The sequence below is a fragment of the Barbus barbus genome, assembly GCF_936440315.1.
Source record: "Barbus barbus genome assembly, chromosome: 23".
Classification (NCBI taxonomy): Eukaryota; Metazoa; Chordata; class Actinopteri; order Cypriniformes; family Cyprinidae; genus Barbus; species Barbus barbus.
The window spans coordinates 12,978,795-13,050,883 of NC_136751.1; the positions used below are offsets into that span (position 1 = coordinate 12,978,795).

Here is a 72,089-nt window from a genome sequence, read left to right on the forward strand (position 1 = left end):
TAGGACAAAAACACGACGAAAGGAGGGGGTAATGGCAGTAAATATGCGTCTTATTTTGTGCAGTGGATCATGATGACTAACTATTGCACTGTTGGTGAAATGCAGACAACGGAGGAGCAGGAGGAAGGGGTCCTGTGAAAACAGCGTTCCAAAGAAAGGTGTCTGCAGTAACGGGTCGGTGCTCCAGTAATGCCGGAGAGATGGTTTTCTGATGACTCCCATCAGAAGAAATGCCATCGGGAACAAGTACATTTCTTTGATGGTAGTTGGCACCCACCTTGCCATCTTTCCCAACACTCCTGGTGCCATTTTCTCCTGGAGTTCTGAGGCATACCTATTTGTTTCCTCCACAATTTCTCCGACAAGCTCCTCTGTAAAAAAACAGCTTGAAGCACTGGACCTCAGTGGCAGATGCAGGAGGGGTTTGCATTCCAGACGTCGAGGTGTCAAAGGTGATACCTGGTCCAGGAAGGGTAAAGTTGCTGGTAGCTGCTATGCTAAATTGGATGTGTCTCCCTGTGTACGAGTTGCGGCAGAGAGACCAGCATCACCATTTTCAAGGCCCTGGAGATTGGGTGGGAGCTCATCATCGGAATCGCTCTCGCTTGTCTCGCTTGTCATCAGCATTAAAAAATATTTCTCTAATCTCCTCATCTGTCAGTTTTTTTCTCAACATTTTTACAGAAATTGAGGTTTTGATGTTTTGGTAAATTATTTTCCTCAGGTAATTGCACTGTTAGGTGTGTTGACGCGAACTGAGGTCAAAATGACGTCACCAAAATGGCGCTGAGGCATCATTTTATTTCAAATTCATATTTTTATTCAATTTCAATTAACATTACATTTCATCCTATGGTAATTCATGACTAAATATATAGGTCTTTTTAAATATTATATTGATATTATAATCTCAGATAATGAGCGCAGACATATCCTTCATTACCATGTACCGTCAGTGCGGGTGAGAATCGGATCTAGATTTACAGGCGTTGATTCATCCTCTTCCCCTGAAATACATGAAAATAAGAGGCCGGTGACCTGGGAGAAAAATATAATAAACTTCATAGTTATCTACACAATGTGCATCTGATATAAATATATGTAGTTCAAGGTCAAATGAATGGATTGTTATTGCCGTTTCCATAGAGAGTGTATTTTACAAACTATTAACGTATTGTTTTGCTACTACTTATGTGAATTTAAATGTCTGAAACTTAAAATAAACATTCCGTGGTTGAAAACAGTGAATAGTTGTGGCACTGAGCATGTCAGTCTCTGGATCAGCGCCAGCCAAAGCGCGAAAGCAGATTTGAATTCAATAGTTTATGACGTGACGCACTGAACGTTCTAATCACACCAGCCTAGACTGATCACACCGGTGTGATCGTACGCGTTAAAGGGTTAAGAGGATCAATGTTTGCTTGATCTAAACAGTATATGTTAATGCCTAGTCACCAGTTTGTTCCTACCGGCCCATCTACATCCACCTCTGAATAAGGTGCTATGTCCGGGCATGTTTTTCTTTATCATCTCTATGTGTGTATGCTAACACCTCTGAAGGATGAGAACAACCTAATCTGTAGATTGAATAGATAAACTTATTAAAAGCAGTCTTAAATTAAAAATTATTCAAACCACCAACTTCTCAGACCATCAGATTGCAGGGTCTAACTGACATTGGACAACAGTATCCTCTGTGTGCTTGTGTTAATTGCTTTACAACATCCACCTCATATAGAAGTGCACAGAACCATGTTCAGTTCAGTTCATTTTATTTATAAAGTACAATAAAACAACAATGGTTGACCATTGTGCATGCTGAACAATATTGTTTAAAAAAATCAAAGTACATTACATGATGTATGCATGTGCTTCAATGTGTGCATGTGCTAAACATCTTTGTTTCTCCACTTCTCTCATATTTATTTGATGTAATGCAAACATTTTGAGAACTATGATGCTCCACGCTTTTGTAAAGGTTATAGAAGGAATTCAAACATAATCTTTACATAGGAATTATCTTTAAATTGACTAAAAATCATTGAATTACGACAAGACAAACAAACAAACATTTGAAATAAGCCCTGCTTTAGACAAATAATCAACACTTTGGCTGATTATTTGGGCTCTCTCTCTCACACACACACACATGTTGGTTTTTGTGGTTTATGGGGACTCTCCATAGGCGTAATGGTTTTTATACTGAACAAACTGTGTCTGCTATTGCCCTACACCAACCCTACACCTAAACTTAGCCCTCACAGGAGACTTTGTGCATTTTTAGATTTTCAAAAAATCCATTTAGTATGTTTTTTAAGCCTTTTGAATTACGGGGACATAGGCAGTGTCCTCATAAACCACCTTCATATTGTAATACCTCTGTCATACCCATGTCATTATACAAATTTGTGTCCTCATAAACCACATAAACTTGCACACACACACACACAAACACAAATCTGAGTATGCTAAATTTTATATATGAGCAAAATCGTATATGTTGTTTTTCTATTTGTTGTTATTTAAGAAATGTTTAAATTTTAATCTAGCCTGTAGATAGTATGTGTACTGAAAAATAACAAATACACATTTCACTTAAAATTTCTCAGTAAAATAATTACACCTACAGTTTTAAAAAGCTTTATGCAAAATTTAAACACATTGTGTGTCACTGAAGCAAGTCATGCTGTCTATTGTCTTTAAACTTTAGTTTTATTCTTTAAGTTCTGTAAAATAGCCTGATGAGAATGCACCCAAGTCCTTTTCTCACATGAGTAGAAAACGCTTTGGATGTGTTTGTGACAAACACATAATTTGTTACTTCAGAAAACTTTGACTGAACCTTTCTCATTTGACAGACCTACATTTCAAATTATTTTATTTTTGATCCTAATAAACTGGTAATGAATTTTCTATGGTAAGTGATACACTGTACAGTTCTCATACTATGTGTGTAAATAGCAGTGCTAAAACATTTATGAGTATTTGTGCATGCCAACAGATTTTGTTAGGGATGTGTCGCATCTAAGAATCACAATCTTTTGTAAATTACATGTTTCATACACCACTAGTTTTAGTTATATTATCAAGATTTCAGATGGCTGTTCACAATTTTTTTGTTGGACTGTGTATGTTTTTAGGTGAAGACACCTCTTTGTGAGCTGTCATCATAATAGCAATAAATGAAAATTAAGAAATTAAGTAACAGTTTTTCTCTTTGAGATATTTCTTTTAGTGCAACTTTGTGTCTGTCCACGATGTGCGAACACATGAAGCATCAACACGAAAATTAAGTCTTGCTGTTTTACCCTTTAAACTATTACAACTGAAACAAATCATACTATTGCACTCAAAGCTGCACATTCATTTAAGTTTGAGCATGTTAAGATTTCCACACTCGTGTAAAAAGTATTGATAAATTTCATCCATAACCTTTTGTACTTTCAAGAGACAAAATCACTAAGAAAGAGAGTATAGCGAGACATGAAAATGTTTATAATGCATATAGAATTCAGAAAATCTGTTTCATAAACAATTGTGAAAGTTTATTAAATGCAGATTTGTAAATTATATTTTTATTACTCCACTGAATTTAGTCATCTTGCTCAGATAGCAGAAGACACAATTCACATTTAGTTTTTTTGGCCGTATTTGTTTTAAGACTCCTCCGCAAGTTCTTGCTAATCCTTGCATGGGAAAGAGAGCATGACGAGCACATACTTATTCATTTAAGAAAATTATTGAAAGTTTGAATGAACTTTTTATTATTTTGACAAACCTCCATTTACCTCCATTCAAATTATTTCCCTTGAGGTGTTTGTCCACAGACATTAAACATTAAAGAATGTTATCAGTCCCTTTCGCCTTTGACTCAAATAAAGCAACATCTGTGGCGTACGTAAGCATCTACAATGTGTGCATGTGCTAAACATCTTTGTTTCTCCACTTCTCTCATATTTATTTGATGTAATGCAAACATATTTTGAGAACTATGATGCTCCACGCTTTTGTAAAGGTTATAGAAGGAATTCAAACATAATCTTTACATAGGAATTATCTTTGCACAAAACAAATTGACTAATAATCATTGAATTACGAAATGCAAAAGTGTATACATCATTTGAGAAAAATTGCTATAATGCATACAGGATACAGAAATCCTCCTCTTGATCTATTGTGATTGACATTTTACTAAGTCAGACGATCAGGATTATGGATGAGGCGGCTCAGATTTTGTTTGTTGGACTGTATATGTTTTTAGGTGAGGCCTTCTCTCTGAGAACCATCAGCATTCAGTGTTTATAGAAATAAATGAAAATTAAGAAAAACTTATTGAAAGTGTTTGACTAAGTTAGTATTTATTTGTTTAGGACAATTATCCATCTATTTGATGTGAGACCCCCTTAAGTATCGACACAAAAATTAAGGCGTGCTGTTTTACACTTACAACTGAAACATATCTAACCATTGTGCTCAAAGCTACACATTCATTAAAGTTGGAGGTTGTACACAGTCTTGAAAAGGCTACAGACACAAAATATCAAGGAATTGTTTTGTGCTCCCTATGTAACTCAAGAGTGCAAGTCAAGGTTTTTGGTGATGAGTTTTTGGCTCAAGGTCATTTAAAGTCACACCAGAGGTGTTCAGATGGGATCAGGACTTGGCTTTCTGCAGACCAGTCAAGTTCTTCCACACTGACTGAATCAATCATGTCTTTTTGAACCTTGCCTTATACACAGAGGCACTGTCATGTTAGAATAGAAAAGGGTCCTGTCCAAACTGTTGCTATAAAATTAGAAGCACACAATTCCCTAGAATATCATTATATGCTTAAACATTAAGATTTGTACTCATAGAAATTACTAAAGTAGTCAAACATGTTCATTAGAAGGGGGTGACCCAATACTTTTGGCAAAATAGTGTATGTATCTAAATGTGAAAAATCTAATTTGACTCAACTGACAAAATTGTATTTATTTTATTTTATTTTAATTAAAAAATATGTCTTTGCTGAGTCCAAAATATACAGAATATACTGCAACATGCAGAGGCATTTAAATAAAAAATAATTAATTATAAAATACCCACATGTTCACATTTCATCTCAAGTACTTAAGTGTCTATTGTGTGCACAGTAAAAATAAAGCCCCATGTATCTATTTTTATTTATTTTATTTTATTTTTTACATTGTTGTATTCTGCGTCTTTGCTGTGTAGATAAAGGCAAATGTATCCTTAAACTGAAAATTAATTAATTGATTACAGTGATCTGGAAATTCAATAATAATAACAATAACAGGCAACTTGTCTTTATTCAGCTGAAAATAAAGTGGACTACTACAGTATTTTAACTGTAGTGTATTATTCCAAATGTTTAAAACTTTTTTGTTGTTGTTGTTGTTTTGTCATTTTTTCATCATGTGCTTTTTGTCATTTTTCTCAGGTTTCAGAAGTACAATATAACATTTAGGAGCAAATATACACAGCAAGAGACCAAAGGCAGATGCTAGAATAGCAAAGACATGGACAGCAACCATATACTTTCCACGAGAGCTCACATAAACTGGAATGAAGGTTAGCCACACAGCAAAAAATATAAGCATGCTGAATGTGATAAATTTAGCCTCATTAAAGTTGTCTGGTAATTTTCTGGCCAAAAAGGCCATTAAGAAACACAAACAAGCTAGGAGTCCAATATAACCCAAGACACACCAAAATCCAACTTCAGATCCTACAGCACATTCAACAATTATAGTTGCACTCATAAACTTGGTGTTATATGATGCAAAAGGAGGCGTAGTTGTTAACCATATGATACAAATTAGTGCTTGCACAAAAGTGCACAAGATTACACTCGATCTTTGTTTAGCAGGGTCAAACCACTTCATGACATTACTGCCAGGGAGGGTGGCTCTGAAAGCCATTAAAACTACTACAGTTTTTGCCAAAATGCATGAAATACATAGAGTAAAGCTTATTCCAAAGGCTGGATACCGAATCTGACATAACCAGTCAGTGGGCTTCCCTATAAATGTTAGGCCAATCAGAAAGCAAGCGCAGAGGAACAGGAGGAGAAGGAAACTTAACTCTATATTGTTTCCTCGTATGACTGGTGTCTTCCTGTACATTACAAACACACCAATCACTGCTAATGCTGCACAGGCTCCGAATGCTGAAAATGCCCATAGTATTATTCCTAAGGGCTCCTGAAAGGACAAAAACTCTAAAGTTTTGGAAATGCACTTGTCTTGAGCTTGGTTTGGCCATGTTTCTTTTGAACATGTCAGGCAATCATTTGAATCTGTGGAAAAATTGGTGAAAATGGGGTGCATAAAATGTATTTATATTTTGATTTTTATATTTTACTTTCCAAACCCCTGCCCCCTCAAAATACTAAAACGTGAGGAGCTTTGAGGAAATTCGCACCTGTTTGATTACTGATCTCTCCTTCAGCACATGGTATACAGTCAAAACAGCAGACTGGCTTTCCTTTCTGCCTGGCCTTTCTGGAGCCTGGCAGACAGCTTTGACTGCACAGTGATTCTGGTGCCTAATGACCACAGCAGAGCAAGCAGTAGAAAAACACTACATAGTCTCAATGAGAGTGCATGTCATAACATTACATACTAAATTACATATTTTCATTTCATTAAGAAATATGTGACTTAAAAATCTAAAATGTTTGGTACAAATTAAAATCAGTAGAGAATTGCCAAAAGAAAACTGGATTTTATTTAGTTCTGTCAGAACTACTGGGTAGAGTTGAAGGAAAAACAGACAAAGCAAGCAATATCGGGTGATGAGTGGGATGGCACACACCTTCTCTCCTCTGTGCCACATAATTACTGGCTCATTTATTACTAGGTCTTTGTCATCTTCGAGGGAGGCATCATAGAATCCCACCCTCACTAGCTGAAGGGAGCCATCCGACTCTCTTTGCCAATTCATCAGGTCATAGGATGCAATGGGATCACCGTTATCATCAAATCTGACCTCTTCCCCTAGTGTTGTGAAATGTGTTCTTTTCATATAGTACAGAAGCTTAGGTGAATGTTGGGAGATAGGATGATGAAAAACAAATCATTAAAATGCATGGATGGAAACATATAGATGCATAGATATTATATTTAACCATTGTTTTAAAATGTGTACAGTGTTTGATAATTTCTTATTAGCACAATATAGGCAGAGAATGTAAAATGGTGAGTAACACACACCTGCCATGGCAGAATAGGATACAGACTCCCACATGTCCCATTCTGAAAGGGGCCTTTTCCTGGTTCACATGTGCTCATATCATGTAGTGCATGTGCTATGAGATACACAGCCTTATAAACATTGTAGGAGACTCTGAGTTGTGAGACATCTGAATAAGGAGTGTATACATCGTCCAAACTCTCACTGCCATCGCAAGGTGGCCAGTTATGTGCCTCTTCTCCATGTACATGTGTATTTAAGGACCCATTCAGCCGGCAACGGAAAGTCTCTTCCCAAAACTCAGAGAGGAAATGTGACTTCTGAGCAACAGAAACACTTACTCTTCTGAGGTAATTAACAAGATGTGAGATATCAGCTCTCCGTATGGCAAACCCTAATGTTCCCATTAACAAATCACCAAAATCATCCCAAAGAGCTTTTGATGTGGCCCAGGCCTCACTGGCAATCCACTGAAGATGAGTGACATTTTGTCGTCTGCACTCGTTTAGTATACTATGTAGTTCTGATTCCCCGGAGAAGTTTACTATGACTGTGGCAGAAGAAGATTTTAAAATGTTCACAAGTTCCTCCACGGCATCTTGCATCAGTACAACAGGATAGAAGTGAACATAAGCGGGACAAATATTAAATCTTTCGGACTCCTTTAAGAACAGCTGGATCGCAAAGCGAGCATAATCTGATTCCACACCGATCACCCCGACCCATGTCCATTGAAAATAATTAACAAGTTTTACCAAAGCTTTAATCTGAAATAAATCACTTGGCATTGTCCGCATGAATGCTGGAAACTCTCTCTTGTTACTGAGACATGAACAGGATGCAAAGTAGCTCACCTAAAATATGAAAACACAAAATTTCAGTAAGATTAAAAGTAACTAATAGGTAAACTAATAAAGTACAACCAACTGAATGCTAACACTGTTAATTGACAATTTGCATATGCATGTATACAGACACACACCCATCACACACAAACACAGATTGTTTACTTTTTCTTAACTTTTTGTTTATATTTCACAACATAACACCAATCAATACAACATTACAGCTTTCATTACCAAGACAAAGTGAATGGAATTGCAAGAGATTAACTCAAAATAATTATAAATATTTTATTTTACCATGGGTATTTTAAAGGATCCTAGAGTTCTCAGAACAGCCATGGAGACTCCTGATGCAGCATCTCCCACGATTACAGGGCTTGGCTGCTTTTGTATATCATCACAGCTTTGTCCATTGCCCTTCTCTGGCTGTCCATTGACCAGGAGAAGAGACCTCTTCACAGATACAGGTATGTCATCACCACTGTCCCTGATGTGGTAGCCCAGAGATAGGTTTGGCAAAAGGTCTTGCCGCTGGTTTATTTCTCTCACAGCAAAGATCATCGTCTGCATCCACCTCAGGGCTCGAGGGGTGAAGCTGAATCAGATTTCACACACACACACACACACACACACACTTGTATTAAATGTGGCCATTATTGCATTCAGTGTACACATGTAATATATTGTTATTAACTGCATTATTGCAATGCAATGCAAAAACAACAACAACAAAAAACATTACAAAACATAAATCAGATTATGAAAGCATGACACACAATTTATACTTGGTTGGCTCAGGTTTTGTCTTGAAAGAAGAAAAAGATGATATGGGGCTGGAATGCAAAGGAAAAATTCCTCCCAAAATGACATCTCCCCCCTGGTAAAAGCTGTAGGTATCTTCATCTCCCTGAAAGACACACTTAAACTTGCTTTTATACTGACTCTGCAAACCAATACACAGCAGAGGCCAAAATGTAAAATGCAAAAGCAAAATTGCATTAAGCTGTGCCATATCTGATAACTGATAGAGACAAATGAATCTAATGGGTACATCATATATATATAGACAATCTGTGATTGAGGGATGGCCTTTTCACCTGAAAAAAAAGAAAGAAAAAAAAAATCATATGCCCCTCCTGCTGTCAATGTAGCAAGCCCTTGTGAATGTAATTATTTATTTGAGCCAATGATAATGCACACCTGATAGACATTCAACCATATAACAATGTTTAAACATTTAATTTAAAGGATTACAATGTTTGTAATCTTTAATGCAATTCTGGCTCAATCACTCAATCAGTCAATAAATAAATGGTCACATTATTATTTATTTTCTGTGTTAGTTCATTTCACTGCAGCTATTATGGTGCACATTTTACTGTCGGCTGTAAAAACTGTATGCGTAAAACATTTTGTGGGGGTTAGACCTATAGCATTGACAGTGTTGTCTACTCAATTTACAATTGTATATTTACATTCAGTAAATATAGACCATCATAAAATAGTGATGACGCAAACATCCCCCTAAAGCTATCTCAGATATACTGACTGACTAACTGAATGAATCGATGAACGAATGAATCAATCAATCAATCAATAATTGCTTACTTGGAGAGTGTTGTCAGTCCTCCTGTCGTGTGTGTCATGTTTTCCTGCCTTTTGTGTCCATATTTGGGTTGTTTCCTGTCCTTGTCTGATATGATTATTAGTTAATTATTGTCCAGCTGTGTTTGTCTCGTTATCTATGATTATCCTGTGTATTTATAGTCCTGTACATTCGGTTTGATTTGGTCTGGTCTACTCGTTACTCCCCGGTGTTCCTGTCTGTGTCAGCCTTGCCTTGCCCTGCCTGGATGTCATTATTAAAGACTATTATTTGAGTTTACGTCCTCGTTTGCGCGTTCCTGTTTCCTCCTCGAGTGTGCACCGTGACAGAAGACCAGACCTAAACAGTAAGAGGCGTAACAGTAACAGTACCTCGTTTTGTTAGTTTTTTCTAGTTTTTATTTTGTTCCTGTGTTTGTCTGTCCCATGGCATGGAAGTGGCCACTCGTGATCCTGCCATAGCCCACGGCAAGTCGGCGTGGGAGTTCGGCGGGATCACCGCGAGGGCCGCGAGCCCTCCAGCCCGCCTATCGTGGGAGTTATCCGCCGCCATCCGCGGCTCACCCAAGTCTGCCGTCCGTGGGGAAAGCCAACCCACCGTCGGCGGCTCCCCCAAGTCACAACGCCATCCGTGGCTCACCGAGCCCGCCGGATCGCCGCTGACTCAAGCCCGCCGGCCGCCGCTGGTTCTTTGTTCCGGCCAGGAGTGCCGGTCTTGTTGTGTTGTACCCACAGGAACATTTTAATCATCATCTCTTGTCTTGTCCACGGAGACTCGTTGAGGGCAGAAGTGGAAGTGGAAGTGGAAGTGGTTGCTGAGGGACCCTGTGAGGGCCCCTGATTCAGGTCATGCCCAGAAGAAGCCTCAGCTTCCGAGCTAGCCCAGGAGGGCTTCCTGTTCCTGTGGGTTGTCCTGTCCCAGTCCTGTTCCTGTCCTGTCATGTACTGTTCTGTGTGTCTAGCCCCGGAGGGCTCCTGATACCCCTAACTTCCCCAGGGAATTTTTTTTGTTTTTGGGGGGGTAAAAGGGTTCCGGCTGTAGAGGCCGGGCCGAGGGGTCCGAGGCCAAGGCCTGAAGACCATCTGCCATGGCCTCCTGAGCTCGCATCTCCAACCATGGCCTCCGATCTGTCTGTTCCGCTCTGGAGGTCCGCGTGCTATGTTCCAGTCCGTGACTGTCCTGAGGGGCCTCCAGAGCGCCCACCCCCCTCCTATGGAACTGTTGTCCAGCTGTGTTTGTCTCGTTATCTGTGATTATCCTGTGTATTTATAGTCCTGTCCATTCTGTTTGATTTGGTCTGGTCTACTCGTTACTTCCTGGTGTTCCTGTCTGTGTCAGCCTTGCCTTTTCTTGCCCTGCCTTTATGTCATCATTAAAGACTATTATTTGAGTTTACGTCCTCGTCTGCGCGTTCCTGTTTGCTCCTCGTGTGTGCACTGTGACAAGTGTAGGAAAGTGAATTTGTATTATATTAAATTGAAATAAACCTAAGCATTTATAAGATGCTTTTTGTTAGTTTGTACATTTACTGGAAACCAATTTTTCTTACTTTCTTTCTTACTTTGGGGGCTTTTTTCAATGCAACTGATTATGGTTAATTTGCTGGTTAATTTGCAAGTTAATCACGATATTAATCATCATTATCTACTAAGTAAAGCATTGCTGATATTGTAATTGTTGATTTTGTAATGTGTAATATGTCTAACACAGACACTAATAATAGTTTCAGATTGAGGCATCATGGGAAAGAAAATAGTGCACCTGATTCGATAAATAACTCAGGATGACGTCATGCATAATAATAGGCATGATTAACATATAAAACCAAAGGTAAGGCAAGCATCTCCTTGCCTTTTTTTTCTTGTGGAGGTTAACAGGATAATGATTCATATATTTGTCTCTGTATTTCATCTTTCCAGTGCAGCTGTAACTTCAAGCTGCAACCCACAAGGTGACTTTAATTTGCCAATGTTCATGACTAGTGGAGACTTTACAATAGGAGGAATTTTTCCTTTGCATTATAGAGTAGAGCTTCCTCCAACAGACTATATAAAGAGACCTTTAGCAGCACAGTGTCGAGGGTAAGGACATGTCTTATATGTTGTTTACGCCTTTGCCAAGCTGTAATTTTAAATCTGTTGTTTACGTTTTATAAATGTTCTGAAGAATAATTATGAGAAACCCATCTATTGTTTTACAAAAAGGTATTTTCATAACATAATTTTATGCAGGTTTGATCCAAGGGCTTTCCGCTGGGCTCTCACTATGACACTTGCTGTGGAGGAAATAAACAACAGAAAAGATCTTTTACCAAACCATACTCTGGCTTATAGTATCTTTGACTCTTGTGCCACTCCTGTGACTGCTCAGAAAGCAGTCCTGGCAGTGCTGAATGGACAGGATGTTGTTCAAAGTTTTATATGTTCTGGAGCTAGCACTTTATTAGGATTAATAGGGGAATCTGGATCCTCACAATCCATTGTTGTCTCCAGAACTCTGCAGCCCTTCAGAATACCCATGGTAAAATAAAATAAAAAAATAATAATAATATTTAAAAAAGTTAATATATAAATAAATATGTTTTTCCTGTTATATATATATATGTATATATATATATATATATATATACACAGTATATGAAGTTGGCTAAGATCTGTTTCTTTTTTTAATTATTCATTAATTTACAGATAAGTTACTTCTCAACCTGCTCTTGTTTAAGTGATCGGAAGCAATTCCCAACATTTTTCAGAGTGGTTCCTAATGATGATTACCAGGTCAAAGCTATTGCACAACTCTTAAAGCGGTTTGGCTGGACATGGATTGGTGTGGTGACTGAAGACCATGACTATGGCAGGTTTGCTTTACAAGGCTTAAAGCGAGAAATTGAAAATACTAACATTTGTTTGGCCTATCATGAAATGATCCCTAAAGACTATACCCAGGAACAGGTCCTGAAGATTCTTAAAGTAATGAAGGAATCCACAGCTAAGGTGGTGGTTGTTTTTTCAGGGGAGGGGGAATTTTACCCTTTCTTAAGAGAGTTTGTGACCCAAAATATCACAGGAATTCAATGGATTGCAAGTGAGGCTTGGGTTACAGCTTCAATATTAGCAGAAACATATCCTTTCTTAGATGGCACAATCGGATTTGCAATACGTCAAGGATACATTCCAGGTCTTCAGGATTACCTCAAATCGGTGACCCCAGAAAGGTACCCTTCTAACCCTCAAGTTCAGGAGTTGTGGGAGGCTCTCTATGGTTGTTCCCCCTCCACATCCAGCTTGAACAGTCATTTGCCCTCCTGCACAGGAAAGGAAACTCTCAGAGAAGAACACTCTGCCTACATGAACACATCCAGCCCTCGTGTGGCCTACAATGTATATAAAGCAGTGTATGCCTTTGCTTATTCTCTACATAATCTCATTCACTGTAAACCTGAAAATGGACCATTTGAGAATTTCTCATGTGCAAACCTCAACAATGTGTTTCCATGGCAGGTAAAAGTCCCTAAGGGTTTAAGGAGAACTGATTTTCACACAGAATAGTGATTATATGTTGCATCTTTTTCACCTTAAAATTAGTTTTTAATTGTAAATGTTTGCCCCCTCCCTCCATTTTTTCCCTTCTTCTTGCTTTTTTCTTCTCCAAAGCTTCAGCATTATTTACAGGAAATCTCTTTCTCTGTTTCTGGAGAAAAAGTCAATTTTGATGTTAAAGGAGATTCAATCCCATCATATGATTTAATAAACTGGCAAAGACATGCAAGTGGAGATATTCAGTTTGTTAAAGTGGGCCTCTATGATGGTGCTCAGCAAACTGGGAGAGAACTGTTCATTGTGGAGCAGGCCATTATGTGGTCTCACCAACAGAACAAGGCAAGGTGTTGACTGTGCACTGCACTGCCATCTATTGTTCTATTAAAAAAAATGTGATCTTTGAGCCAATATTCGCATAATAACATTGTGAATAGTTAAAAAGGGTGACTTGTTTATGTTTAAATACTCCTAATTATGTTGTTATTTATTTATGTATTGTTTGTTTGTTTGTATTTTTAGGGACCTGTGTCTGTATGCAGTAACAGCTGCACTCCAGGATTCAGAAAGGCTGTACGTCGTGGGCAACCTTTGTGCTGCTTTGATTGTGTTCCATGTGATAATGGCAAGATCAGTAATCAGACAGGTGAGAGCATCCTACTGTATGTTTTCATGTCAGCAAGAAAATATAAAGACTCCCATCATTTCTTCATGTTAAATTTGTCTTCTTGTTTTCCTCATTTGCCTTAATTGACTATAATTTATCTTTATTTATAGATTCAGTAGATTGTCTGTCATGCCCTGAAGATTATTGGTCCAATGTGAATGGAACAATATGTGTCCCGAAGTTGGTTGAGTTTCTCTCCCATGATGCAATGGGAATAACCCTGACTGTTATAGCTGTACTGGGAGCATTTCTGACTCTCACAGTGCTGTTGATATTTCTTTACAACAAAAGAACCCCTATAGTCCGTGTTAATAACTCAGAACTCAGTTTCTTCATCCTGCTGTCCTTGACTCTATGCTTTCTCTGTGCTTTGGTGTTTATTGGGGAACCCACATCCTGGTCCTGCATGCTGCGACACACTGCCTTCAGCATCACTTTCTCTCTCTGCATCTCCTGCATCCTTGGCAAGACTTTAGTGGTGCTAGCAGCTTTTACAGCTACTCGACCTGGAAACAATATAATGAAATGGTTGGGCCCCACACAGCAGAGAACAATCATCTTCTGCTGCACTCTGGTCCAGGTGGTCATATGTACTGCTTGGCTTGTAGCATCCCCTCCTTTCCCCTATAGAAACACTAAATATCAACAGTCCAAGATCATCCTGGATTGCAGTGTGGGCTCTGATCTGGCCTTCTGGTGTGTGTTGGGCTATATAGGCCTTTTGGCTTGTGTCTGTTTTTTTCTGGCTTTTCTGGCTCGGAAGTTGCCAGGTAATTTTAATGAGGCCAAATACATCACCTTCAGCATGCTTATATTTTGTGCAGTGTGGCTGGCATTTGTACCTGCATATGTTAGTTCACCTGGTAAATTTACTACTGCTGTGGAAATTTTTGCTATTTTAGCTTCTAGTTTTGGCCTGCTCTTCTGCTTGTTCACCCCCAAATGTTACATTATTTTATTAAAGCCTGAGAAGAACACAAAGCAACATTTAATGGGGAAAATTACAAAATAAAATACTTTTGTATAATTGCATTGCTAAAATATTTGAGACTTAACGAATGTGAAAAAAAACTGTACAATTTCAAGATATACATACAGTAACTGTGGAAACCAAATAACCCAATTATATCTGTAATATTCTTCAAGATTAATATTAAAGGACATTCTATATTGTCTAAGATTATATATTTATGATATTTGTTAATAATAATAATAATAATAATATATATATGTGTGTGTGTGTGTGTGTGTATGTGTATTTATATATATATATATATATATATATATATATATACACACAAACAATATATTATAAAGTACATGTTTCCAAATTGCAATTTGTGTCTTTAGAAAACGTTGTGTGTTCTTAATATCATGGTGCATTCAAAAGTATTTGGACACTTCACCCACATGTAAAAATAAATAAATAGATAAATAAATAAATCCAAGCAAACGTTTAAAAAAATGTTTATTTAGACAAAATATTTGAGCATTAAGAGGCAATTTTCATTTTTTTTTTCTTTTTCAAACAGATGACACTTGTTTTATGTGTTTTTGTTATAGTTCAGTTGAATATATACCTTTAAAAGTGGTATTCCCTTGTTGCAAAATGTTTTTTTTTTTATTATTATTTTATTTTATTTTAATAAAGCCTGTCTAAATGTCATGTTTTTCATTTAAAATTTTGAATGTGGATATTACATAGAGATCTGTTTGACATGTCAAAGAAAGTTCCACTTCTAGTTTTCCGGAGGTAGATTTGGGATTTTTTTTTTTTTTTTTTATTGGATTTTAGTCTGAGGCTGGCACTCACTGGCTGGAAACTGTGGTTCTCACAGTAACATTGGCTAGGGAAGTACACACAGGAGCTATGGAGGAACCTCAACTATAGACTCCATGGCAGGATTGGGCTCGGAAGGCCTAAATGAGCTAGATCAGTGATTTCCAATCATGTTCCTGGAGAACTCCCAAGACTGCACATTTGTGATGTCTCTCTTGTCTTTTACACCTGGAATAAAGATGTGTTTTCAGTGATCCAATCACAGGTGGTCAGCCAAACCACATTGCCATTTCCTCCTGATTTTAATCTCCTGTCACTGGATTTTGTTTTGTCATTACCCTACCCACCTATTTCATCAAACCCCACATCACTTTTGAGGAGTGATGATTTTCACAAATAAAATGAACTAATCAAATATGCACATTATAACTGAGCAGAAAAGAAAGCAAATGAATGGATGGCAGCTGCAATGTCCAATATATATATATATATATATATATATATTTTGTAAAGCACAAAGTTTGAAATGCTGGTTTTGCTACTCTTTTATAACACATCATAGTACTATCATGTGTTAGGTGAGTGGATGGTGAGTAGATGTTTCTTTACTGTGGTGCAGGGCGCATTTAGAATGCATAAGCTTTTACATTACTCATGCAAAGTGGAATCATGAATTTCTGCATGCATTTCTACATGCATCTCCTTATGTGGTGTCAGTGATCTGATCAAAAATTTTTGACCCTGTTTGCACTGTATTTAGTTATGACTTTATTTATATAATTTTTTTAATGAAAGAAAGATGTGAATTGGCATTGACATGACATGTGTCATTTTCTACTTCAGGCAACTTCAAAAAAAAAATTATACATCTTATATACATACATACATACATCTCTCTATCAGCTCAAATGTAACTTACAAGTTGTTAAAAATTGTGTTATGATCGGTTAAGCGGGTAAGTGGAATGGTGGCCATGATGTGAACTGGCTCAGGTGTAGGAACCACAGAACAGGAAGGTGCTAAAAGCAAGGGATTCGCGACCATTATCACTTGACATGCTGGTGACTATGATAGGCCAAGCTCTGTGGTCACTGCAGCTTGGTGCGTGGTGCCCCCTCCCAAAAAAATTTTTAGAGGAAGGGTCCTCCCCGACCCCCACCGTGAAGGAAGAACAACATAGCAAGTGCATTGTCAATATACTGTTCCAGAGTGAGGGCATTCATACCTTTAGGCAGAGGTGATTGTATGGGCTTGTGGCCATAACAATAGAAGTGCTTCAAAACAGTATACTTCCCAAGGTTATTATAGTTTTGAATTTTTTAGTTTTATTTTAATATCGTTTTCAAATTTGCTAAGAAATTCAGTTTAGTTTTTATTAGTTTCATTAATATTTTTGTTAGTTTTAGTTTAGTTTTTATTTTGTGAACACATTTTTATTTAGTTTTTATATAGATTAGTTTCCGTTTTAGTTTCAGTTTTAATGAAAGTTTAGCAGAATCAACAGATCACTTCCAGAGTGAAGGCCTAATAAAGACTTAGCATAATTTAACTTTAGTGAGGCAAACGTTTAGCGACATAATGAACCCATGCTGAGATTGATAGACGGTAAAAGTATACAAATATACACCAAAGGAAGTTTACTACATAAATCTACACAAGTTGCGCTTAATGTCATATCTAATGGTGTGTTGAGATATTTATTATGAAAATAAACGTAGCCTAATTTGGTTATATGTCTTTTTTTTTTATTTAACCATAATCATGATATTGTATGATAATTGTAAATTGTCTTGTCTTGCGCACTTTTCTGCGAACATCTGGGCATAAATCAAAACTGGGACTAATGAAATTCAATTATAACGGCAATCGTAGGCCTATTTAAAGGCTCACATTTGAATATGTTATTTTCTTTATTTATGAAGAATTATAAGCGTGTGTATGATGTTATTTAGCCTATGCATATTTATTTGTTCGAAAGTTTGGCAGTGATCACAAGATGCTAGGGCAAGTTTTGTATTTTTTACAGAAAGGTGCGTTCTCATCTGTTTTTTCTTCCTGTTAATTATCATGTTGCGTGTCTGTTTTTCTTCAAAGCACCAACTTGCCTAATGTTGGTTTGATTGCTTGTATTAGATGAGAAAATAAATAAGTTTTTCAATAACTGTTGTTTGTTTCGTTTTAGTTTTTCAAATATTTTGACATTTTATTTCAGTTTACGAATTTTTTTTCATCAATCGTTTTCGTCTTAGTTTTAGTTTTCATTTACGAAAATAAACTTGATACTTCCATATGAGAGAGTTAACCAGAGTACAGAACTGCACTGTGTAGTTCTCGATAGTTTTAGAGCCCTGCCTGAGGAACAACATTCTCTCTGCTGGGTCCATGTTGGTCTAGTCTTCTGTTAAGCTGCTGGATCTGGGTATGGCAAAGTCTTTTGTAACAGTGAATGAGACAACAGAAATGGGATCCAAATGCAGCTTTAATAAAGAGCATAGTCAAAAACAAGCAGGGTCAAACACCAGCAAAGCAAAATGGCAGAGGCAAGGCAAAAGAGCAATCCACAAAACAGGCGAAGATCAGGGCAGGCAAAAAAAAAATCAAAAAACAGGGAAACAGTCCAAAATCATAAGAAACAAGAGTAAACGCTGAGAAATGTTAATAAGAGCAAAACGAGACTTAGCACTGAACATGGGTGAATGAGCTGCTTAAATAGTCTGGGTGATGGGAAACAGGTGTGAGGGTAATTAGTTCTTAGACAGGGGAATATGGGAAATGAAGTCGGGGAGGAAAAGGTGATGTAGGATTGTGGGAAGAACAGCAGGGACCGGACTCATGGCAATGCCATTGTTCTTCTGAATTTTTAAAATTCAGTGTTTCAAAATAGTGTTTAAAAAAAGGTCAATGATATTAGATATAACAATTGCTATTCATATCAGATAACAATGGAAACTAAAACTTGGCAAGGATATGTATAGGCAAATACTGTAGAACACAACAATCGGTTTAGACGTTTGCATTGTTACCAACATAAACCCTTTTTGTTGTTAACCTAGTCAATGCACAGCAAATGTGATGCTATGCAAATGTGAATTCATGTTTAATTAAAGGTACTGATGCTTGCCCATTTATGCTTGCAAATTATTTTCAGTTTGCGGTTAAGTTGTTGTGGGTAGGATACTTGCACTGCGTATAGAAGACTTTATCTTTTTTTTTTTTTTTTTTTTTTTACGGATATGACATAAACACCCACAGAAAAACTGAAATGAAAGTACGCACTTTCCTGGGAAATTTATCCCGACAAAAATATAAATAATTTTAGGCTTGACACTGTAATATTGGGTTAAACAAAACACTTTTTGGAAGATTGTTTTATGTGTTTGCTTATTATTTAAATTTGTTTAATTTTGAAGAAAAAAGTTACATAGAGTAGGTTTAATGGTTGATGAGGGATATTAGTTAAATGAGGTTTTACATATTTTTTTTTTGCTGCATCTTGGTTACTATTACACTTCACATGACCCAAGAAGAAGTCATCCATAATGATATGCAAGTTGAGCAACTATATAAAACCTTGGGAGATAGAAACACCCCTTAGCTCTTTTTTTTTGTAGAGCTTGACAGAACAATGATTTACATTTTTGTCTCTTTATTTCACCTTTCCAGTGCAGCTGTTAGTTTAAACTGCTCCCCACAGGATGACTTTGATCTGCCAGTGTTCATGACTAGTGGAGACTTCACAATAGGAGGGATTTTTCCTTTACATTATAGAGTAGAGCTTCCTCCAACAGATTACATAGAGATGCCTTTAGCAGCACAGTGTCGAGGGTAAGGACATTTGTTATTTTCAAATAATTTCTATGCAGTTTAATATTTTATAAACTGTTTAATTGTTATTCCATTTGCCAGATTATAAAATGTCAACCAATGTTCTAAGCAATTTTACAAAGCAATTTTTGTTAATTTAATGCAGATTTGATCCAAGAGCTTTCCGCTGGGCTCTCTCTATGAAACTTGCAGTTGAGGAGATAAACAACAGAAAAGACATCCTGTCAAATCATACACTGTCTTACAGAATTTTTGACTCTTGCTCCACTCCTGTGACTGCTCAGAAAGCAATCCTGGCAGTACTGAATGGAGAGGATGTTGTTCAAAGTTCTATGTGCTCTGGGGCTGGCCCCTTATTAGGATTAATAGGGGAATCTGGATCCTCACAGTCCATTGTTCTCTCCAGAACTGTGCAACCCTTCCAAATACCCATGGTGAGTGTGTTTCATTCTCTATTTCTTCTTCTTCTTTACCTTAACCATTCTGATAGTATGTTATATGTTCTGTATCTTAGAAACATAGGGTGTCTAATATTTTTTTTCTGAAAATGTATATACATCATTTTAATGCAATTTTATGGAGGATTTTTATTTTCTGTTTTTATAGATAAGCTATTTTTCAACCTGCTCTTGTCTAAGTAATCGGAAGCAGTTCCCAACATTTTTCAGAGTGGTTCCTAATGATGATTACCAGGTCAAAGCTATTGCACAACTCTTAAAGCGGTTTGGCTGGACATGGATTGGTGTGGTGACTGAAGACCATGACTATGGCAGGTTTGCTTTACAAGGCTTAAAGCGGGAAATTGAAAATACTAACATTTGTTTGGCCTATCATGAAATGATCCCTAAAGACTATACTCAGGAACAGGTCTTAAAGATTCTTAAAGTAATGAAGGAATCCACAGCTAAGGTGGTTGTTGTTTTTTCAGTAGAAGGGGAATTATATCCTTTTTTAAGAGAATTTGTGACTCAAAATATCACAGGAATTCAATGGATTGCAAGTGAGGCTTGGGTTACAGCTTCAATATTAGCAGAAACATATCCTTTCTTAGATGGCACAATTGGGTTTGCAATACGTCAAGGACACATTCCAGGTCTTCAGGATTACCTCAAAACGGTGACCCCAGAAAGGTACCCTTCCAACCCTCAAGTTCAGGAGTTGTGGGAGGCTCTCTATGGTTGTTCCCCCTCCACATCCAGCTTGAACAGTCATTTGCCCTCCTGCACAGGAAAGGAAACTCTCAGAGAAGAACACTCTGCCTACATGAACACATCCAGCCCTCGTGTGGCCTACAATGTATATAAAGCAGTGTATGCCTTTGCTTATTCTCTACATAATCTCATTCACTGTAAACCTGAAAATGGACCATTTGAGAATTTCTCATGTGCAAACCTCAACAATGTGTTTCCATGGCAGGTAAAACTGTTTTATGGTCTTATTGAAACTGCCTAATTATATTAAATGTTCAAATATTCTTCTTGGAAAATGATGTTACCTTTTTTACTTGCAAATGTAACTGTCTCTCTGTTTCTCTATTTTTTAAACATATTACAAAGCTTCAAAATTACCTTGAGGATGTTTCCTTCTCAATAGCTGGAGAAAATGTTAAATTTGATAATAATGGTGACTCAGTTCCATATTATGATTTGATAAACTGGCAAAGACACACAAGTGGAGATATTCAGTTTGTTAAAGTAGGCCTCTATGATGGTGCGCAGCATTCCGGGAGAGAACTGGTTATTGAGGAGCAGGCCATTATGTGGTCTCACCAACATAACAAGGCAAGGTGTTGACTGTGCACTGCACTGCCATCTATTGTTCTAATAATACAACTGACACTATAGTACTGTATATAGTCCTTGTGCCCCTATTAATATAAATACACACACACACACACACACACACACATATACACAGTGGTGGCCAAAATTTGTAGAACACTAGTATTTTCACCAGCTAAAAAAATTGTTTTAAGTCAGTTATTTCTAGGTTTTGCTGTAGTGTCTCAGTAGGAAATATAAGTTTACATTTCCAAAGCTACCTGAAAACCTATGCGCAAGTGCCCCTAGGTAAAAAGCTGATTTAAACACAAATGATGAAATGTTGATTTAATTAATTTAATATAAATAAATTGATAAAGACATTCTATTTATGACATTATTTTTGACAGCATCCTCATTTTACAGCATTTTTTTACTCAAGTGCCTAAAACTTTTAACAGTACTGTAGCTTTGCAGGTAGGTTTATTCTAGATTTATTCTGTCTCAGTTTGTTCTGTTTCTTCATGTCATTCCAGACAGACTGGATGATGATGAGATGACTGTTGTCAGACTCCTTGTGCAAACAAATATCTTACTGGGTTATTACAATTAATGGCAAAATGATTGTTTGAACATTTAAACTGATATGTCCTACTGACACACTACAGCAAAAGATAGAAATAACTGACTTAAAAGCATTTTTAGCTGGTGAAAATACTAGTGTTCTGATAATTTTGGACACCACTGTATATATATATATATATACTTTATTTTCATAGGTACCTGTCTCTGTGTGCAGTAATAGCTGTGCCCCAGGATTCAGGACTGCTGCCCGTCGTGGGCAACCTCTGTGCTGCTTTGACTGTGTTCCATGTGAGAGTGGCAAGATCAGTAATCAGACAGGTTTGTTTGCATTCTCATTAATGTGACTTTAAATGCATTGACATGTGTTGTCATTATTATTATTATTATTATTATTATTATTATTTGTTTGTTTTTTACAGATTCAATAGATTGTATGCTATGCCCTGAAGACTACTGGTCTAATGCAAACGGAACAGCGTGTGTCCCAAAAGTTGTTGAGTTTCTCTCCCATGATGCAATGGGTATCACCCTGACTGTGATAGCTGTTGTTGGAGCCTTTCTGACTGTCACAGTTTTGTTTATATTTTTGTACAACAGAGGAACCCCTATAGTCCGTGTGAATAACTCAGAACTCAGTTTCTTCATCCTGCTGTCCTTGACTCTATGCTTTCTCTGTGCTTTGGTGTTTATTGGGGAACCTACATCTTGGTCCTGCATGCTGCGACACACTGCCTTCAGCATCACTTTCTCTCTCTGCATCTCCTGCATCCTTGGCAAGACTTTAGTGGTGCTGGCAGCTTTTACAGCTACTCGACCTGGAAACAATATAATGAAATGGTTGGGCCCCACACAGCAGAGAATAATCATCTTCTGCTGCACTCTGGTCCAGGTGGTCATATGTACTGCTTGGCTTGTAGCATCCCCTCCTTTCCCCTATAGAAATACTAAATATCAACAGTCCAAGATCATCCTGGATTGCAGTGTGGGCTCTGATCTGGCCTTCTGGTGTGTGTTGGGCTATATAGGCCTTTTGGCCTGTGTCTGCTTTTTTCTGGCTTTTCTGGCTCGGAAGTTGCCAGGTAATTTTAATGAGGCCAAATACATCACCTTCAGCATGCTTATATTTTGTGCAGTGTGGCTGGCATTTGTACCTGCATATGTCAGCCAACCTGGTAAATTTACAACTGCTGTGGAGATTTTTGCTATTTTAGCTTCTAGTTTTGGGCTTCTTCTCTGCTTATTTGCCCCCAAATGTTACATTATTTTACTGAAACCTGAGAAGAACACCAAGCAACATCTCATGGGAAAAGTTATTAAATGAAATATAAGGTGTTTGGGATATCGAATAAAAAAAAAAGGATATGCATAGGCCTATAGTTTAAATTAACAAAGCTCATTTAATATGATATGCTATGTTTACTTTAATGTGATATGTTCATATAGAGATATAGAGCAAACAATCAGCCTGTATAAATTCTTATATGCTAAAACTAACATACAGTGCATTACACTATTTTTTGTCTTTCTAATGAATACAATATATATGGCCATGGGTTGTGCTAGTGTTGTATAAAAGAAGCATATTAATAAAGCATATTTATAAATATGAGTATTTTGAATCCTACTGATGACATATGTCTGCTATGCATAATGAGATGCATTGAGACCTGTGTCTGGTATATATAACAGGGTGTCTTACCCATTGTAGTAATGCTAAGGGATGCAGGCATTAGAGAGCATGACTGTCCTGCTCCCATGGCTTCTGATTCATCATCTCAGTACACTCACTCCTGGACATGCTTCAAAATGCGTCCTGCAAAATTACTTTGAGCCAGGCCTCATGGCAAATGGAGATTATATAATAGGTGGTATTTTTCCATTGCACTACAATCAGGAAATGTCAGATCTTAACTGTACTTACAAACCGGGGCCAGTCAAATGTAATGGGTGAGTAACAAAGTTTAATTAATTAATTTGATTTATTTATTATTTATTTTTATTTTTTTTAGCTGCATAGAGAACATCTTGAATATAAACATCTTGAATGTGTGTCTTGCTAGAAATATGTAAATCTGTGTACAACTTGTTTAAGTTTGAATGCCCTTTATGTCCTTACCTCTTTTTTTCATCTGTAGATTTGATCCGAGAGCTTTCCGCTGGGCTCTTACTATGAAACTTGCTGTAGAGGAAATAAACAAGCGAGCCGATCTCCTGCCTAACTACAGTCTGGGTTACAAAATCTTTGACTCATGTGCATACCCTCTGACAGGGCAGAGATCAGCAGTAGCTGTTCTAAATGGGCCAAATGAGGAAAATAGTCCTATGTGTGAAGGTGCCGGTCCTCTGCTTGCTATCATTGGAGAATCTGGGTCAGCTCAGTCTATTGTAGTTTCAAGAATTTTGAGGCCTTTCGGGATACCAATGGTGAGTCTAAAGTGAAACCTTTATTTTTATTTGTTTTATTTAAGTGCATTATGCTGTGTACAAAATGTCCTCACTTATAAAGTGAAAGATCATGATAACCCACTAGTGAGGATATTTGACTGGTCCTCACTAGTTAAAAAGGCTTATAAATCAAAAGATTTTTTTTATGTAGGTCTAGTGTTCTGCACATGTTTCTGTGATGTGTACATTTAGGGGTAGGGGTAGGGGTCGGTTTAGGGGATAGAAATTAACCTGATAGAAAATCATTGGAAGTCTATGCAAAGTACTCACTAAGACAGCAAAACAAACGTGTGTGTGTGTGTGTGTGTGTATTATTTTTTTCTTCTTTTTTTTTTTTTTTTCTTTCTAGTAATGGACAGTCTTATCGGTCTAACAGCCTTATCGACTGATAGTGAAACCTGTGCACTGAAACCTAAGATTAAATAATACTCTTGTTACAAAATTGTTTTCCTTTTTTTCTTGACAGATCAGTTATTTTTCATCCTGTGCCTGTTTGAGTGACAGGAGAGAATTCCCCACATTCTTCAGAGTCATCCCTAGTGATGCCTATCAAGTAAAGGCCATTGCAAAACTCCTGCTGCATTTTAAGTGGACCTGGGTAGGAGTGGTACGAGGAGATCACGAATATGGACGCTTTGCTCTTCAGGGCTTACTGAAGGAGCTGGAGGGTACAGGAATATGTGTTGCTTATCAGGAGATGATTCCTCTCTTATACGAGCGTCAAAGAGCACTGGAAATCATTCGTGTCATGAACCATTCCACTGCTCGGGTGGTAGTGGTGTTCTCAGCTGAAGGGGAGCTCACACCCTTTTTGAAAGACTACATGGAACAGAATGTCACTGGGATACAGTGGATTGCTAGTGAAGCATGGGTTACAGCCTCTGTGTTCACAGGAAGTGAATATTACCCTTTCTTGGGAGGGACCATAGGATTTGGTATACGACAGGGCCAAATCCCTGGGTTGAGAGAGTATCTCACAACAGTCAACCCAGAAAAGTACCCCTCAAATCCTCTGGTTCAGGAGCTGTGGGGGGCTTTATATGGCTGCTCCCCTTCCAGTTCCAGCTTGAATAGTCATCTGCCTTCCTGCACAGGGAAGGAGACTCTAAGGGTGCAGCACTCTGCCTATTTTAACACTTCCAGCCCCCGCATTTCCTATAATGTTTATAAAGGAGTTTATGCCATAGCTTATTCCCTGCATAATCTTATTCACTGTACACCTGGAACAGGGCCATTTAGTAACTCAACATGTGCAAACTTGCATAATGTCTACCCATGGCAGGTACTCAAAATAAGGAGTGCTTAAATGTTTAATGTTAAAGTAACTGTGCACCAGGTTATGACTTGAACCATTGTAAACAAAGCATCTTGTCTTTATCTCTTCAATGCAATATTTCACAGTTACAGCAGTATCTCCAAGAGGTGTCATTCACTATTTCAGGAGAGACAGTGAAGTTTGACATGAAAGGCGATTCTATTCCATCTTATGACCTTATAAACTGGCAGAGGGGCTCAGCTGGAAATATTGAGTTTATTAATGTGGGCATGTTTGATGGTGCACAAGAATCTGGCCAAGAACTGGTGATCCAGGAGAAGGCTATCATGTGGCCTGGCCATCAGACTGAGGCAAGCTGTTCTCACAGTGTATTTCAGTACATGAGATTCCATGTTCTGAAGTTCTGTAGGGTCAAATGGAGGTAAGTGTCTTAAATAAAGAATTATTCATCTGAAGATGGCAGTTCTATCTATGGAAAGGAAACGCAAAAGACGATAGTAATCCTTGTTTTTCAGTCTATGTCAAAGTATGTCACGTGTTCATTAATTCATTTTGGTTAGTTCCATACTATCTAGATTGTTTCTTGTCAATAATTATTTCTGCTTTGGACCTGAAATATCCACTAATATACATTTATAATTTATGTGGATCTGTTGGCTAAGCAGGTGCTGGTGTCTGTGTGCAGCAACAGCTGTGCTCCAGGATTCAGGAAAGCTGTCCGTCGTGGCCAGCCTTTGTGCTGCTTTGACTGTGTACCATGTGACAGTGGCAAAATCAGTAATAAGACAGGTTTGAGAACAAATTTAATAATGCAATAAATCTCATGAAAGTGATCTTCATCCTCATTTTTTTTTTTTGTCTTTCCCTCTCTTTAGATTCAGTAGAGTGTATGGCCTGTTCTGAAGATTACTGGTCAAATGCTGATGGAACAGTGTGTATTCCTAAAGTGGTCGAATTTCTGTCCCATGATGCAATGGGATTGACCCTAACAGTAATAGCTTTAGTTGGGGCATGCCTAACTTTAGCTGTGTTTGCTGTATTTCTCTATTACAGAAACACTCCTGTAGTACGCATAAATAACTCAGAACTCAGTTTTTTCATTTTGTTGTCTCTGACTCTATGCTTTCTCTGTGCTTTGGTGTTTATTGGGGAACCCACATCCTGGTCCTGCATGCTGCGACACACTGCCTTCAGCATCACTTTCTCTCTCTGCATCTCCTGCATCCTTGGCAAGACTTTAGTGGTGCTGGCAGCTTTTACAGCTACTCGACCTGGAAACAATATAATGAAATGGTTGGGCCCCACACAGCAGAGAATAATCATCTTCTGCTGCACTCTGGTCCAGGTGGTCATATGTACTGCTTGGCTTGTAGCATCCCCTCCTTTCCCCTATAGAAACACTAAATATCAACAGGCCAAGATCATCCTGGATTGCAGTGTGGGCTCTGATCTGGCCTTCTGGTGTGTGTTGGGATATATAGGCCTCTTGGCTTGTGTCTGTTTCTTTCTGGCTTTTCTGGCTCGGAAGTTGCCAGGAAATTTTAATGAGGCCAAATACATCACCTTCAGCATGCTTATATTTTGTGCAGTGTGGCTGGCATTTGTCCCTGCATATGTCAGTTCACCTGGTAAATTTACAACTGCTGTGGAAATTTTTGCCATTTTAGCATCTAGTTTTGGTCTGCTCTTCTGCTTGTTTACCCCCAAGGTTTTTATAATTTTAATAAAGCCACAGAAAAACACCAAACAGCATCTAATGGGAAAAGACAAATAATACAATTCACCATGTTGTGAGCCCAGTACAAATGGAATGAAACAGAAATAATCCTTAAAACGCAAAATAAAATATATATCTAAATTACCAAAATAGCATTGAATCAACACAGATTGGTTATTTATTTATTTATTATTATTATGAGAAGGAGTCAAATGTCATAATCTCCTCATTTTAATTTAACACTTATACCCCCGGTTTCACAGACAAGGCTTAAGCCTAGTCCTAGACTAAAATGTAAGTATGAGCTGTTTCAACTTAAAGAAACTTGCAATGACTGATCTTAAAATATATCAGTGCCTTTGGTTTGTCTCAAGATGCACACCAGTAATGTTTTTTTCCTAAGCATATTTATAAAAATAACTTAAATGTCCTAATTGAACTATGGCCTAATCCTGGCATAGTCTAAACCATGTCTGTGAAACCGGGCCATGATGTGTGTGTGTGTGTGTGTGTGTTTATATATACTTATTAAATGAACTATTATTTATAAGCTTTTTTCCTTCTGGTGCAAAATATTGACCAACATTTTGGTCAATATTTTGATGTGTTTTTGTGCTGGTAGTGCTGACAGCTTGTCTGGTTTAGGCCTGTCATGGATAAATAATGATGACAATAAAACCGCCAGTAGGTGGCAGCAAGTCCCTGTTTTAATAAATTATTTATTTAATTATTCAAATCAAACCATTCGTTCAAAACGGCTGAATCTGATTCAGTTAGAAACGAGTGCATCTGGATGGACTGTTGAATCACTGACTCACTCAATTGCTGCATCCAGAAAACTTAAAAATACTGCCTTCAGAGGGCATTCCAAGGTAGGAAGACATCAAGGCACGTCCGAATTAAATGTTAGCTTCCGTTCCTGTCTCCTGAGATGCCTTCATCTGGCCGATTTTTGAAGGCAGCATAGATGTAACCTTCGCTGCCTTCGATATCCCACAATACTGTGTGTTCCATTCTGTCACAGTTAAGCTAAAAAATAAAGATGGCATCTGAAAGTTGCGGTCGGTGGTCAGTTTGTGTGTAAATGTATTTTTTGATCAACGTTTTCCACTTTTGATTTCATTTCTAGCAAGAAATTAATATTGCAGTAATTAAATATTCACTTAATTATCACCAAAGCTCTCTATGTTGCTGTAGATGATTAAACCGTAACTCTGCCACAGAAGTCTGTCCGAGATCAGTTTCGTGAGGTGTCTTCTTGCGCAAATGCTGCCTGCAAGTCATTGCCTGATAGGGCAGAAGTCAGCTGCCTAAGTTTTCGGATGCAGCCGATTCATTCAAATAACAAAACACTGTGTTGCTCTGCACTGTTGTATAAAATTAATATTTGTGCTCGTGCACATGTGCTGATATTCAGAAAAGTACATTGCTTGTGCAATGAATATAAAAACGTAGAAACTCATACATGGGTGTTTTTTCGTTCATTGTTTGAATTATAAGGGCATTCTAACTGCATTCTAATTGCACAGTGAATGCCTTTGGACTCTCAAGACATATTTTTGTTTGGTTTTTGCAAAGTCGGTTCGATTATAATATTATGTCAGCTCTGCTATCGTCTCTCAATCCTCACAGTCACACATGCAGCACAATAATGTCGGGGAATGTCTTTAAATTCTAATTAGTGTTAATTTTGTTAACGAAGACTATGACGAAAAATGTTAGTTGAGGAGCTTTTTTCCCATGACTAAGACTAGACCATAAGGTCAATAAACGATAACTGCGACCTATATCAACATGCAATGTCTTGAGAAGTAAGAAGAGAATAAAATGTATTTTAAAAAATATAAACTTTACCAAAAACGTATTTTTATAGAGACTAAAATGTATTAAAAAAATATAAACTTTACCAAAAACGTCTTTTTATTTTCATCAAAAAAAGGAGACAAAAGTTGGTGCAAACTGGGTCCATGTAAATCCGTGTATCATTCGTCCTTTCCATTTTCAATTGATAAATGAAAATCAAAAAATGAAAATCTGATTGTTTTTTTTGTTATTTGATTTTGAATCAGAAACGAAAAATTTAAATTGTCTTGTATTTCATATTTTAAAATTTCGTTTTGGATCAAAAATACAAAATTGAAAAGGGTCCACACAACAGAATCTGTTTTTAATATTTAATTGCTGGGTTGTGCGTCACCCAGATATTTTTCTGCGAGCAAATAGGCGGGCTTGTGTACCCCCTGGCAGTTTTTCTGTTATTGTATTACGCTATAATTGTTAATAAAGCTTAAAAAAAAGAAAAACCGCGCGATCATAACAATTGAATAGAAAAATAAATTATATATATATACATTTTCTTATGAAATATTATATATTGTTATGAACATCCGGCCAATTATTACTCCCATTATGACAATTCTTTTTTCAACATGCTGTCCCAACAGCAACACATTAATATGCAAATTAGATACAGTATAGATACACTGTGTTTAATGGGAAAACCAGTTTATGGAAATTTTTACAGACATATTGCATAAAACAAAATGGTATCAAATCATTTTGTTATATATTTTATAACATAGTTGAGAAAAATCCTTAAACAAAGTTTAGAAGAAAAAAATCCTGAAACCTAAAAATGTATTGGTGATTTTTTTAAAAATCCCATTGTTTTTGCCTTTTTGATGTCTATTCATGCCATTTTATTTTTAGGAAAAAAATATGAATAAAATATATTTTTTCAAAAATGTTAATTTTCCATTTTTTTATAATGCTCTAAACAATGTAATGACATGAAAAAGCTTTTTTGGGGGGGTCTCAGGAGGATATAGGGGACATGTGATGTATTGAAAATGTGAATACCAGTTATGTTTATGTGGTTAATTTTCTTTGAATCCGTTTTATAAAATTGATATTTTTCTAATATTGCTAAATAGTGTTACATTGGCTGTTTTTAAAAGGTGTTATGTGCATTTATTGAATTAATTATTTTCACTTGGCATACCTGCGTCATGACGTCATTGCACGCTTCAGTAGGTGGCGCGGCCGTGATGAGCTTCATTCAGAGTAAATACGCAACGAAAGAAGTCATTACTGCAGCGCTCTTCTTCATTTCTTTCTTTATTCACTTTTATAAACTTCTTTTCAGGAGTACTACAATTTTGGAGGCACCGCTGGGATTGATGTCAGACGGGTCATCCCTCGTTATCGCCAGGAATGCCCATTGACATCCATCTCTTATCTACCCAGATGTGGAGCAGTTGAGTAAAGTGACCAGGCAAAGCTGATTGAACGGAGCGTGCACGTGGGGTACAGCACCCGCCAGAAGCAACTGATTCAAGTCAGATAAGTCAAAGGTCCCATGCGAAATTGTGAAACACTGCAGTACAGATGGATGCGTTACACAGCCTTCAGGAAGAGATCGGTGAGAGACTGTGTGCATTGCCCAGAGGAAAATTAATTGAACTGGGCCAATTCCTTAAAATTCATATAGAAGCAAATGTCACACGCCTTTCCCTAGTCAGTCTTTTAAGTAGTTATCTGCTACGAAAGGATCTGGAGGAGCTTGAGGATGGAGGCATGGCAGAACTACTAAACATAAATGAGAAATTGAGCGAAATGATGTTAACTAATGTGGATGTGAATGAGCAAAATCCAGCCCAGACACAAATCGGGGAAATTAAACACTCAACCGATTCACTCCCCTCTGCGCAAGCAAATTTGCCTGTTCCACAGAGCACCAGTTCAGCACCTGCATCAGCAGAGGGTGTAGCAGTTAACTCATCACTGCACCCACAGGGACAAATGATACCAGCTGTTTGGCACCGGGAGTTTAAGATTTCAGGTTTTATCGGGGAGCCTGGCCAAAGAGATAGATTAACCTTTTCGAGTCTGGCCCGTCAAATTGAAAGCGGACTGAATAAGAGTTACCAAGAACAAGAAATCGTCGATGCAGTTATTCGAGCCATTACACCAGGCCTTCAGTTACGTAGCTACTTGGAAGGAAAGACAGATTTGACTCAACCGATGTTAAGACGAATCCTTCGTTCCCATTACCAAGAAAAGAATGCAACGGAGTTATATAAACAACTGACTGCAGAATCACAACGTTCAAAAGAAACACCCCAAAGTTTCCTCATACGTGTGCTGGACTTGAGGCAGAAGATTCTCTTTGCATCACAAGAGGACGAGTCAGGTTTGAAGTATGACCCAGCACTTGTACAGAATATGTTTCTTCACACTGTGTTAACAGGTCTACAAAATGACCGTATCCAGGGTGATCTCCAACCGTACCTGACAGACCCCACAGTCACAGACGAAACACTGTTGGAAAAGTTGAATGTAGCATGCTCCCACGAGGCTGAAAGACAGAGCAAAAGAAAGGGTGAACGAAGTGCCAGTGTGAATGTCACTCAGCTGAGTGAACCGACCCCGCAGTCAAAAAACAAGCAAAAGCAGCCAAAACTTGATTTGATATCACAGTTAAAAAGTTTAAGTGAAGAAGTCATGCAGATAAAGGAATCAATGCAGCAACCCTCAACTCTGCAGCAACAATGCGCTGTTGTCAACAGTGATGTCTCACCTCTAAGAGCAGCCCATCAGTCCTTCTCGGAAGGGAATCAGGTGCCACAAAACCAGGTCTGGAGGACAAGTCAAAATGGAAGTGAACAGCAGCAGTATCCATTTCAAGCGCCTCATTTCACACCCCAACTATATCAACGAAGAGTGAGTTCAGTGCCAGCGCAGTATGTCCAACCAACCCCATCCTCTCATTACGCAGCTCAAGGGTTCTATCCACAACAGTTTCACACGGAGTCACAGCCATACCCAACAACTCCACAGCCACAATACTTCCAGCTGTACCGACAGCCCCGCCCCTCAAGGCCAAGACAGTGCTTTCATTGTCAGCAGGCGAGATCGACTGAACTGTGCAACCATTGTTACCGCTGTGGCAGCAATGAACATTTTCTGGCAGGTTGCAAAGAGAGAGGTCCCTGGTCACAGGGTAGAGTTCAGTTAAACGGGAACGGGTTGCCACCGCGGGACAGGGAGTAACCCAGCAAATGAAATTGTCCCCTCCACATCCAGAAAGTGAAAGTGTTGAATCACAGCCAGGGATCATCCCCTTTGAGTGTAATTTAATTTCTGAGTGTCAAGTCAACAAACATTCGCCTGTGACTTCTCTGGTCGGTAAACAGTGCTTAGTAACATGTTATCTGAATGGACACAAAACAGAGGCATTGTGGGACACAGGATCCCAAGTGTGCATTGTAGATCGAAGATGGAAAGATCAGTACATACCTGGAGTAAGGGTACGAGATGTTTCCGAAGTGACCGAGGCCACAGACAACTTAAATCTTGTTGCAGCAAACGGTTCCAGCATGCCCTATGAAGGATGGGTTGAAATCACGTTCAATTTGGCTCCTCCTGCAAACAAAATGAAAGAGTTAGTCATTCCTGTGCTTGTCCTAAAAGGACAGCAGTTGTCCAAGCCGATCATTGGATACAACGTAATTGAGCAGGTAATGAAACAGAGTGGAGCAAGTGGGCAGTGTGACAGGAGTAAAGGCCTCTTGAACAAGACTGTTAGGAGCGCCTTTCCCAGTTTGAGGAGAAGTAAAGTCCAAACATTCATTAATTTGGTGACCGCTGAGGGTGCTAGCGAGTATTGTGTTAAGGTGACGAAAAACCATGTCAATGTGCCAAAACATGCTATCGTGCAAGTCAAGTGTCAAGTAAAAGCACCATGTACGAAGCAGGATAGTGTCATGTTGTTTGAACCATCTCCCAATTCGCAGTACCCTGACGGACTGGAACCCCTTGAAACACTCTTGACTTTGAAAAAGGGCAGCCGACCGGTGATCCAAATCAGTGTCCAGAATGTGACCGACCATGACATCCTCCTGGTGGGAAAGACGGAGCTTGGGACAGTACAAACAATAAAATCAGTGCTACCAGCAACAGAACCATTTTGTGTAACGACAGCCTGTGTTAAGGAAAGTGTGAAGCCAGCAAGTGAGTGTGAGGCTAACAGTGAAGGTGTGTGGGACCCACCTGTGGATGTGAGTCATTTGTCTGTGGAACAACAGCAGAAAGTTAGACAAATGCTGCGAGAGGAACGTCATTCCTTCTCAAAATCAGATGAGGACATTGGGTGTGTCAAAGACCTACAGTTGAGCATTAGTTTAACAGATCAGACACCTGTTGTGCGGATGTATACATCTGTTCCAAAGCCATTGTATCAAGAAATGAAAGACTATCTTCATGACTTGATCGGCCAGGGGTGGATCAGAAAATCTCATTCGCCTTACTCATCCCCAATTGTTTGTGTCAGAAAAAAAGATGGCAGTCTGAGATTGTGTATTGATTACAGGGACCTCAATCGGAAGACAGTGCCTGATCGCCAACCGATTCCAAGGGTGCAGGATATACTGGATGGCTTGGGAGGAAATCGATTGTTCTCTATGTTAGACCAAGGGAAGGCGTACCATCAGGGTTTTGTGACACCAGAAAGCCGGCCGTTAACAGCTTTTAGTACCCCATGGGGGTTATATGAATGGATCCGTATTCCCTTTGGGCTCATGAATGCTCCGGCTGCATTCCAGCAATTCATGGAAGGATGTTTGGAAGGACTACGAGATGACATTTGTGTCCCTTACCTGGATGACATCCTGGTCTTCACAAAATCATTTGACGAGCATTTTTGAGGCAGTAAGAAAAGTCTTACAGCGGTTGCGGTCACACGGGGTGAAATTGAAACCCAAGAAATGTGAGCTGTTCAGGGAGGAGGTCCGCTACTTGGGAAGAATTGTGTCAAAAGAAGGGAGCAGGATGGATCCAGCAGACACTGTAGCAGTGACCGCGCTGAAGGACAAGAGACCCACCACAGTAGGGGAGCTGAGAAAGATCTTAGGCTTGTTAAGTTACTACCGCCCTTACATTAAAGACTTCTCAAGGATTGCATGCCCCTTGTATGGCCTGTTGAAAAATGACAATAAAAACGTACAAACAAAAGCTAAAGGGAGAAGAGGGACTTACCTCAAGAGTCATGTGGCTTCATCAAGTCAGCTGATTGAGTGGACAGTGCAACATCAGGAAACGCTCGAAGAACTGATTGATTGTCTTGTCAAGCCACCTGTGCTCGGGTTCCCAGATTTTACAAAGGCCTTTGTGCTGCACACTGACGCGTCAAATCTGGGACTGGGGGCTGTCCTGTATCAACATCAAGAGGGAAAATTGAGAGTGATCGCTTATGGATCAAGGACATTGACAACAGCAGAACAGAATTACCATTTGCACAGTGGAAAATTGGAGTTCCTGGCTCTCAAATGGGCTATCACGGAGAAGTTCAGGGATTATCTGTACTATGCACCAACCTTTACAGTGTACAGCGACAATAATCCCCTTACCTATGTTTTGACATCTGCCAAGCTGAATGCAACAGGATGCCGTTGGGTCGCGGAGCTCGCTGATTTCCACTTTACTATTCGGTATCGGCCTGGAAAGGAAAACATTGATGCCGATGCATTATCCAGATTGACAATACTCTCAGAAAAAAACATACCAGAGTACACAGTGGAGCTTTCATCGGATTCTATAGGGGCTATGATACAGATGGTAGAGGTCCAGCTTGAGTCAGGTATACCGTGGTCCCTCGCTATAGCTTGTCAGAATTCACCAACATGTGCAGAGACCAGTATAACATCAGCAAGACCCCTGCCGAAGGAAGAGATCATAAGAGCTCAAAGAGGAGACAGGGACATACAGTTCATTATTCATCACTTACAGTCTGGAGTAAAACCTTCTTCAAAGCAGTTGAAATCTGTGGGTTCAGCAGCCAAAGGGATGATGAGAGGGTGGAATAAGTTGATGCTGGATGAGGATGGTATTCTGCGAAGGAAAACAGCACAGAGAACTCAGCTCGTATTGCCAGCAGAATTCAGAAAAATTGCACTTGAGGAATTGCATGACAAGATGGGGCACCAAGGTGTTGATCGGACCACAAGTTTGGTTAGAAACCGCTTCTTTTGGCCCCACATGCAGCGAGACATTGAGCATTATGTGTTGCGGACCTGCTCCTGTGTGAAGCAGAAGAAACCGTGCCGAGAGACAAGAGCACCCCTTAAGCCAATCACAACAACTTACCCATTCGAGCTTGTCTCTGTAGACTTCCTTCACCTGGAAAGATGTACAGGAGGATACGAATATATCCTTGTAATAGTAGATCATTTCACGAGATTCGCACAGGCATATGCGACAACGTCAAAATCCGGCAAAACTGTTGCCGACAAACTCTTTAATGACTTTGCCCTTAAGTTTGGATTCCCGTTGAGAGTACACCATGATCAAGGGGGAGAGTTCGAAAATCAGCTGTTTGGACAACTGCAGAAGTACAGTGGGATCACTGGATCGAGAACTACTCCCTACCACCCCCAAGGGAATGGGCAGGTGGAGAGATTTAATCGCACATTGTTACAAATGTTGAAAACTCTCACTGAAAAGCAGAAATCAAATTGGAAAGACTCGTTGAACAAGTTGATCTATGCTTACAATTGTACAAAAAGTGAAGTGACTGGTTTCTCTCCATTTCACCTCTTGTTTGGTCGTTCACCAAGGCTTCCCATTGATGTGCTCTTCGGGCTTGGCACAGGCAGCCTGCCTATGAACAAGAGCGAGTACCTGGAGACATGGAAACGAGGGATGCAAGAAGCACAGGAGATTGCTAGAGAGCATGTGAAAAAGGCAAGTGAGCGTAATAAAAGAAATTATGATCAGAAAGTGAGATATACCGACCTTGATTCAGGAAGTCGAGTCCTGGTAAGAAACCTGACCCCGAGGGGAGGACCAGGCAAACTTCGAAACTTTTGGGAAGAGCAAATTCATGTTGTTGTACGCAGAGTTGCAGAGGATGTGCCGATTTATGAGATAAAGCCTGAACAAGGAAAGGGGAGGTCACGAGTATTGCATCGAAACCTGTTGATGCCGTGTGATCACTTACCTCTCGAAGTCGATCCAATGCCGAAGTCCAAAGCAAAACGGAGACAGCCACAAGAGAACTCCGGTGTACCTGCAAACAGAATGGAAGAAAGTGAGTTGGAAAGTGAAAGTGACTCTGAGTATTATGTACCATTCGAGCCTTGCCAGTTTGGAAAACAGCGAAGTAGTTATGATCAGAGACAAGAGGGAGCAACAATACCACCTACTTCCCCTGAGTTGTCTGCTCATCAGAATATATCGGATAATTCTCCATTACTACAGCTTGAATTAGAACCGTTACCTTTCGTTGAGGCAGAACAAGTTGTTTCCACACCTGCTCATGTACCTGTGAAGGAGCACAGATCTGACCTGCTTGGAAATCAAATAGAAAATGAGCTCGGTGCATGTGAAAACTTACCTGTGAAAGAAGCAGAGGAAATGGAGTCAAGTGGCGAACCTGTCGAGGTACGAAGGGAATACCAGTACTCAGGGAGGCAACGACGACCACCAAAGCAGTTTACGTATGACAGCCTAGGGACTCCCACCTGTTACAAAGTGCAAATAAATGGTCCTGGGTATGACCCACACCTTCCTAACATGTGGACACCTACATTTACGCCTTGGATGACAATGGTGTTTCCTTACCCGAGACCATCTTTTGTCTATTAAGTTTGAACTGAAACGAAAATTACAATAACACAATTTAATTATCCTATTGGGAAAGAACTGGTGAAAGACAATGAACTGTTGCACACACATATGCTCTAATTATTCTGACGGACTGTGAAAGGGCAAAACAATTAACTTTTGCATACACTTACACAAACTGGACTGTTTCCAGGCCTACGTGACAGACTTTTGTAAGGCCTAAAAAAAAAAAAAAAAAAAATATATATATATATATATATATATATATATATATATATATATATATATATATATATATATATAAATAACCTGAGTGAACACTTTGGAAAAATGGTTTTGAAACATTTCTGCAGAGACTTTGAGTTACATCTTGTGCAGTTTTTTTATTTTTTATTTTTATATGGCATCGGCCTGGGATTTAAGCATTTTTGTGAGTTGAAATGGACTTTCGTGGTTTTTTTTCCTCTTGGACACTGCATGAAACCCCCCTGAACTTGAATGTGTTAACGGGTCATAATCTCTTGCATCTGAGTCGAGAAGGACTATAATCAATAGACAAGGACTGTTGGTAAATGTGAACTTGCAGTATATATAGGGAAAGGTGACTGAGTATACAAATGTGAAAAAAAGATGTGATATGTCACTGTGGCATGAGTGTGTGTAAAAGGACAAAAAGTTGTGTAACAGAAAACATTCAGAATGTCTTATACCATTGGTAGATGTCGGGACGACATCTTTTCCTATAGGGGAGAGTGTGATGTATTGAAAATGTGAATACCAGTTATGTTTATGTGGTTCATTTTCTTTGAATCCGTTTTATAAAATTGATATTTTTCTAATATTGCTAAATAGTGTTACATTGGCTGTTTTTAAAAGGTGTTATGTGCATTTATTGAATTAATTATTTTCACTTGGCATACCTGCGTCATGACGTCATTGCACGCTTCAGTAGGTGGCGCGGCCGTGATGAGCTTCATTCAGAGTAAATACGCAACGAAAGAAGTCATTACTGCAGCGCTCTTCTTCATTTCTTTCTTTATTCACTTTTATAAACTTCTTTTCAGGAGTACTACAGACACATGACAGAATCGGGCAATGAAGTCAGCACACGCTTTTGATGCGTGCCATTTTGAGAACACTACAGAAAGAGCACGTTGTTTTCGCCTGTGTGGATACTTCAAAAGACGTTTGCTCTGCCTGTTTGGTTTACTTGTGACAGGTTCAGAACGTGCGTTTTGTCGGACTCCAAACGCACGTATTCGACGCCCATTTCCTGTTATGATAAACGTCAAAAACGCGCGTTTTTGGTGACTCCAAAGCGCGAGTCAAGGCCTTTCATAGGAAATCACACGTCGAAGACGCGCGTTTTGATACACAATCAGTTTTCATGGCTGTCAAAGCGCACGCTTTTGACGTGTCAGTGTGCAATCAGACGCCGGAGCAGGCGTTTATGAATACTTTGGCTTTCCATAGTTTTCTCTTTAGGTCGTGTCCAGCACAAAATCTTCTGACGCTTCTTTCCGAGCAGTCTACGATATTCATCTGCTTCAGTGTGCAGGAAATTTCAGCGTGTGTCATACCGGTTTTGAACAACTCCATGATTAATGTGGAGTGTGGCTCCAGCGCTGCCATAGTGTTGCTAACTTTTTTTCTTTTTTTTAAGCTTTATTAACAATTATAGCGTAATACAATAACAGAAAAACTGCCAGGGGGTACACAAGCCCGCCTATTTGCTCGCAGAAAAAATTTCCGGGTGACGCACAACCCAGCAATTAAATATTAAAAACAGATTATGTTGTGTGGACCGTTTTCAATTTTGTATTTTTGATCCAAAACGAAATTTTAAAATATGAAATACAAGACAGTTTTCATTTTTCGTTTCTGATTCAAAATCAAATAACAAAAAAAAAATCAGATTTTCATTTTTTGATTTTCATTTATCAATTGAAAATTGTACACTGACTACAATACATGAAGGTGGCACTTAACAAAAAAGGTAGAACCTTTACAGTTCAGAATTATATATTACTCCTTACCTTTATGAGCAAAAATTAAGGCCTATTTTAAGTTGTTTCTACTGTAAGAAAAAAATGCAAGTGACCGCGCGCATCCATGTCATATAAAAGCATGCTTTAGCTCCTCTCTGCAAACTGCCTAACAGCGCATGTACAGTATATGGGTTAAACATTTAAACTAACCTTGTGATATGCTTGAACTGTTTTATATCTATAGATTTTATTTTAGGCAAGTCGTTTTGATGACTTGTGATCAACTGCTGGCCCCTTGGTCGTTACAAAAAAAAAAAAAAAAAAATAGGCAGGCATTTAACAACAAAAAATGCTCCAAACGATTTTCTAAATTAACTTTATAAAAAAACGAAACGAAATATAATAGGCTAAATAATAATAATAATGAATAACTTTTCCATTACATGCAAAACTGAACTATTTTAATAGCTGAAATATTTTCAGCTGTACACCATCAGTGTGCGAAATAACCCAATTTGTGGGCGGTGGGCCCATGCTCCTCCTATTACTTATACAAAAAACTTAAGGCCTTTTAATATAAATAAACGAGTGAGAAATGTTATGGACACATTTTTATACTATTCAGCCCAATATTGATTTTTATTTGCACTTCACTTATCCAAATGAACAGAAATTTTTGCACATAATTTATCACTATTATACAATGCTATATAACCAAGAAATAATGTTAGCATACTATAGCCTATATAGGCTAGCTCACATTATTATATTTCTGCTTCAACAGTGAGAGGTGGTTTCAGACAATGTGTTATTAAAGTGCGATATTCTGCGCCGCATTCATACTGACTTTTATTCTGCCTGACAGCATCTAAACCTGTACTGAAGGCGGAGCAATTTGGCCAATCAGATGAAAGGGGCGTTTCAGCGCCGCCCACGTGTGCAAACGAAATATCAAAGCTATAAACCGTTTTGTGAAGCGCAAACGAAACATGAGAAATCAAGCCACAATTTCGTTTTCCGTTTATTCTAAAATCTGTTATTTAGAAAAAAATAATTTTCTTGCAGAATAGAAAAACATAGTTTTAAGTATATATCTGAATAAGGCAAAACATGATAAATGAAAAAATTATCCGTTTTTTCGTTTTCCGTTTTTTGCTTTGAAAACGGATATGGAATGGACGGAAGATACCCTGATTTACACGGACCAAACTGCTCTACTAGGCCTCTACTATGCGAGCTTTTTTCATGTGTGCGGTTGCCAGATATCAGGAGTTCAAATCCCGAATCAGAGCTTAGCTATTACAAGGATACATTTTCTGCCTGTTTTTTTTTTACTTATTTTAAGCAATCTGGCAACCATGCGCACGCGCGCACTCCTCATTGTGGAAGTGTCGCGCAGCCTGAAAACACCGACAAACAAGCTGGAGTTTAGCGATCTAAATGAAAGTGTCCCGTTCTGTGTTCTGTCATGAGATCTCGACTATATTGTTTGCGACTGTGATTGCTCAACCGCTGTTGTTTTAACCCATTTAATACCATTTTTTTCCCCAGACATGAAAATATCCAAATGATGTGTCATTAGTAACCATTTGAAATAATCAATAATAATTATTTATTTATTATTTTTTTGTGTGTGAAAGTGTGTGAAAAATTGTTTTATGTTCAGTCACAATAGCGGTGGGATATGGAGAGTAGCCTACTGAAATCACATATCTCTGTAGTCATAAAAAATGTTATACATCTTAGCTCAGCTATATTAAACCGTTTGATCACATTCTAGGTTTACTATTATGCATCAAAACCTTATGGAACATTGATAGGAACACTGAGATAAAAAACAACAAAAAATTTCAACCATCACCGCATTTCAAAATTGTTACTTTTTTCTAAAATATAACATCACATTTTTATGAGTATTACAACATTACAACATATTTCAACATCATTATTGTAAAATATTTCTAACATTTGAATTTTTAATTTAGTGCAATATTTTGTCATTGCAACATTTTATTGTCATTTTCACTAGCAACTGCCATTGGATTATATTGTAAAATAAAGTTCACCATTATCCCACCATTATCACTACTGTGACCGTCAACACGTTTCAAAATGTTGTTGTATGCATTTGTCAATTTTATTTAATTTCTGTATTTTCTTAAATGGGTGTGTATAGAGTATTTACAGAGTGTTAACTTTTAGTTTTAGTTATTTTTTCTTATTTGTAAGTCGCTTTGGATAAAAGCGTCTGCTAAATGACTAAAAGTAAAAAGTAAAGAGTGTAAAGATCATCGACTCTACCGTGTGACTCCACCGGGCTAGGACACCGGCAAAGGATATAAGTATCGCTTTTTATTTTTATTTTATTTTTGTTTATTTATTTATTTTTTTTTATTTTTTTTTCCTTTTTATGTTTACTATTGAAATGTTGTTGTATGCATTTGTCAATTTTATTTAATTTCTGTATTTTCTTAAATGGGTGTGTATAGAGTATTTACAGAGTGTTAACTTTTAGTTTTAGTTACTTTTTCTTATTTGTAAGTCGCTTTGGACAAAAGCGTCTGCTAAATGACTAAAAGTAAAGTAAGTAAGTAAAGTTTACTCATTCTATGGCCACACTCAACAAAACCGAATATATGCAAATGCATATATTAATACTAGACACACTAAAGATCTTTGTCACATCTTTATGTTAACATACTTTACTAGCCTTTTGTTTTGGAGCTTTGATGCATCCATCGTCTGCTCAAGGTGCAAACAGGAAATAAACTGCTCTGGTCATTTGACAATTTGCACTAATCCTGTGAAACTGCACATATTTAATTGAGACCCTTTATTTGTTCCATATTTGCAGGAAGTGCACTAAAACATCAGTCGGTATGGTTTGTAGAGCTTTATAAATGAAAAGCTTTTTTTATGGTCACTATTGTGACCGGTGGGATTAAATGGGTTAATAGAGAAATAGGCTATTCCATTTGTTATAATATTTTTTGTTTGTTTTACCAGTTTTCATAATGTAGACAGAGAGATTGCGTAAGTCTTTGGTATTAATTTATATAATAAAAAGCCTATGATTAATCAGTATAGGCCTACTAGTTTGAGGTAAAATACACCATGTCCACATTCTATTGATTTGTGCTCACTGGGAAAGTGCAATACCTGAAATGCAGAAGTACATTTCTCAAATGACAACAATCATTATGATTATAATTTTTATCAAAAATAATTGTTATCAGTTTAACCATTATACAGAATGACAAAGATGTGACTAAGATTTCATTGACTAAAACCTGACTAAAATGCTCATAGATTTCATTGACTTAAACTTGACTAAACGAAAACAGGACTAGGATGTCTAAATATGATAAGTAAAATGTACATTTGAGTAAGACTACGACTAAATTAAAAGTGGCTTGCAAAATTAATATTGATGTACAGTTAATTAATAATAATCTTATTGCTAAAATGTCAAGTTTTCTTGGACTAAAACTAGACTAAAATGTTGAGACTTTTAGTCGACTAAAACTTGACTAAAACTAAATAGGATAAGGTTGACAAATATGATAAAAACTAACAAGGACATGTTACCATGGGACTAAGACTAAGAACAAAACTGAAATAGCTGAGGAAATTAACACTAATTCTAATCAAGGAAAAATCATACCTTTTCGGTTGTCTTATTTTAAAAGAACTTCAAAAGTTGCGCTTGAGCCATTTTGCGCAAAAAAAAGACAAAACTCGCTTCAGCTTGTGCAGCTTGTTACAGTAACATTCCATTGGCATGATAAGTTTTACATAATACACATTATTAATCTAAAGGGGGATGGTGGTATTACAGAGGGGATGCTTTTTGTAATTTTTTTCTTCCAGGAGGATGCCACCCCCCCGCAATTCGAGCCCTGTATATATATATATATATATATATATATATATATATATATATATATATATATATATATATATATATATACTTATATATATTATATACTTATATATATTCGTGGCATAGGTCTGTAGAAGCATATTGGAGCCATTGCCACAGTTCTTCTGGATTTAGTCTGTCTCAGTTTGTTCTGTTTCTTCATGATATTCCAGACAGACTGGATGATGAGATCTGATCTCTGTGTGGAGCACTGGCTGTTGTCAGACTCCTTGTGCAAACACAAATCTTACTGGATTTTAACAATTAATGGCAGAATTAATGTTTGAAAATGTAAACTAATATTACTTATTGATTTAAAACCATTTTTTAGCTGGTGAAAATAATAGTGTTCTAATAATTTTGGCCACCACTGTGTATACAGTATATTGAAAAATATATGCAGCTGAATCCTTAACCATCTTCAAGAATCGGCTATCTCGTCCATCTTTATTTGACCCTCTAACTATAGCACTCTCTATTCTAATTCTATAAAAAAAACCTGCTTCTTTTAGACTTGCACTCTATTAATTGACTAATGCTTGTTTAAAAAAAAACCTGCTATGTGTCCTGCGTTAAGCTAACTGAGACTTGTTATAGCACTTGTTAACTGAGACTAGTTACTGCTATTCACAAATTATTTATTTCAATAAACCAAATGTAAATTATTTAATTGATTAATACAGAATTAACTTTATCATATTTATATTTTAATCACTAAAATTAGAATAAATTAAGGGAACCATGTTTTTCAATGAAAGAAAACATCAAACAGGGAACCCAAACACCATAGGAGGGTTAATGTCTTATTGTTACCATTCATACACAATGAGACATTTTACAAGTAGTTATCACACAATGGTTCAGCAGTGTGTGCTAGTGTATTCATTTACTGGACACTACAATTATGATCTTCTTTTCCTGCAGAATGTTTTGGAGAGACCCTAAGGTACAACACAGGCCAAACTCAATTATACGTCTCTACTGGGACAGTACATCCATGCTCTTTATAAGTAATAATAATAATAATAATAACGAAGACGTAAAACGCAGGGTGCAGAATATGGCCTATTTGTCAGAGTTTAATAAGATTGTAAACTTTTAAAATAAGTAGTATAGTGACAGAAAGAAATATAAAAATGCATTTTAAAAGTAATGTATTTCTGCTGGGATTGACAGGGGGTGGAGTGACTTTGATGAAAGCAAGTTGTGTTTTTTTTTTTTTTTTTTTTTTTTTTAGGATTAACCTTATGATATATTGTAATTGTGACTGAGTATTAACATATATTAATCACGCCCTCTTACGTATTTTCCCTTGCAAATTCATTGTCACAGAAAACAATAGTGGCTATTTAAACATGGTGTAATGCTCACTTGATATTTGGAGAGCTCGCTGTTCTAGCAGGAGACATGCATGTGTCAATCATAACAGTACTTTGCATTGCCAGGCTTTGTCCTGCTGTGTGTGGAGTTCATTTTGGCACCTGCATCCTGCAAGGCAACCCTCAGGCCCCTGCACTCTTCAAGAACGGAGACTTGGTTATTGGGGGGGTTTTCTCCATTCATGACTATCTGAGGACAGAGAAGCACACTTACACTAGACAGCCACAACCACTAGAGTGCAGTGGGAGGTTAGCATATACATGTAGGAAGGGATATCATATTTTTAGCATGATATTGCACATATAACCTGTTCAAAGTTTGTGAGAATTTGCAATGATCTGTTGTTTGTAATCTTATGAAATGATTATGAAAAATGAGATGTGCATTTTTTTTCCATGTTCATATTTTTATTTATTTATTTTCGTCTCAACAGCGTGGGTTTCAGAGAGATGCGCTTTGTTCGTGCCTTTGAATTCGCCATCGAGGAGATCAACAACAGCTCCGATCTCTTACCGGGCGTCACTTTAGGGTATCATATATATGACTCTTGTGCCTCTGTGCCAATGGCAGTCAAAGTAGCCTTTCAGCTTGCCAACGGACTAGATCTAATATTTAACGACACTGATTCCTGTGCAAAATCTGCAGCTGTTACAGCAGTAGTGGCAGAATCTGGCTCCACACCGTCTATAAGCATTTCAAGACTTCTCGGTCCATTTGGAATTCCACAGGTGCGGGTTATTTTTATTTTTTTTCATGATAGATAGATAGATAGATAGATAGATAGATAGATAGATAGATAGATAGATAGATAGATAGACGTGTTTTGACCTACATTATGGTAATTGTGCATTAAGCTGTCGACCATGTCAGTACACAAATGAGCGCTCTGAACTTTATACCGTGTATATACCCCAAGTTCTAGTTTTGGTTACAACACGGTCTGAATAATATTTGAGAGAAAATACGATTTAAAATATAAATCTTGACACGCGCCATGTCCGAAATGTTTAGCGCACCTGTACAAATAACGTTTAAGAGTAGCGCATTGAGAATTTAAATATGCGTCCTATGTGGATTGCCCCTCAGAATGTAGCGTATGCAATTCACTTTTTGTGTTTTGTGATGGGTTGCTTACTTTTCCCTTTTCCTTTCACGGTGCACAATAGGTGAGCCATTACGCAACATGCGCCTGTCTCAGTGACAAACGGCAGTATCCTACTTTCTTCAGGACCATCCCCAGCGATCACCATCAAGCGGCAGCACTGGCACGGATGGTCAAGCACTTCGGATGGACGTGGATCGGAGCTGTGCGCAGCGATTCAGACTATGGGAACAATGGCATGGCATCATTCTTGAAAGCTGCTGAGGAGGAGGGAATCTGTGTGGAATATTCTGAGGCCTATTACAGGACCCAGCCGCGCAGCAAACTGAAAAGAGTGGCTGAAGTCATTCGCAGATCAATGGCTCGTGTAATTGTTGCCTTCCTGGCCTCAGGTGATATGAGAATCCTTTTAGAAGAGCTGAGCCACGAGCCTCCTCCCCCGATGCAGTGGATTGGCAGCGAGGCGTGGGTTACAGACCCCGAAATGCTGCGTTTTAATTTGTGTATTGGTGCTGTAGGCTTTGGAATCCCGCGGTCTGTTATCCCTGGGTTTCGTGATTTTCTACTTGATCTGTCTCCACAACAAGCGCTGAAATTTCCCCTGCTGACAGAATTCTGGGAAAGTTCATTCAGCTGTAGTCTAAAGCAGCAGACGGGTTCTTCTACTGGTATGCCAGAATGTGATGGCACAGAGGACCTGCGCGCATTACAGAACCCGTACACAGACACGTCCCAGTTGCGGATCACTAACATGGTGTACAAAGCCACATATGCTATAGCTCATGCCCTCCATGGCATTGTCTGTAACAAAAAACATTGTGACAAAAACGTGAAAGTTGAACCCCAGCAGGTAATTTATTTATTGATTGATTTATTATCGTTATGGAGTAAACTGATTTTTAAATTACCATAAACAAATAGAGATACAGTTTAATCTAATTAAACGTTTCCTGATGTGCTTTTATACTGTATGTGTGTGTATAAATGTGTGTGTATGAGTTTGTGTTTATATATACGCAAAATACATCTGGATTTTGTTTGTCCCTCCTGCAGGTTTTTGATAAGCTTAAGCAAGTAAACTTCACTCAAAATAATTATCATATTTCGTTCGACACCAATGGAGACCCTGTGGCAACCTATGAACTTGTGAATTGGCAGCTTCAGGGAGACGCTTCAATTGATTTTGTGACAGTGGGCCATTATGATGCATCCCAACCTAAAGGCCAAGAATTCAGTCTGAGTCGAGCTATCATTTGGAATGATGGCAAAGAAACGGTATACAATGTTTTGTTAGGTTTCTATGTAATTGTGAATATGTGTGAGTGCTGTGTGTACTTGTCACCTGCAGGTGCCTGTGTCTGTGTGCAGTGAGAGCTGTCCTCCAGGTACTAGGAAGGCTGCACAGAAAGGAAGACCTGTCTGCTGTTATGACTGCATTAACTGTGCTGAAGGAGAGATCAGCAATAAGACAGGTGCTGTTTTTTTTTTCTTCTTCTTTTTTTTTAGGCTTAAAGCAACCTTGCTCCACAAAGTCATTCATCAATCAATTTTCCATTTTCACAATCCATCACAGGGCTAAAACGTCTGTGAGCAATTTAACTATTAATTCAATTTTCCAGATTCTGTAGATTGCTATCCATGCCATCCTGAGTACTGGCCCAACAAAGATAAGGACAAATGTCTTCCTAAACCAGTGGAGTTTCTCTCCTGGGATGAGATCCTCGGGATCATCCTCACTGTTTTCTCTGTAGCTGGAGCTTTAGTAGCTTTGAGCATGGCTATAGTGTTCTATAAAAACAGGACGTCTCCAATAGTAAAAGCCAACAACTCAGAGCTGAGCTTCCTATTGCTCTTCTCACTGGCTCTGTGTTTTCTCTGTTCACTAACTTTTATTGGTCGGCCCACTGAGTGGTCCTGTATGTTGCGTCACACAGCATTTGGGATCACTTTTGTCCTCTGTATCTCCTGTGTTCTAGGGAAAACAATAGTGGTGTTAATGGCTTTCAGGGCTGCACTTCCAGGAAGTAATGTCATGAAATGGTTTGGGCCTCCTCAACAGAGACTCAGTGTTTTGGGTTTCACTCTTGTACAGGTACTTATATGCGTGCTTTGGTTATCACTATCCCCCCCTTTTCCTTACAACAATATGCAACACTACAAAGAAAAGATTATTCTAGAATGTGGTCTAGGATCAGCTATAGGTTTCTGGGCTGTACTGGGTTATATTGGCCTCTTAGCTTTCCTTTGCTTTGTTTTAGCTTTTCTTGCCCGAAAGCTGCCTGATAACTTCAATGAAGCTAAGTTCATCACATTCAGTATGCTCATATTCTGTGCTGTATGGATCACATTTGTTCCAGCATATGTCAGCTCTCCTGGGAAATTCACTGTAGCTGTGGAGATATTTGCTATTTTAGCTTCAAGCTTTGGCCTGATTCTCTGTATTTTCGCTCCTAAGTGTTTCATTATAGTTTTTAGACCAGAGCAGAATACCAAAAAACATTTAATGGGTAAAGTACCATCAAAAGCCCTCTGACGTGCACACACAGAGCTCTCATGCCAACTTTTTAATTGATAAGAAATAGTTTTTTTAATGTGTAAACTTTCATATCACCTGATATAGCTGTTGTACTTGTTTGTGCTAACATGTGCTATTAAACATATACTGTATATTGTGAAACTGTTCCAAAAATAGTTTAAACTTAAAACTTAAAAAGAAATTTGCATTTATATAGTTTTGTAATTACACATGTAATTATAGATATAAAATATTTCATTTAGCATGTTTGAGTTGTATATATACAAATAAAATATGATTTTATTTATAACATTTCTTTATAATAGTCTAATATTTGTGATGTTTTACAAAGTCATGTAAACCATTTGTACCATTTGTCTTCCTTTGTAAAAATAATTTGTGAATGGAAAAACTACCATGTTAAATTATGTAGAGATCACAAGAGACAAAATAATGATCACAACAAACTAGACCTTTTTATAATTGTTGTTGTTCCTGTGAAATAGAAAGAGCACTGCCACTGTAGCCTAACAACATAAAAGGAAGGTAAAACAAAACTATTAATTCCAGCGTGGACATCTTCACTCATAACAACAGAACTCTTCAATTTCACACTGGATGTGTAAGCAGAGCTTAAGTACAGCATATATAAATTGGTAACCATGTCAGCAAATTACAGCATTCACACTAGAGCAGAAGTGGCAGTGGCACAAATTAAAGCGACAATGCATCTTTTTTCGTCAAAATACATGTTGACGTGAAAAATTAACAAATTTGCCATAAAAGAATACAAGTGATGTCTACTCTAATTTAATAGCCTATGACTTTCAGCACTGTGAGAAAATTAATTAATTAATTAATTAAAATTCCCGAAAACACATTATTGCAAGTTTGTTTGCTCAAACCTCAAAAGCATGTTGAACCCTCAAGCACCCTTCATATAGCAGCCCTTAATTGGTCCTTAGTGGGCATATCACTATATTTTAGAATTCATGCATTTTTGTGATTTTAGGCTTTTTTTTTTCTTTCTTTTATTTTCCTCTAAAAGTACCATATTTTTTTTAAAATATGCTTATTTTTATGTTATATTTAATATTTATTTTACAAAAAAAAAAAAAAAAAAAAGAGTTCCAGTAAGTTCAGACAGCCAAAACCTAAAAATCTGATGACTTTGTCAAGTCAAGTCACCTTTATTTATATAGCGCTTTTAACAATACAGCTTGTGTCAAAGCAGCTTTACAGTATTAAATAGGAAAATAGTGTGTCAATAATACAGATGGACAATAGCATACCTGTCAAGTTTTGGATTTGAAAATAAGGGAAATTTTCCGGCGGCCGCCACGAGCAGTCCCACCACCCCAACCAAGCTCTAGTATCCCTTACATTTTAAGACAGGTGACAAGAAAGCTAAAATCACCACTTGTCAACCACTTATAAACTACAATTGGCTTTATGCACAGCTGCACTACTTCCTGAACTTCAGGCAGCTCCTTTGTTTCCTGTCTGCCATTATTGGACAAACTGATTAATCCAGGTGATCAGTTTGTCCAATAATGGCAGACAGGAAACAAAGGAGCTGGGTGAAGTTCAGGAAGTAGTGCAGCTGTGCATAAAGCCAATGATAGGCCTACCTTTGTTGACATTGACATGCTGTGAACATTCATAGCCTAAATGAAAACACAAAAGGGTATATATGAAGAGCATTTATTTAAAGGCTTATTTGCATATTTTCTGTTCATTTAACATTGCTTGTCTTTACATTTACATTTCATTTTCATTCCACATTCTTTTCACATTCACACACTCATTCATTTCATATTGCTTTTTTGTACAGTTTTTCTTTTCATTTCACATAACTTTTCTTTACTCTTTTAGTGACTTATTGTACTCATTTGTTGCAGACTTTGCATTCTTTAAGACTGTTTTGGAAGGAGTGTATTTGTGGGCTGAGTGTATTTGTGGGTTAATTTTACATGAGAGTACAGCGCAAACTGTACTGTTGTCTAACGACATCCTATTCTCTGTAACAATCTTTCATACCATGCTAAACACCCTTTCTGAACTTGCATTGCTATGGGGAATGCATAGTAAAGTCTTCATAAGTTTTGGCAGCTCACTAAACCTCATGTCCTTTCCTACCAGGCCCCAAAATCTGTCAATTCTGTCTTCTTGGGGGAGTTGCTTGCTATCTGTCACCTGATAGTCTGTGAATTCCTCCCTCATCTTATCCTCTTTCAGCCTCAACTGAGGGAACAGGGCCCCTAGCCTTTCCACTGTAAAGTAAAACAAGTGTTTGACTGAACATTGCAGATCTAAACAAGTATCAAGTATACTGTGCCAATTATTTCTTTGGTTATCAATGGGGAACTGTCCCCAGAGGATGTTGTTATGATGCGATGTAAAGCCCTTGAGACAAATTGTTTGTAAAAATGTGCTGTACAAATAAAATTGCCTTGCCTATTTGAATATTAGAAATGTGTTAGTGTGTTATGTGTAAGCCAGGTTAAAGAGATGGGTCTTTAATCTAGATTTAAACTGACAAAGTGTGTCTGCCTCCCGAACAATGTTAGGTAAATTATTCCAGAGTTTGGGCGCTAAATATGAAAAGGATCTGCTGCCTGTAGTTGATTTTGATATTCTAGGTATTATCAAATTGCCAGAGTTTTGAGAACACAATGTACGTGGAGGACTATAATGTGATAAGAGCTTACTCAAGTACTGAGGTGCTAAACCATGCAGGGCTTTATAAGTAATTAGCAAAGATTTTAAAATCTATACGATGTTGAATAGGGAGCCAGTGCAGTGTTGACAGAGCCGGGCTAATATGGTCATACTTCCTGGTTCTAGTAAGAACTCTAGCTGCTGTGTTTTGGACCAGCTGAAGTTTGTTTTTTTAAGCGTGCAGGACAACCACCCAATAAAGCATTATAATAATCTAACCTTGAGGTCATGAACGCATGAATTAACGTTTCTGCATTTGACATTGAGAGCATAGGTCGTAATTTAGATATATTTTTGAGATGGAAAAATGCAGTTTTACAAATGTGGATCAATAGAAAGCAATGGAAAGCAGATTACTTAGGGGCCTCTCTTTGGCTGAATCTGGCTTTTCTTCCCAAGGTTATCAGTCCTTGCACAGTTAATCAGATGGTTGAACTTGCAGCCTTTCAACCTGACCCAGATTCCTTAACTACAGGACTTGATCTTTCTAAAGTGTGCCCAGTAAGAGTACTTTGCACATACATTGAGTGCATATACTGTAGGTGTAGCGACAGTCACACACTCAGTTGATTGTGTTTTGATTAAAAAAAGCATTGGATGCCCAGTCTCGAAACTGTGTCTCTCACATTGAATAGTGAACACTATTGCACAAGCATATTCTACCCAGAGTTTACCAATTCCAACAAACCTAGTGTCTCATTCTACTACGAGTCTGGCCAGTTCATGGGCAGCACTGAATAGGGTGGCACTTTCAAGTTGGCACCACTGTCTGGTCCGCAAACTATGTTTCACAACCAAACGAGAAGTGATAAGGAAATAACGCAAGATCACGCGTGATATCAGAATTATGCGAGACTGAAAATGTTATAAAAATGGTAGCCCACAAGATGTTTGTGACACAAATGTTTGACTAAACTTTCCTCCATTTCTTGGGTCCAAATAGACAGAGAAGGAGCTTTTCTCAGAACCAAAGCCATGCTTTCTGATATAGTTGTCTATAATTCCTCCCCAAACTTCCCACTGCCCTGTATCTTGCTCTCTCATTGGCTGTAGATCATCGCAGATGTATTTTTCAGTCAGAAATCATTTCACACAGCAGGATTTTGAATCACTGACAGATCCAGATATTTAGCATGCCAAATATTTAACAGGCGTCAGCGATGCACTGGCGATTCAGATCATGTCTTTGATAATTCACACGTTGTGATTGTCACTCGTGTTAATGAGCACCAATTTGCCTCCGATTTCGAGCATTTGTCTGTGATTTCGCAAAACCTGTCAGATAGTGAAAATCTGGGCTAGAATTGTGTAGTGTGAACTCACCATTAAGATACTTTAATTCAATCATGACAACTCTGAAGATTTTAGCATGGTGATGGATATGACAATGTTAATGTATTTTAATCTTGGCGGGATAGATCTGCTACACTGCTGTTGCTGCTGCTGAATTGCTGCTGCTGCTGGTTATTGCTGTAATTTTAGATTATTGCTGCTGCTGCAAGCAAGTACAGGAACTTGCTACTGCCGATGCATATGGTGATAGAGTGCAGTGAGTAATTAAAACATACTGGTGCTGCACAAATAGCATATAAAATGACCCGTAATTGATCTACACGTGTGGAGCTGGGAAATGTGGAGGGTTTCAGAGAAACTCTGAAAGTGCACTGCAAGCATCTCAAGTGAATGGTAGCCAGCCATATAAATGCAAGGCAGTAAACTCATTGGCTGCATATGCAGAATGAATCAGCTTGTGCCAAGTTGTTTAATTCTCTGAATATCATAATTTAGGTTAACAACCCATCAGCCTGCGCCATCTAGAGTTTCATGACTGACCTATATATTTAAAGGGGTCATCAGATGAACATTTTCCACAAGTTAATATGATTCTTTAGGGTCTCAATGAAAAGTCTGTTACATTGTTTGATTAAAATTTCTCAATGGTAGTGTAAAAATACACCTTTTTAAACCTGTCAAAAACAGCTCTTGTCAGAGCAAGCCGTTTTGTAGCATTTTCCTTTAAATGTTAATGAGCTCTGTTGAGCCCGCCCCTCTCTTCCGAGCCACTCTCTGAGGGACAGTTTACTTTAGCCACATTCATTGTGTAACTTGCAAATTAGAACATTATTAGGAAAGGCAATTTGCAAAGATTCATTAAAAACCTTATACTCACTTCTGTAGTTGAAGCTGGATCACAAATAATGCAAACAGATGCATTTAGGCAGATCAGGGGGCACATTGCCTTCAAAAACAAACGTAATCCTCTGCATTTTCAGAGGCTCAGATGTCGTGAGTAAATGATGACTGCTATATTCATTATTACTTCCAACAACAGAAAGCCTCAATCGCTTAATCTGAGACATCTTGTCTTCCCCTGCTTCCCTGCTCACTCAGGGCGGGTCTAAGTTAAGATGGCCTTATCAGTCAAGTATCGTGGGAGTGGTCTGTGCAGAACTATGTCATTCTGACAAGAACCTCAGAACAGCCTGATTTGAGAAAGGGGATTTTAAAATAGGCAATAAAAAAAACACTGTGTGGATTATTATCATTATAGGATGAATGTGTACACACACTTCCAACAAACATTTATGTTCAAACTTCTTGTAAAGTGAATTTTGCATCCGATGACCCCTTTAATGCTGTCATGCCACAAATCTGCTTCAAAGATAAAATTGAATGAATTGCTAATTACAATATTGAAATAAAAAATTTAAAGCCTGTACAAATACTAGAAATTGTGAATATAAATAATTGGGAAACATTTTGGAAGAAAAAAAATGCAAATAAATTAAAAACAGTGCACACTTCATTTATCTGTTATAACATTTATGTAGTCTTGATCGCTTGGCTGTTTCCTTATAAAGGCCTACAAATTAGTTTTTTTATATGATGCTATTATGTTGCTGTCTTACCGCCAGCCAATCGCTGCATTGCTGATCGTTGTTCTGAGTATCGATACATCTGCCCTTTTTGGGGGAACACAATAATGGGCAGAAATCTTAGACAACTTAATCCAGAGATTTAATCAAATCCGCAAATTCATTTGAAGAACCAAATTAGCCAGAGATCAATTATCACGATTAGAAGATCTGGAATCTTTCAAATCATCTCAGTTGTGTTAAGCAAGGTATGAATAACGGGCCCCTGGGATGAAAGGTTATGTTGTTGTGCCAAGCTATGGTTTGTTCCCTATCTGTCGGTCACTACGAGTTATGTCGTGACGACATTAGGGGATTTACCTGGGAGCCCCGATCACCTCTGATAAGAGAAAACGCCAATGAAATTGGCTAGTGGATTTTGCATACCTGAGCCACTCCCCGTGCATACGGGTATAAAAGGGCAACAGGTGCATCCACTCATCAGATTTTTGCTTCGGAGCTGAGTGGATGAGAAGTGTGCTGATCCCCACAAAGCCTTTCCACCTCTTTATTTTGTTCCCGGTTGGCGTTACGGTGCGATCAGCGGAGTCCCTCGCAGCAGCGATTCCCCTGGGCACTTCAACTGAAAGAGCAAATTCTAAAAGAGCAAATCACGGACGGCTCACGTCTTTTTCAAGATGCCGTTCTGTCCGCTATGGTTGCGGTCGTTACCTGTCTGCGGATGATGGACACGATCGCTGTCTTCAGTGTCTGGGCATCCAACACGCTGAAGACGCGTTCGTGGATGAGTCATGAGCCTGTTGTGGGCGTATGAACATGATAGCGTTGCGATCTCGCCTTTCTTTGTCACTACCGATCCGAACCCGGAGTTGACGGCCATGCTTGCCCAGGCAGCCGCAGGGATCGGGCTGGAGGTCAACAGAATGCCAAGTCCCGAGCCCTCGCGGCTGGATGACTGGTTTATCAGTGCGGGACGCAGCTCACAACCACGTTCTGCCCCGGTGCCTTTCTTCCCAGAGGTGCATGAGGAGCTGACGAAGTCGTGGATGGCCCCTTTCACGGCCAGCAGCCGCTCGTCTGCCTCCTCCGTCCCCACTACCCTCGATGGTGTGGCAGCCAGGGGATACGAGGACATTCCCCTGGTGGAGAGAGCGAATGCGGTGCACTTGTGCCCGCAAAACGCCGCCACTTCGAGGAACCGACCGCTTCTTCCGTCCAAAGCCTGTAAGCTGACGGCCGCTCTCGCAGCCAAAGCTTACAGTGCTGCGGGCCAGGCCGCCTCTGCCTTGCATGCCATGGCTATCCTGCAGGTTCACCAAGCCAAGACTCTAAAACAAATGCACAAGGGTAGTCCCGACCCGGGGTTGATGCAGGAGCTGCACACGACGACTGACTTCGCCCTCCGGTCGACGAACGTCACGGCGCGGCCCCTGAGGAAGGTGATATCCTTCCTCAGGATATCACCTGAGGATTTGAGTCTTACCTCTCTGATAGGTCCTTCAAAGTATCTTGGAGAGGTGAGGTATCCAAGTCGCAACATCTAGCTACTGGGGTGCCTCAGGGCTCAGTTCTTGGACCACTTCTCTTTTCTGTCTACATGGCATCACTAGGTTCTGTCATTCAGAAACATGGCTTTTCATATCACTGCTATGCTGATGACACTCAACTCTACCTCTCATTCCATCCTGATGATCCGACGATAGCTGCTCGCATCTCAGCGTGTCTATCAGACATTTCTTGCTGGATGATGGACCATCACCTTCAACTCAACCTAGCTAAGACAGAACTGCTTGTAATTTCAGCTAACCCATCGCTTCATCACAATCTCAGCTTCCAGTTAGGCTCATCTACCATAACTCCTTCAAAAACAGCCAGAAACCTTGGAGTTGTGATTGATGATAAGCTGAATTTCTCAGACCACATTGTTAAAACTGCCCGGTCCTGCAGATTTGCATTATATAATATTAAGAAGATCAGGCCCTTTCTCTCGGAACATGCAACGCAACTCCTTGTTCAGGCTCTTGTTCTGTCCAGACTTGACTATTGCAATGCTCTCTTGGCAGGTCTTCCAGCCAATTCTATTAAACCTCTACAATTAATCCAAAATGCCGCTGCAAGATTAATCTTTAATGAGCCGAAAAGAACGCACGTCACGCCTCTGTTCATCAATTTGCACTGGCTACCAATAGCTGCTCGCATTAAATTCAAGGCATTAATGTTTGCCTACAGAACCACCACTGGCTCTGCACCCCTTTACCTAAATTCTTTACTTCAGACTTATGTGCCCTCTAGAAGCTTGCGTTCTTCAAGTGAACAACGAATTATTGTACCATCCCAAAAACACAGAAAAACACTTTCAAGGACTTTTTCATTAACTGTTCCCATCTGGTGGAATGACCTGCCCAACTCGATCCGAGCAGCCGAATCCTTACCCATCTTCAAGAAACGGCTAAAAACTCATCTGTTCCATCTTTACTTGACCCTCTAACTCTAGCACTATCTATTCTAATTGTATTTTATCTATGTCTTTTTATTAAAAAATAACAACAATAATAATAATAATTATCTGTACTGCGTTAGGCTAACCAAGACTTGTAATAGCACTTGCACGTTGTTGCTCTTTTGTTGGTTTTGATTGCTTCTTATGTCCTCATTTGTAAGTCGCTTTGGATAAAAGCGTCTGCTAAATGACTAAATAAATATCCACCGTGGTGGTCCAAGAGTGCCATCTCTGGCTCAACCTGGCAGAGATGAAGGACGTCGACAGAGTACGCTTTCTCCATGCTCCCATCTCCCAGGCTGGGCTGTTCAGCGATACTGTCGAGGGCTTTGCCCAGCAGTTCTCGGCAGTGCAAAAGCAGACTGAGGCGATCCACCACATCCTGCCCCGGCGTGATGCACCGTCAGCCACCGCTGCCCCGAGGGCCAGGCCTCAGTCTGCTCATCGCCGTGGGCGCCCTCCTGCGTCCTCCAGAGTTGCTCCGCCCCGTGCTGAATCAACACCTAGGCCAGCGCGTCGAGCCTCTCACAGGAGTCTGGCATCCCCCGCGTCCCAGCCGGCCCCCAAGTCCTCCAGGAAGTCGACGAAGTGGCCTTGATGCGGGCAACCCGGAGATGTGGAATTTTGCTCTTCCCCCGGAGGAGGGGCGGGCAGAAAATCCTGTGTTTTGTTTCTGTTACGCACCACCAGCGGTACCCACGTTTTCAATAAAAGAGCAATTTCCCTTTCCTCTGGGTTCTCAGGTTCGCAGGCTGACAGTATGCGACGCGCTGCCTCCTCACTCTCGCCCGCGACCCATCTTGCCAACGGCCAAGAGAGTGCGGTTCGGGGACGCAGTGCCTCCCCGCGCGCCTCTAGCCAGTCCCCCCAGTTCTGCTGGGATGAGTCAGAACGCACCACCTTCTATTCCATCCAGCCTTACTCCCCTTAGCTGCACCACTGCGGGTACGTCAGTTGTTCCTTTGGTGCCACTTGCATGGTGTCTGGGGGCGTGGTTTGCGCTGCCCAACCCGTCTCGCTGGCTCATTCGCACAATTCGACTGGGCTATGCGATTCAGTTCGCCAGGTGACCTCCCAAGTTCAGTGGCATTCTCGAGACTTCAGTGGCAGTCCGAGACGCACCTGTCTTGCGCGAGGAGATTGCTGTCCTCCTGGCAAAGGATGCAATTGAGCCAGTCCCTCCAGCCGAGATGAGGCAGGGGTTTTACAGCCCTTACTTCATCGTGCCCAAGAAAGGAGGTGGCCTTCGACCAATCTTGGATCTGCAAGTCTTGAATCGGGCCCTGCACAAGCTCCCATTCAAGATGTTGATGCAGAAGCGCATTATCAAGTGCATCCAGTCCCGGGATTGGTTCGCAACAATCGACCTGAAGGACGCTTACTTTCATGTCTCAATCCTTCCTCGACACAGACCGTTCCTACGGTTCGCGTTCGAGGGGCAGGCATGACAGTACAGGATCCTCCCCTTCGGGCTCTCTCTGTCCCCCCGTGTGTTCACGAAGGTTGCGGAGGGCGTCCTTGCCCCGTTACAGGAAGTGGGCGTCAGGATCCTCAACTATCTCGACGACTGGCTCATCCTGGCCCGGTCGCGAGAACAGTTGTGCTGTCACAGGGACCTGGTGCTCTGGCACCAGTTGCACCTTATTATTAACAACTGGGCAGAGCAGTCTGACGCCAGGTCCAGTACTGGTGTTAGCTTGCCCGGGTCTCCGGTCAGCCCCTGGACTGGGCTAGGTGTCCATATGGTTTGATTCCCTTCGGGTAATTCCATATGTGTATTCTTCCACGGTAAGGTTTCCTTCTCGGTAAACCCGCGTCCTCCCTTTGACAGAGTACTCTGTCAGGCTCTACTGGCAGCCCTCCTCCCTACACCTAGGTAGGATCTGCCACAGAGTCCAGTCATATGTAGTACTGCCCCAGGCCTGGGTCAGTCCATATCAGTGTCTCCAGATGTCACCTCCCTACGGGCAGGATGTGGCCTCCGTAGTGTCCTTCTCCGGAAGTCCCGCTTCCCCGTCGTTACTGCCAAGCTGTAACAACAAATAGGAAAGACTTGAAGCTATCTTGCAGCTACCCTTCCGAGTTCTGTGGGGAAAGGAACAGCGGCCTGGCCATCTCCAGCAGTGATGTACTCAACTCTGGTCCCTGCGGGTACCAAAATCAGCGAATTTGCGCTGGGGCGATGGGAAGGTTGCGACCTTTTGCATGGCATTTGTCTGGCACGCGCTAGCTTGTCAACATCTGCATGCCACAAGCTTGTGACGGGGTTCAGTTTGTGGCGCTTTCCATATACCCCTAATGTCGTCACGACATTACGTCTCCATTCCCTCCATCAGGGAACGAGGGTTACGTACGTAACCGAGACGTTTTTTTCTCTCCGTCTCTCTCTTCCTGCAGAACCAGTATCACCACCTGATGTTACTAATTAGAGCTCTGCTGTGATTGGATGATAGGAGAGAAGAGAGAGGGTTAGTTCACCCAAAAATGAAAATTAGCCTGTTTTACTTCACCCTCAAAGCATTGTAGGTGTATATGACTTACTTATTTCAGATGAATCCAATCTGAGTTATATAAAAAATTATACTTGCTCTTCCAAGCGTTAGAATGGCAGTAGACGGGTGTTTTTTTTTTTTTTTCAACAGTCCAAAAGTAGTCAAATAAAGCGCATCCATCCATAATAAAATGTGCCTCACACAGCTCTGGTGGGTGAATAACGGCCATATTATCAAAACATCCTTGTGGAAAATGGGCGTCCGATGACCCCTTTAAACTACAGCTACCCACGGAACAGTGGTTGGTGGTGGCTCGATGGTGTTTAAAATTATACATTTGTCACATTTAATGTCCAACAACAAATACTTTAGCAAAATGTATATTTTACTCAGACAGAGTGCAATAGAATAGTAGTGCAATAATTCTATTTAGCGTGCAGTGCTCGTTCACTCGCGTAAGCCTCGCCCACGCCTGACAGCAAAATGGATACATTTACATGACTTTCTAACATTTACAGATGAAGAATATAACTGTGACATCTCCATTATGCACTGAGGGAAACACAACGTATTAAACAGCACAAATACAGTAGTCAACATTTGAAGTGAATCAAAAAAAGTTCATCAAAGTTGTTCTAAGACAAGAACACATTTTGGTTTTACGTTTTAGGGCAACTTTGCCCTAAAATGTTGAATTATGTAAATAAAAACTACTCTCTTTTGCTGCAGTTTACCATGGTTATGTGTTATTGTAGCCACTGGGCTTGGAGATGGGGTTTTCTCTGCTTTTGCACATTAATTCACCACCAACCATATATTTCTGTTGCGATCCTCTTTTAGAGCAATTGGGACCTTAACATGATTTGTGTGTGAGCGGAAAGTAGACAGCCTTTGACATTGGGGTAAACAAACTGCTTGCAATGATGTGTTTTTGGGTATTTTATTTTATTTTATTTTATTTTATTTTACAGTGCTGAAAGTCATTATGATCTTATGGAACACTATTACTTCTATACCTTTATGGTACATTTTTCATGTTAATACACAAGCTTTGGAGGATTACTTTAAAAAAAAAAGCATTCCGTTAAAAGTAACAAAGTACTTCATGAAAAAAAAAAAAAATATATATATATATAGAGAGAGAGAGAGAGAGTCATGTAATCCACAATATGAAAGTAATGTAATCTGATTTATTTTGGATTCCTTCAAGGTCACATATAAAAATAAAGTCATATAAAAAGCAATATAATGAAAAATAATTACATTTATAATGGATTTGATGCAAAATATAAAATATTTAAGAAAATGTTATGTAGTTGTAGGCTATCTATAAAGTAAATAAATACTTTGCTAATATAAAGCCAGAATTTTTAAACAACATAAATGTTTATGCTACAGAAAACTTTTGCTGCTGAGGTAAATAGACGCTCTCAATCTTTCTCTGCTGTATCTGTAGAAATGGTCATTAATTCTTGATTTGGGTACAGCACAGACATGTTACAGGTAATATGATCAAAAAGTCTTGCCAACAAATGACTTCAATCAATTTGATTCAACTTTTGTTGTTTACTGTAGATTTACTGTAGAAAAACCTACTTGTTGTAGTTTTTTCTATGAATTTCAATGAATATACAAATTAATAAAATTAGTTTTATTTTTTTTATATTTTTTTTCATTTAACATTCCACCACTAGCCCCCCGTATTTTTTCCTGGCTACACGCCAGAGGGTGCTGCGGCATTCCTACTTCCCGCGGTAATGGTTATAAAGCAGTTACATTGTCAGCCTTACCCTAAATCAATCTAATCATTTTTTCTTTTATTTAACAATTCCATATCGATGAAAAGGGCCATTGTTCTTCGGGGCCTTCCACATTATCTCAGCGAGGATCCGTCAGATTTCTTCAAGTCAGCAGAGGTAGACTTGCATGCTAATATTATACCTTTGCTTAAAATTATCTTCTGTATATGTTTAATCAGGACCCTGTCTGTGAAATCTATTAGTTTCATAATCTAATTGAGATAAATGCCAAAGTTGAAATTCTAGCTGTTAATTTCACTGTGATTTCAGTCTTTTGACATGGCCTTGGTCAGTATTAAAGATATCAAGGTTATATTTTCATAGAATCTTCTTGCATTATGTAGGATGATTTAATAGTTTTGTTTTATTTAACTGGTTTGCACTTTATCTATTCTGCCATGTGCCTTATGCCACTTTATCCATCTCCTTTTTTATTTTTTTAAAATGTCCTCAGACTGATAAGCTCCTCTTGCACTACACATATATCTGCACAGTTGTTTTATTTAACTGGTTTGCATCTATCTGCCATGTGCCTTATGCCAGTTTATCTATCTCTTTCTTTATTTTTCTACAATGTCCTTATTTGTATATCTGTATAGTTGTATGTACATATGTTTAAACTGTATTTATCTGTATTTGAACGTCTACTGTCAGTGTTTAATGTTAACTGTATGCACCAAGGGTCTGAGAGTAACGCAATTTCAATTCTCTGTATGTATGTGCTGTACATGTGGAAGAATTGACAATAAAGCAGACTTGACTTGACTTAACTTAATGTAGAAAACGGTCAAATACAAACAAGACTTAAGCATTTTGCAAGTAGGGTCTCTCAGAATTAAGATGCTCTGACTACATAAATTTCTGCTAAAAATTGGGTTATACACTTTCAATAAAATAACTGGCATTGAGTAAATATTTTGATAATACACTTACTGTAGGAAACCGACATTGAAGACCATGTGACGGCAGGAATGGATGTGGGCATTCTCATAATGCCTGATGGAGATGATGCCTTTGACTACTACGTGGTGCTGGAGGAACAGATTGTCCTGAGAGATGCCATAGACCTCCCTCATGCTGTGGCTCTACTAGTCGGGCTGATTTTTGTGCTTAATATTGATTATCCAAAAAAACTATGCTACACATTTGAGGTCATTCAAAAGATTTTCATTGACCTTGGAGGTGATCAGTGTTCTGTGAAGGCGCATGGACTGAAAAATAGACTCCTTCGCAAAACTGTAGTGTCCTAACTGAAAGTTATATGATATGTGCCTTTTTGTTGTTCATGATTTAGCCTGGTGAATTTCTGGTTGTTTTAAAACGATGAATGTTCAATACATTTTTTCTTGACGTGTTACTTTATGCAGTGCCAATTTATGTAACTCAGTATAAAAAAATCTTGTTTGATTTTAGACACGTTTTCTGTTTATACAGTATTATTTTTAATGTACATTACCATATGATTATTCAGTATTGTGCATGCAGTACATTTTTTATTTTGCAGTATAGCACTGTATGCTTTATTCAGTATCGCTCATGCAGAACATTACTCTGTATTTTATGCTGTTTTGTTTATATAGTACATCACAGTATGCTTAAAGTATCAGTTAATGAACTGGTTTTAGTGGAAAAATAAAATCCAGATGATTTATCCTCAGTTAAGACAACTTGTCATTTTAAATTTGTGAAACTGATATTGTTCATTGCACTTTAGTCTATTCAGCTTTATTCTTAGTTAAGACAACTTCACAATTTAAGTTCACAAAACTTAATATTTTGAGGCAGCACGAACACTTACTTTTTTAAGTTGAAACAACTAAAAAAAATGTACAGTGCAGGAGAGAAACTCCACTGGTTTAGGAAGACACATGTCCTTCATTATTGGGCCAATACTCAGGCAGGCATTCGTGACAATCTAAAGAATCTGGAAAATGAAGAAACCAGTGCTTAACAGCCATTCCTGAACCACAGGAACAAAACAAAAACATATAGGTGATTAGACTATGCTGTTTTAGAATGACAAAATCAGGGAAAAATGGCTGAATGACACAATGCTCTTTTGTCCTATACATTAATTTATTAAAACATACATTAAAAATGCAATTAAATAAAACTCATCAGAAATGCTCCTAAATTAGACGGTGGGCCGAGGGTCCGTATCTGCTTTACTTTTCGAAATGGATGATCCCCATGGAGGGAGAACCTGGATTTGTAAAGTTGGGACGGTTGTTTTATTCTCAACGATATGAAAAGTGTTGCCACTCCCATTTATTGCACATTTTCCCAGAAATCATAATGCACGAACCGTAAATTTGCAGGCAAACGCGGTTGCCTACTATATCAGTTGAGCCAATAGCGCGGCAAGATACTGACATGGGATTATTTTTAACCAATCAGATGTAGTTTATTTAGAACAGCTGTTACACGTCACAGATGATTTAGCTATCAAACATGAGCAGCAGCCGCGCATTGATCATCGTCAAGGACATTCTTTGTGTGATTGTAAGTATTCATTTAATTATAATATATCTATATAAAATGTTTGTTTTGTACACTGTGTTGTTCAAACATGTGTAAGCGTCTCGTTAGTGTCGTTTTAAGTTGGGTAACGTTTCAGCTGGCGAACTAGTAGTAGCCAGAGCCGTCGTAGAATAACATATTTAACGGCTCTGGCAGTAGCTAGCATCATGCGATTACATATTTGATTTGGTGTAAACATTCCATTCTAACGGTAATACTTCGTCCAACTCACATAGACTACAGCTCCACTGTATGTTGGCGGATAATTACCTCAGACCGTTTTGCAAACGTTCGCCAAAAAAAAGTTCGGCAAACATGAACCTGTTGATGTTTTAAGACAGTTAGAACTGTATGTAATAGAAATAAGATTATAACTATCAAATAACATAAACTGCATGTAAAAGAAACAAGATTATAAGTATAACTATCAAAGAACATAGGCTATCAAAGAGAGCTGAGTTATAATGTACATAAACATGTCATACAGATTTACTTCTGCAGGAGTAGCCAACACACAAACACACCACTCCCCACATGTGTACATGCATACACGCATGTGCCCTAGTCATCTTCAAGTGACTTATTGTCACAGTTTACACACTGACAGAGGTTTGTACATGGCAGCTCATGCAGTTTACGTGTGCATCTACCCTTAACACAATTAGTTTTTTTTTTTACATGAGCAGTGCACAAGTTCCAGTATGGCCTCTGGAGCTGGCGGAAGTGTCATCCAGTCCACTCCGTAGAAATCTCCTAACATCTTCCAGCCATGATTTACAGGAGGAGGAATGTCTGGCATGCAGGGGAAAACTTATGCTCCATATATTGGTTCCACCTATTCCCTTAACATGGGTAATAAACCAGTTTCACAGCGTTCAGGTGCCCGGCCTTGTTAATGATGCCATAATTCGAAGGGTAAATTTTAGCAGGGTGTTTTTATTATATTACTGTTAATTAATTGTATTTATCTATATTAAGTTGGCTTGAAGTTTCTATATCTTTTCTAACTGGTTGGACTTCGTTTTCCTAGAAATGACGACTAAAACTCTGGAAAATCCCATTGACTTCCATCGCAGAATGTTCAAATTGAGCCAAGGCTACGGTGGCCCAGTAGTGCCCAACACAAACTCAAATCTAAACTCCCTGAGGTCTTACACTCAATTAAACTTCCTTCCTTCCTTCATATCTATCTTTTTTCTATCTATATTTCTTTCTAACCTTTCTTTCTATATTTCTTTCTAACCTTTATTTTTTATCTATTCTTTTTTTCTTTCCACCTAATTTATTTTATTTTAATTTTTTTTGACCCAAATATCGAACTGTATTGCCTTCACTTTCGGGCTAGGCCTTTTCAAGCCAACTTAAAAGTTTGCCAACAAATTTCATCTAGTTTTTTGTACTAATCTTATATTGTTACTGCAACTACACTGCGCACATCTGTATATGTTGTTCATACTGTATATCTATTCTGCTCTTATATATAATATATTTAATTTATATTACTGTAACCTATACTACTTTCTTAACTGTATACTACTGTCCATACTGCACTGTACAGTACAGGTCAAAAGTTTGGAAACATTACTATTTTTAATGTTTTTGAAAGAAGTCTCTTCTGCTCATCAAGCCTGCATTTATTTGATCAAAAATACAGAACAAAAACAGTAATATTGTGAAATATTATTACAACTTAAAATAATGGTTTTCTATTTTTATAATATAAAAATAAAATATTTAAAATATCATTTATTTCTGTGATGCAAAGCTGAATTTTCAGCATCATTACTCCAGTCTTCAGTGTCACATGTGACATCCAGTCTATCACATGATCCTTTAGAAATCATTCTAATATTCTGATTTATTGTGAGTGTTGGAAACAGTTCTGCTCCCTAATATATTTGATGAATAAAAGGTTAAAAAGAACTGCATTTGTTCAAAATAAAATATTTTCTTATAATATAAATCTTCTTTACTATCACTTTTTATCAATTTAACACATCCTTGCTGAATAAAAGTATTGATTTTATTTAAAAAAAGAAAGAAAAAAAATTACTGACCAGTAGTGTATATTGTAGTTACAAAATATTTCTATTTTAAAAACATAGCTTTTTTTTTTTACTTTTTATTCATCAAAGTATCCTAAAAAAGTATCACGTTATGAAAAAATATTAAGCAGCAGAACTGTTTCCAACTTTGATAATGAATCATCATATTAGAATGATTTCTAAATGATCATGTGATAATGATCCTAAAAATTCAGCTTTGTGTCACAGAAATAAATTATAATTTAAAGTATAATAAATTGAAAATCAATTATTTTAAATTGTAACAATAAATAACAATATTACATTTTTTCTGTATTTTTGATCAATTATAAAATTTTATTAAAAAGTAATGTTTCCAAACTTTTGACCTGTACTGTATGTCTAATACTGCACCGCCTGTCTATACAATATAATACCAACCTTCCTTTGCAGTTTCTTCAACTAATACTGCCTTCTCTCTTCTCCTTTGTGCTCGTTTTATCTTCGTGATATTTGTGAAATGGCTGTAGCACTCCCTGTGGTAGCCAGTGTTAGCTGGTTTGACTAACTGGTTTGTAGGTTCCTGGCTTTGTAACTTGTATGCCTGTACTGCCTCTTCTGCAATGATACCTTCTCTGCCCTCAAGGTCTTTCCACAGAAACACTGATTTAATAAATTTCTCCCAACTTATGTCTGTGAAGGGAATGGTGGGTCCACCACTTCCCTCAAATAAATAACGTTATATGCATACAGCACTTCATGTTTTGCCATTTCTTCCAAGTAAACATGGGCGGGAAAAAGAGTTGTCTGTCTCGTTTTTTTCATGACGTTGTGTTTCCAAGCAAGCCATTATGTCAAATGTGTTAAATCAGAAGGGTATATTTATTAAAGATTACAAAGAAATGACAGGACATCGTCTGACAAAAGGTGGTTACAGAAAATAAAAATAGTACAAATGGATAACGTTACTTCTACATTCTCATTTTGTCAAACTGAATATGTAGCAAAATTAGGTAAAATAGTTCTTATCTTAAATAGAATAATCTGAAATCCTGGGCGCGAAGCGCGCCAGTGTGTCGCGTCACCAACACCGACACTTTCCACGCACGCTATTGGATGAAGGCAACAAATACGTCATGCAGGTCGGACCCCGCACGTAGCTGCTTGCTCTATTCGCCGGGAAAATAGCCTGGAAAAAGTTACCGATATTATAGTAATGGACAAGGTGTGTGAGTGGCAACAATTTTTATTTGCTTTGTTGAAAAGCGTAGCGGTTACATATAAAAAACTGGGTTATCCCTCACCACAGATCGTTTGAAAACACGAAATCTCCCCTCGGCCCACCGTCTAAATATAGTCTGAAAGGGATAGTTCACCCAAAAATTTTAATTTGATGTTAATCTGCTTACCCCCAGGGCATCCAAGACTTAGGTGACTTTATTTCTTCAGTAGAACACAAACAAAGATTTTTAACTCAAACCATTGCAGCCTGTCAGTCATATAATGGCAGTTAATGGGACCCATGGCTTTGAGAGTCCAAACAAAAACATACACAGACAAAACCAAATTAAACCATGCAGCTCGTGACAATACATTGAGGACTTAAGACATGAAACAATCGTTCTGTTTTTTTACCTCTGATCCACCGCAATGTCCAACTGTCCTGAGCGCGTTCACAACAGCCAACGTGAAATGGTTTGGGCCTCTTCAACAGAGACTCAGTGTTTTGGGTTTCACTCTTGTACAGGTACTTATATGTGTGCTTTGGTTAACGATATCCCCTCGATTCCCTTACAAGAATATGCAACACTACAAAGAACAGATCATTCTAGAATGCAATTTAGGATCAGCTATAGGTTTCTGGGCTTTACTGGGTTATATTGGCCTCCTAGCTTTCCTTTGCTTTGTTTTATCTTTTCTTGCCCGAAAGCTGCCTCATAACTTCAATGAGGCTAAATTTGTTACATTCAGTATGCTCATATTCTGTGCTTTATGGATTACATTTGTCCCAGCTTATGTCAGCTCTCCTGGGAAATTTACTGTAGCTGTGGAGATATTTGCCATTTTAGCTTCAAGCTTTGGTTTGAGTTTCATTATTGTATTTAGGCCAGAGTACAATACGAAAAAACACCAACTAAAGCCATCTAAGACTAAGCACAACTCTTATTCACATTACATTTTTTTCACATGTTTGTTATATGTAACAGTTTAGAAAAGAAAAGGCATCAAAATTAAATAAAAACTGTATTGATATAGATTAATAATTACACATTACACAATTCCAATGTGTGAAGCATGTTTCTGAGATTAAAGACTACTTATCTTTTAAAATAAAAACATTTCACAAATATTGTGTCACTATCACCATTTCTTATCTCTCAAACTCTACTCTATGATCATGCACACATCTCGGTCACTCAAAATTGGCTGCCAGTGAAATGTACTATATCCGATGAACAAATAAAAAAAATAAAATAATAATAATTAATAAAAAAATACATATATACATAACAGTAAGATTTTCAATGTTTTTTTAAAGAACTGTCCTCTGCTCACCAGGCCTGCATTTATTTGATCCAAATTTCAGCAAAAACAGTAACATTTTTAAATATTTTTACCATATAAAATATGTGTTTTCTTGTGATTTCAAAGCTGAATCTTTAGGATCATCATTCCAGTCACATGATCCTTCAGAAATCATTCTAATATTCTAATTTACTGCTAAAAAAATTATAAAAATAAATAAAAAATTATATATATATATATATATATATATATATATATATATATATATATATATATATATAAATAATACAAATTCCCTTACCATTAAGTAACCATTAAGTATACTGTTTAAAATGAAAAATAAATAGCATTTCAATATTTTTTTCTTTGCCATTATTTTCCATTACACTGTCATTGCCACGGCTGAAAAGTTGTACATGAAACACTGCTTACATTTATATTTTATTCTGTGATAATTCTTGGGTGGCACAGCTTTTTCTTAAGGTGGCAGTTGCCACCCCGGTAGATCTGCCCCTGCTTGTCCCTGACATCCATGGACAGCTCTTTGGTTTTTGCCATGGTGGACAGTTTGGAATATGATTGATTGATTGCTTCTGTGGACAGGTGTCTTTTATACAGGTAACAAACTGAGATTAGGAGCACTCCCTTTAAGAGAGTGCTCCTAATCTCAGCTCGTTACCTGTATAAAAGACTCCTGGGAGCCTGAAATCCTGCCGATTGATAGGGGATCAAATACTTATTTTGGTCGTTAAAATTCAAATCAATTCTTCTTCTAGATTGTTTTGTTGTTATGCTGTCTCTCACTGTTTATATAAACCTATTAAAATTATAGACTCATAATTTCTTTGTCAGTGGGCAAACGTACAAAACCAGCAGGGGATCAATTTTTTATTTATTTTTTTACCCACTGTATGTACGTGTTTGTGTGTGTGTATATATATCATACACAGCTGAAGACACAATTATTAGCCTCCTACGATATATTTAATTATTTCTCAAATAATTCCCGAGTACAGTTTGACGGAGAGAAGATTTTTTTTCAACACAGCATTTCTAAACATAATTTATTTCGGAAGCTTGGAGTGGTTGTAATACAAATAGAAACAAAATTATAAACAAGAATTAAAAAAAAAGTCTACAGGTCAAAATTATTAGCCCTCTGATGTAGCCAATGATGTATCCATTTTTTATGATAACAGCCTTTAGTTGTTTGTTGTAGTTTTCAACACGTTTCAGTTACCTAGTCTCATTTATGCATTTACAGGCATTTATGTACCTGGGTGCACTTTTTAGTGAGATGCGAAATATGTACCAATAAGTACATATCACTGCAGTTTCCAAAAGAAATGAACACTAGAGGCAGTAAAACTCCAACACCTTTTATTCCTTTTCACACAAATTTACAATGTTTTGATTAAAAAAGCGTAATTTTTGCACAGCTACTTGAAGAATATCATGCTATGACTTCAAAACAAAATCATAATAATAATTATATAAAAAAAATACATATATACACATAACAGTAAGATGTTTAATGTTTTTTAAAGAACTCTCCTCTGCTCACTGTAACATAAACCCCGGACACAGATGTTAGTAACAGAGAGTAGGTGTTTATTTGAACAGGTGAGTGACCACGGTAGTGCAGAGGTGACTGGAGGTGAGTGTCTGGACAAGGAAGGCTTGTAGATGGAGGTGACTGGTCTAATGTGCTTGGTCCTTTCTTCCACAGGTATTGGATGCAGACAGTACGGGGAGATTCCTGGAGCACACTGATCACGGAGACACCCAATCAGGCAGGAGAGGAACACACAGGAGGTAAGTAGCAGAGGGTAAGTTTCAATTGCATATACTCAGCGAGACGATGTCTTTGAGAGAAGTCCACTTCGTTGTGTACGAGATCGGACGCTGGAGTGAATGGAGTGTGTGCCTAAGTACTGTGGGTGATTGCTGCGGTGATGAGGTGCAGGTGAGCGTGATCAGAACTCAGGTGATGCTGAACGTTGTGATTGGCGGAGAGGAGAGCCTGGCCGATCTGTGACCCCCCGGCCCACTCCTGAGGGCCGACCCCGGCGTCGTGGTGGTCTTCCTCGTCCTCGGGAAGCCGGCCGATCGGGGTGAGCTGTATGGAAATCCTCTAGGAGCGTCGGGTCCAGTATGTCACTTCTGGGAACCCATGAGCGTTCCTCAGGACCGTATCCCTCCCAATCCACAAGGTAATCCAGTTTACCACCACGGCGCCGGGATTCCAAGATCTCCTTCACCCGGTAGACGACACCTTCCTCGAGGATTAGAGGGAGAGGGGGTTCCTCCGGTTGGCCAGGCTCTGGGGAGACAGAAGGGAAGAATGGTTTGAGTAGTGAAACGTGAAATGTGGGATGTATCCTGTAATGTGGAGGTAACTGGAGTTTGTAAGTGACGGGGTTGATCTGTTCCAGAATCGCGAAGGGGCCAACGAATCTAGGACTAAGTTTCCGGCAAGGCAGGCATAGCCTAATGTCCTGTGTCGACAGCCATACCTTCTGCCCTGGATGGTACGTGGGAGTGGCAGACCGTCGAACATCTGCAGAGATACGTTGTCTACGCACTGCCTGCTGCAGCTGATGGTGTGCTGTGTCCCAGACTCCCTCGCTCTCTCGGAACCAGTAATCTATTGCTAGAGCGTTGGGTGGTTCCCCTGACCAGGGAAACAGGGGAGGCTGGAAACAGAGCACACACTGGAAGGGAGTGAGTCCAGTCGAGCTCTGGCGAAGGGAGTTTTGGGCGTACTCGGCCCAGCCTAAGAACTGGCTCCAAGAGTTCTGGTGGCCATGGCAGAAGGTTCGCAGGAATCGCCCCACATCCTGGATCTTGCGCTCGGTCTGCCCATTAGACTGTGGATGATATCCTGATGAGAGGCTCACGGTCACACCTAGGAGAGAGAAGAACGCTTTCCAGACCTTGGAGATAAACTGGGGTCCTCGGTCCGATACAATATCTTCAGGAATACCATATGTCCGGAAAACTCGATTAAACAGGAGCTCCGCCGTCTGAAAGGCCGTAGGTAAGCCTGCAAGAGGTATAAAGCGACAAAACTTTGAGAACCGATCAATTATGACCAGTATACATGTATTACCATCTGAAATGGGAAGGTCTGTAATAAAATCTACCCCTAGGTGTGACCAGGGACGGTTTGGTATGGGTAATGGATAGAGTTTACCAGAGGGTAGATGGTGGGGACTCTTTGAGATGGCACAGTCTGGGCAGCCTTGCACGAACCTTCTCACATCCCTGGCCATATTGGGCCACCAGAAGCGGTCTCGTAGCAGCGAGAGAGTAGCGTTGGCCCCTGGGTGGCCAGTACCTAGGGATGAGTGAGTGGAACGTATGAGAGGTGTGCGTTGAGTTCAGGGTACATACTGGTGATTCGGTGGGCAGCCCGGCGGATTAGCTGGCGGAGCTGTAGAGGCGACTGGTGGAGAGGTCCATTGAATGGGGCTAGTAATGATCTCGGATGGCAGAATCCTTTCTGGTTCCTCTGGAGCTTCCTCCGCCGTGTGTATTCAGGATAGGGCGTCCGCCTTTACATTTCTGGGACCGGGACGATAGGAAATCTTGAATTGGAAACGTGTAAAGAATAGAGCCCACCTTGCTTGGCGAGGGTTCAATCATCTAGCCTCACGGAGGTACTGTAAATTTTTGTGATGTGTTAACACCAGAAAAGGATGAGCTGCCCTCTCCAGCCAGTGCCTCCATTCCTCTAAGGCCAGCTTGATGGCTAGAAGTTCCCGATTGCCGATGTCATAATTCCTCTCCGCCGGGCTGAGCTTCTTGGAAAAATAGGCGCATGGATGGAGTTTGGGAGGCGTCCCCTGCTGCTGGGATAGTACTGCTCCAACACCTGTAGTAGAAGCATCTACCTCTACAACGAACGGCAACCCCGGGTCTGGGTGAACCAGGAGTGGTGCACTGGTGAATGCGTGTTTCAGCTCCTCGAATGCCTCCTGGGCCCCAGGAGTCCATGACAAAGATTTGGCTTTTCCTTTTAGCAGGTCAGTGAGAGGACTGGTAAGTGTTCACTTTGCTTCCATCTGGTCAGTGCTTCCGCAGCCTGATGGCAAAAACTGAGAGACTTAGGAGGAGCTTCTTCCCCCAGGCCATCAGGCTCCTAAACTCTAACTCTGTGTCATAACATCACTTGACTCCATATAAATATCACCATATCAATAAGATATTCATAATTTTTCTCTACCTCATATTGCTGCTATTTAAATACCCTGTACAACGCTTTTGCACATTATTTTTGCACATTCCTCTTATTACTATTTAAGTCAACAACATACTGACCTGCAGATTTATAATTATATTTTTTATCTTATCTTTTATTTTATTTTATTTTTTCTACTTTTCTTCTCTTAATATTTGTATACTTTATAATTGCACTGTCCTTGGAGCGGACCTGACCTACATTTCACTGCTGGTTATACTCTGTATAATTGTGTATGTGACAAATAAAACTCTTGAATCTTGTACTGTAGTTGGAGATGAATCTACGGTAGAAATTGGAGAAACCTAGGAATCTTTGGAGCTCCTTTATACTAGTAGGACGGGGCCAGGAGGTAATAGCTTCTACCTTCCCCTTGTCCATACGAATGCCACCACTGTTTATGATATACCTGAGGAAGTGGACTGTAGATTGGTGGAAGGTACATTTTTCGGCTTTGAGGTATAGTTGGAATTCCCGTAGACGCTGAAGGACCTCCGCAACGTGTTGGCGATGTTCGGCCAGGCTCCGGGAATATATGAGTATGTCGTTGATGTAGACAATGACGAATCTGTGGAGGAATTCCCAGAGCTCCTCATCCATAAAGCCCTGGAAGACAGAAGGAGC

At 38.9% G+C, this 72,089-nt stretch overlaps 5 protein-coding genes across 5 annotated transcripts; 4 read left to right on the forward strand and 1 right to left on the reverse strand.

The window, feature by feature from the left end:
• Positions 1-5,405: 5,405 nt before the first annotated feature.
• On the reverse strand, positions 5,406-9,054 carry LOC306842997 (extracellular calcium-sensing receptor-like; the record flags this gene model as incomplete). Its single annotated transcript, XM_079374246.1, has 6 exons — positions 5,406-6,301; positions 6,427-6,550; positions 6,820-7,041; positions 7,218-8,051; positions 8,340-8,637; positions 8,819-9,054. The coding sequence occupies 6 exons, from the start codon at positions 9,052-9,054 to the stop codon at positions 5,406-5,408; spliced, it is 2,610 nt and encodes an 869-aa protein (XP_079230372.1).
• A 1,024-nt stretch (positions 9,055-10,078) lies between these two features.
• On the forward strand, positions 10,079-14,860 carry LOC306842998 (vomeronasal type-2 receptor 1-like; the record flags this gene model as incomplete). Its single annotated transcript, XM_079374247.1, has 7 exons — positions 10,079-10,215; positions 11,568-11,729; positions 11,880-12,168; positions 12,336-13,145; positions 13,299-13,523; positions 13,704-13,827; positions 13,959-14,860. The coding sequence occupies 7 exons, from the start codon at positions 10,079-10,081 to the stop codon at positions 14,858-14,860; spliced, it is 2,649 nt and encodes an 882-aa protein (XP_079230373.1).
• A 3,533-nt stretch (positions 14,861-18,393) lies between these two features.
• LOC306842999 (extracellular calcium-sensing receptor-like) lies at positions 18,394-23,119 on the forward strand (the record flags this gene model as incomplete). The annotated part of the gene is made up of 7 exons (XM_079374248.1): positions 18,394-18,425; positions 19,292-19,453; positions 19,599-19,887; positions 20,060-20,869; positions 21,010-21,234; positions 21,993-22,116; positions 22,218-23,119. The coding sequence occupies 7 exons, from the start codon at positions 18,394-18,396 to the stop codon at positions 23,117-23,119; spliced, it is 2,544 nt and encodes an 847-aa protein (XP_079230374.1).
• Positions 23,120-23,518: 399 nt separating this feature from the next.
• On the forward strand, positions 23,519-27,293 carry LOC306843138 (extracellular calcium-sensing receptor-like; the record flags this gene model as incomplete). Its single annotated transcript, XM_079374431.1, has 6 exons — positions 23,519-23,745; positions 23,934-24,222; positions 24,710-25,525; positions 25,645-25,869; positions 26,185-26,308; positions 26,395-27,293. The coding sequence occupies 6 exons, from the start codon at positions 23,519-23,521 to the stop codon at positions 27,291-27,293; spliced, it is 2,580 nt and encodes an 859-aa protein (XP_079230557.1).
• A 16,881-nt stretch (positions 27,294-44,174) lies between these two features.
• LOC306843000 (extracellular calcium-sensing receptor-like) lies at positions 44,175-47,782 on the forward strand (the record flags this gene model as incomplete). Its single annotated transcript, XM_079374249.1, has 6 exons — positions 44,175-44,395; positions 44,581-44,875; positions 45,314-46,099; positions 46,303-46,524; positions 46,598-46,721; positions 46,869-47,782. The coding sequence occupies 6 exons, from the start codon at positions 44,175-44,177 to the stop codon at positions 47,780-47,782; spliced, it is 2,562 nt and encodes an 853-aa protein (XP_079230375.1).
• Between the last annotated feature and the right edge of the window lie 24,307 nt (positions 47,783-72,089).